At 41.2% G+C, this 60,948-nt stretch overlaps 4 protein-coding genes across 5 annotated transcripts in view; 2 read left to right on the forward strand and 2 right to left on the reverse strand.

Annotated features, from left to right (window-relative positions):
- LOC112555399 (transmembrane protein 256 homolog) overlaps positions 1-327 on the forward strand; it is a 3,984-nt gene extending 3,657 nt beyond the window's left edge. For both annotated transcript variants that reach the window (XM_025223774.1, XM_025223773.1), the window contains one exon: positions 1-327. This exon is cut by the window's left edge. The gene's annotated coding sequence lies outside the window, so the exon portion shown is untranslated.
- Positions 328-5,784: 5,457 nt separating this feature from the next.
- On the forward strand, positions 5,785-40,889 carry LOC112555065 (short stature homeobox protein 2-like). The gene is made up of 4 exons (XM_025223227.1): positions 5,785-8,019; positions 13,370-13,725; positions 26,571-26,628; positions 40,336-40,889. Exons 1-4 carry the CDS (start codon positions 7,758-7,760, stop codon positions 40,677-40,679), a joined length of 1,020 nt encoding a protein of 339 aa, XP_025079012.1. The 5' UTR covers positions 5,785-7,757; the 3' UTR covers positions 40,680-40,889.
- A 1,336-nt stretch (positions 40,890-42,225) lies between these two features.
- Positions 42,226-50,272, reverse strand: LOC112555064 (renin receptor-like). The gene is made up of 8 exons (XM_025223226.1): positions 50,164-50,272; positions 49,201-49,346; positions 48,727-48,867; positions 48,463-48,561; positions 47,977-48,165; positions 47,596-47,745; positions 47,339-47,479; positions 42,226-45,806 (listed from the first exon to the last, which is right to left on the reverse strand). Exons 1-8 carry the CDS (start codon positions 50,213-50,215, stop codon positions 45,612-45,614), a joined length of 1,113 nt encoding a protein of 370 aa, XP_025079011.1. The 5' UTR covers positions 50,216-50,272; the 3' UTR covers positions 42,226-45,611.
- A 1,502-nt stretch (positions 50,273-51,774) lies between these two features.
- On the reverse strand, positions 51,775-56,956 carry LOC112555525 (histone H1-delta-like). Its single transcript, XM_025223958.1, has 2 exons — positions 56,228-56,956; positions 51,775-51,994 (listed from the first exon to the last, which is right to left on the reverse strand). Exons 1-2 carry the CDS (start codon positions 56,741-56,743, stop codon positions 51,830-51,832), a joined length of 681 nt encoding a protein of 226 aa, XP_025079743.1. The 5' UTR covers positions 56,744-56,956; the 3' UTR covers positions 51,775-51,829.
- Between the last annotated feature and the right edge of the window lie 3,992 nt (positions 56,957-60,948).

Below are 60,948 nucleotides of genomic sequence, written 5' to 3' on the forward strand. Positions count from 1 at the left end.
AACTGAGTTGAAGAAAAAATAACTATATGCAGTTTGATATTCCATTTAATTGGAACAATATTTCATATCATGGTTTTGGCAGTATTTTTAGTTAACTTTACTTTTAGAAGACATTGTGTTATCTCCAATGTTTTGAGGTTGTATAGAGGTCTTTTACCCACAAACTGCAAAAATAACCAAAAATGCATATGAACAAAGAAGAAAATGAACCAGGACTTCAAAGGGGTTGTTCTGTCACAATGTAAGTGTTTGTCACCTGACTTATATCTCATCTCTGTGCACATCCTGGGTATGGTATATGAACAATAAATGAGACAAAAATTGAATGCTTCAGAATGTGTTTGCAAAGATGAATGGGGGCAAAGTTGCCGCTGGGGTAAAGAAGCCTGAAGTAATATTCACAAGGAATGGAGATTGCTTTATTATTTTGCCAGAAAGGAGGAAGCTGACAAAATCTTTGATTATGTGATCGATTTCCCCAATTAAATTTTAAAATCATTAGCAGATCATTGTCTTAATTCTTTTTTTGCTGTCCTACTCGACAAATTCATGAAAACTATTCAACAAGACATTTAACATACCCAAAACATAAATATCTTTACCATCCGCTCAATTACAGGTAATTCACAAATAATTATACGCCCCACTCCCTTCCGTTCGATGGGATCTAACCCAATACTTCTGCTCAATCACAGGCATCGTGCATGTCATCCAAGTAGCATTTTTACTAAATAAAATATTCCTAACCCTAACCTCCAAGCACCCAATTTCGTTAAGTCCGCCCTTCTGCGTTGTCTTTCAATATGACACCACAACAGCATGGCGTGCCAAAAGAGTAACAAAACACGTTGATACCTACCAGTCATCCCTTTACTGGTACCAGTCGTTGGTGGAAAGCACATGGATAGATGGCCTGTCTGTTTGGGTTGCCCGTAATGTAGAATGTCTGACTCAACCTTATGGAAGATCAAAGATCATCAAATGGAGATCACCAAATAAACCTAGAAATTAAAATGTCTGCATCTACTGACCAATCCTATTTGCAGATCTTGCCAGAATACACCAACATACTGGCACCTCTATAGCTGAACTCTCTTTAGTGAGAGACAAAGAAAATTTTGGAGAAGTAAAGATATGGTTGGAAACTGGAAAGTGCTTATGTTTACGCATGTATGTTTGTAAAAGTATTGAATATCTTTATTTTATTTCATTACGACAATTTTTTAAAAATGCAGACACGCAGAGCGGCATGTTCGAGAATTCTTCCACAACGACGAGAGAGGGAACGCCATTCAGGCGAGAGAGGTGACGTCACAGATGAAGTGCAGATTTGCAACAGCAGCGGACGTTCTTGGGGTACCGCTAGGTGGCGCACGCTCGGTTGTCGCAGTCACGTGACTGAACAATAACGCCGACAAGGGGGTCGACGGATTTGCTGTAGGGGTCACGACACCGCCATGAAAGGTTGATGACGTCGTAAGAAAGGTTAAAGGTCTGCTCCGCGGCAGGCGACAAATAAGTGACGGTAATCGGAACAGCGCGCGCATGCTTCGTTGCGCCATCCGCACGTGTCCACATGGCAGTGACGGTCTAGTGCACGTGACCAGCACGACGCTGGCGACACACGGCGAACAGCGGTGTGCTCTTGTGACCATCCTTTACAACTGAAGACAACGGTTCGTTTTTCCAGGGCACATAGTTCCCCACCCAGAGTGCAGAGGTCGAGACGAAATCACTGTCAAAAGTTTCTCTCCACACCCTCCCCATCACACCCTCACCCCCCACCTCTCTTGCTTGAGTGAATGAGTGACTGATTGATGCTATTGCTATCGACAGTTGTTGTCAGATGTAAGTGAGTTCGTTACTATCTTTTGCTGTTTTCAGTAGATGAGGAATTGGTAATATTTATATATTTATGCACCTTTTGCTGCATAGAGGTCTGGTTGAGTGGAGTTTCCAGCAAAGATCAGTCAATTATTCTTATTATCTTTGTTTCAAACAAAGTGAAAAGCAAAGTACTCTGTCAAGTTTCGGTGATCATCCGCTGATAAATCAGTTATTGGTGTTATGACAATACATCTCCAGATATGTATGTGAATGCAATAATGGGCAGCTTAAGTCAAGTTTTATATAAGTGGAGTCCCTTACTTTGTTGTGACAAACAAGATAATGCCCATTAAGACTAGTCTTGTAAAGTATTTATTAAGTTCGAAAAAAAATTGTAGAAAGCTCAGAACAGACAGAAAGGTAATGTTGAACGTTGACTTTTGGCATTTTATTAAAAAATAAAATGCATAACCTTGCTGTTTCTGTTGTTAAATTTTCTGCCTTCATAAGAGTCCCATCTTTGTTATTCCCACACTGTGGCTATTCTGTGTCCGTAGGGAGACGGTCTGGAAACGCATAAATGGCAGTTGGTGGCACAGTGATTCAAGGATTAATTTTGTTTAAATGGTTTCTCACTAGTGTGAATTTGGGCTCGAGTTTTTAAAAATTGCTCTTTTTGTACTTCTTCTACTTCCCTAAGGAGCTATATCGAAACTGCTGCCATTGCATGTTCCCCACTAGTCCAACATACAATGGTAAAGAACAGAGCGAGGAGAGTGCTTTGACGTTCTTAGTTCATGAACCAGTCTATGGGGTCCTTTAAATCATGCCCCTTGAATGATGAACAAAAATTAAAAAATAAGAAGAGAAAGATCAGAATTGGTGATGGAAGCCTCCAGCATTCAACGTTAATATAAATGACATCAGCTCAGAAAGACAGAGCACACACAACCCAACATACAACGGCCATGAGACTAATAAACCAAACCGTACCCTCGCTAGTGGCTGGGTGAGAGTTTCCGCAAGACTTGCTCTGACACAGAGGGCCCGACTAGCAGACATACGGCATTGTTGAAACAAGTGCTCGAGTGGCACAAAATGAATGACCAACACTTGGGTAGAGGCCGGGAGGCGGGTAGTGTGTAATCCGACATGTAAATACCCGTCTCTTTGCTCGCAATTGAGGCTGGCACCGCCTCGACAAAAGTGATCAATCGGACCTCTTCAGCTGTTCCTTCTATTGAGATGATGGTAATTTCATTTCATCTACAAACTCCAACATTGCTTCAACCATGAGTGCTTGATGCTAAATTCGAGGACAAAACTAGACAACGACTCTTTCCTTACTTCCTTGTTCAGTCCTTCTATTTTCATTTTTTTCATCCTTTTTACCGTTTCTGTCTTTTTTGGTTCTTTGTTTCTTCGTTTTCCTTCTTACATCTTTTCTTCTTTTCTTTCTTTTCTATTCTTATTTTTCTTTTTTCTTTCGTTCTTTTTTCATTACTTTCCTTCTTATTCCCTTTCATCATCCATTCATTTTTATTTTTATTTTTATTTCATTAATTGCTTTTTCTCTCGTTCTATTTGTCGAGTCATTTTTTTCTTTTTCCATTTCAAACAGAATTGCTTATTCTGACTGAATATTTGATTAACTGGTTGACCGTCGCTACTTTTTTTGGTGTGTGAGTGATTTTTGTGTCGACAGCCGTTTTCTTTGGACTGATAGTTTGTCATTCGAAACTCTGTTATGCCTCACATACAAGTGTAATATGCTATTTTGGGGTCCTCTGTCTGTGTGAAGTAAAGTGTGTCTCTTGGGACTACCACGATGAGGACTACCACGATGACAAAGTGTCCACCGTGTATGCACGAGTAAATTTTCTTTTATTTCTGACTGATAAAATTTTTAAACGCATGCTAGACAGGTCTGTCATCTACCTTCAGTCTAATGCTTTTACGGATCAAACATCGTTCATTTAAACCTTCTCTTTCACAATTCAGAAATGACTACAGCCTGGCTTTTGCCATAGGTCTTGTCCCGTACCTCATTTAATTCTTTATTTGTCTCACATTCACAGAGTACAACGAGTACTCAATAGTTACAGTGCACAGTCCAGACCCCATAAATATTGTTTTATGTTACTTTACCCCAAGGCATCTTTGCCACTGATTTATAACTGCGGTCTATGGAGTAAATCAACATCAACGGAGTTTGGGGGTTGCTTTAGGGCGCTTGCCCTTGATTTACCCGGGACAATACTTACCTTTGCTTCATGAACACAGGCTTCCATACTCTATGCACCCTTGTTCTTATAGGGTAGGGATTTTTGTTTTGTTTTGTTTTGTTGTTGTTTGTTTGTTTTTTGTTGGGTTTTTTTGGTTGTTTATTTTTATTTTTTATTTATTTTTATTTATTTATTTTTTTTTTGGTCTTCTTCCTTCCGCTCCTCAGATGGTCTTCAGTTTTTGAAAAATTCAAAATTAAAAAAAAAAAATAGACTATTCCACCTCTAAGACCCCCTGAGGTGGTGATACTCAGAACAAAGATTGGAACAAGAAGAACAAACGAACAACCATTCTTTTACTGTCATTAACCTGCTTGCTGAACAAAGCAAGCCGCAAACATCGTAACCGCACAAAAAAATCGCAGGTCATACAGACATTAATTTTTTTTAAAACAAAAATCAGACATTTTTATGTCACAGTTAATTAATCACATTCTTTGAAACAGTCTATCTTCAAATTTGCGAACTAAATATTTGTGATACTCTAATTATTGGTTCTCGTTTTACTGTAAGCAAATTGCTTATAATTTCAGGTTCGTAAAAAGATCAGACAAACTTAGGAAGGTAATGTGCCTTGCCTTTGGCTGCTGTGCATGAGACTGGATGGAAGGCGCTGCCACTGAGCTCGAAATTCATTGACCGTTGGCGACGCCATTTTTTGACGACACCAGACTGGACGCCCGTAGTCGCCTCAGAGCCGTGACAGGACGTCGACTGGTGACCCGCACGAAAGTCTTTGAAGGTTTAACCGAGCGAGAGGAGGTCAGTGCGCCGAACTGCCATTCCAGAGGCGTTTGTTTCGATTTCCCATGTCAGGTTAGGGCAGGAATGGTTTCGGTAGCGTTTGAACAGACTCCCGTCTCTCTGAAGCTAGTCATGGGCAGGTCTGGAAAATGTGAAGGGAGAAGGGGAGAAGTATCCAAGGTGCACTGGAACAAATCCATCCTTTCGTTTTTCCTTTCTTCTGTTGACGAACCACGCAGTAAGATATACACTTGACTTGTTTCTGATACGCAGATGTTGTGGGGAGGGGAGGCGAGAAGTATGCAGATGGATTCAAAGAAAATCCACCCCACTTCTTTTCTTCTTTTCAAAGATCAGAAATATATCCTGGTTTATATCTATATATCGTTGATGAATTAGCACTAAGCCTAGTGGTATTCGTGTCACTATTGTCGGAAACGTTTGATGATGATGAATCATTTTCATCCTCCGCTGCTGTGAATAAGATTATTATAGACGCTTTTCTCTATTCCTCGGGCGTAGGGATTGGTGCGGGTAGATTTTGAGAAGGCTTAGAATAGCAGAATTTTTACACTTGATTTTTACATTATTACTGTCTTATGGACAATGATGATGATTGAATACTTTCTCTCTGTGTAAGCATGCTAATTTAAACATAAAAGCTAAGTGCAGTTTTTTGTTTACTTTTTATTTTTATAAGAATGGACCTACTTGGTCTCTTTCTACTTACAGACCCCTCAGCGTGGGGTTTCATCTTCAGTCACTGATGAATATTCTTACACAAGTACCAACACAATTGCCAAACGTTTCCTTGTATGCCAAGAGAAATTATCATTTTTTTCTATGCTAATGGACTAAAGGTATAATTTGAAGGTGATGTACTTTTCTTAGTCTCCTCGTCTATCTTTCTGTTGTATAGTGTTTGTTTATTTACTCAATCGAAGGTATTGCTGCGATAATGCACTTCATCTCAAAGTCCCAGTACCACAAACAATATTTTGATTGATTTATTATTTTTATTGCTATTTCTTTTATTTGTTGTGAGAGGGAGAGTTTCATCATCAGAAAGAAGACGTGAATGAATGAAATCTGCTGATGTCAGCAGTGTAGCTGCTGTGACTGGCCAATCACGGCATCGCTAATTACAGTTTGAGGTGCGCAGGAAACGAGAGTGTGTGCAAGTTCCAGACGAAGCAATTCTGTGAGAGAGAGATCGGCTGAGTTCCAGCGTCGACTGCTCTTTCCGATCTCTGACGAACCTGACGCGCGCGCTCGCCACTCGCGTGGAAGACCGCTCGCGAACGTCAGCCCCGCCCTCTTTTGACGCCGTCTCGTGACGCCGCCTGCCAGCAGCCAATCAGCGTTACTATTGATCCTCGTGTAAATGTTTGAGTCGATAATTAGCGCGTGGGCAAATCTCGCTTATTAAATTAATTACTGACGATATCTTGATGGTCTGCAGCGGGAGAAGAGGACGCCATGACGAGAGAGAGAAGAGGGACAGGAAGGGGACGGTTACTCCGGGAGGTGTGACCGAGCCGGCGAAAATGGACAACTCCCTGTCTCGCCCCGGCGTTGAAGAGGCGAACAAGGGGGAGGGCACTAAAGAAAGACATTAAAGGAAAGTGGGGGATGGGGGGAGGAAGAGAATACTAGGGGGGATGGGAGGTACTGCGTCGACCCAGGAGGCGGTGGGTGTGAGAATGTCGGAAGGCGTTGAAACAAATAGCGGCGCTAAGTGATTAACTCGGCACTTGTCGCCTAACTCCGGAGAGATTCGGCATTTGCCGCCTCTGACCGGCAACCTTCGGAGGTTCACGCCTGGCGGTTTTGAGGGGGAAAACGCGCGATTCTGTCGCCTAGCTTTTCAGACAAGCTGACAGATATTTGCCGCACATTTGGAAACAGCGTCAAGAATTTGTCAGCCACAGTTTCTTTCTAACGACGTTTACCGGACCAATCGCTGTGGTCCATCCCCCGATTTTCAAGCGACGACCGCACAGTTTCGAAAAGTGGACAGTTGTGTAGCATCCATTCTCTCGTGGCTATTGAAACAAATTGGCGAGGCTTGTGAATGAATAATTTTATTTTTCTAATGATGATGCCAAGGTAGTAGTCTTTTCTGCTGGAACTAGTTCTAAGGCATTAGAGATGAAGAAAACAAACCATAGTCCACAATTTTATGACATCCGAAACTACCACGGATTTGGCGTTAAATATTATTCATAGGCGAAGGAAAACAAGACAGACATCAAAGGACAGCCAACATCAAGCGTCATTGATCTATGAACTTGAAATCTGCTTCCATCTTCATCACCGACAGTCGAAGACACAAAAACTACATTGTGTGTAGCTAAGCTTGTCATCGACGGTATTCCTTTAGTCTACTGATTTCTTCTGGTCTGGAAGACTCTTTTGACCAGAGGGAGACAATTGTGTGGCAGCGAGGACGTGACCAGAAGACTTTATTGCCAGTCAATCATTTTGGAGGAATGGCATGTGAGTAACTTGCCTGAGAAATGGAATTTGTCGCCATCATAACAAACAGCAGAATAAAGATAACTGGAGAGTGCTGCTTCTGATGACAGTGAAACCTCTCTCTCAATCATGGATTACAAAGAAGACATTTGACTCTTTTAACACGGAGGCAAGATCGACTCCTACGGCTTACAGCAATGTAAAAAAAAATAGTCAACACATTTGATCTGAAAGTCAAAAAGTGCTAATTTTTTTAAGAAAAAATCGAGAGAGGGAACTTTCAATCAAGCTTACGTTGCAAATATCTTTTGATGATGAAAAGAGATTGACATTTTTTTCTGTGAACTGTGATATTAATTTAACACGGGAAAAGCGACCAAGAACGAAAGTGCTAGAAATAAAGACACTGGTGCAAGTCACAGAATGGAACGCCTCACGGAGTTTGTGAACAAATCGTTCGAGGAATCAAGGAGTAGCGTGGGCAGGTGTGACAAAGAGTCATCTCCCTTCTGCAGGTATGCGTCGTCACCAGTTGCCAACGACGACGAGCACGTGGATGTGTGCGACATCAAAGACGAGGAGGTAACCGTCGATGATGATGATGACGATGACGACGACGACAGAGGCGATGACTTCGATGAGGTCGATGAAAAGAATGACGAGAAACATACAGGATTTAATGAAGGTAAGAGTGAGGCAGAAACATATAAAGACACTGGCACTAATTTACATCCACGTACACGAAAATAGAATGAGGAGTTAGAAAATACATAAAAAATACTTTTATATAAAATATAACATGCAGTGTGCTGGTTGTGTAAAATGTGTGAGACAGTCGACAGGTGCTACTGTAAGTGTGAGAGAACTTTCACTAAGAGTATCAGCCACCTTTGGCCAGGGACATGTATGACCCCGTTGATTGTGAGTAGTTCATAATTTCCTCTTGTTACAATTGTACTACAATATGCTGTGTATGATGCTGAACTACTCTCTCTTTCTCTTCCCCTTTCCTCCTTCCTTCCCCGGATCCATTTTCTCCAATTATATCAACGGCAATGTATGTGGCATTGTGATATTTACCTTCTGTGATTTGGTTTAGTGATAAGCACACTCTTGCTGCAGCTAAAATCTCGTTGCAGTGGAAAATGTTAACGACTTTCTCTTTCGAACCCTCTTCGTTCACTTCATTCCTTCCTTTGTTCTCTAACACTCCCCATCTCTCTCTCACTCTTGTTCGTGGGCACACCGAAGTGTGTATGAATACAGGAATACATTTAAGCCATACTTGCCCAACGAATACTGAAAGGGAATACTTCAGACTTAAAGTATTGGTTGTGTTTTTATGTCTACATGGCAGTTTTGTGATTTAGATCATGTTTTACTTTGCGACAAACGGTAATTCCGATTCTAACTAGTAGTGCGTGTTTAAAACTAATTGAACTATATCATATATTTATTACCTCAATATTATTCTGTATAATTAAACATGAAGCTGAAGAATTATAGTTATTTTAAAAACACTTTAATATTCACAATTAAAAAGAAAACAGTCGAAATATAACAACACGGGGATTGGTAGGAGATTTTGTAATTTCCTTACAATAAGAAAACGCATGATGTAGAATACATTTGTTCACCTTTTGATATACCTGTAACGTAAAATGTTGACAAACATACTTACATACTCGACACAATGTGTTTAAACTTAGACAGCAAGAAAAGAAAATGGAGACCTGAGTACAGCGTCCTCGGAGTACCAGGGCAAAATAGTTTATAGTTCAGTCTTCTATAGTGTCTACAAAATGGCAGATCACAGTTATATGGTTACATTGTTCTCGAATTCTCTGAAGCACACGGTTTCTAAACAATATCCGACTGCTGAAAGAATGCAGAAATCTGTAGCTACGTGTGTGTGTGTGTGTTCCATCCCATGCGACTTATCGTTAACCAGATAATAATGACGGAGAGTGGTATGTCCTTTTAATTCTTTTCAAACGTTTTGTTTGCCTTAATACTTTAATACTGTCATAACTCAATATATTCCGCTTGTTTAAGAAAATTCATTATAAAAAGTATAATAAATTACACGCACGTATGCACGCTCTCACACGCAGGTGCGCATACCAACAGGTAAGATTAAACGTTCGCGATGTCTTTTCATAAAATATTTTCAAGGGACAATACTCAATGGCACAAAAAGGAAACAAAGGAGACGAAATGAAAGAAAGAGTTAAAGAAAACAGAAAATATATCACTTTGACATTTTACATTCTCCAGCGCAAAACCTTCTCCCGCACAAACTCTTTAGTTTTCACCATTTTTCTTCTGATCAGTCTTTTGTTCTTTTTCCACGTTTTTCTTCCGTCACTCTTCCTTCTGAAATTATCTACAAAGTCTTCTGTTTCGTCTTCTCTTTGTGCTTATTTGTTTTATAGATTCATATACAGCATCTATGAAGTTGAACAGTGAACAGCCCCTGATGCTGGTGGTCAGAATAATTAGTTGCCAGACGCAAAGAAACAACACTCAAATTCTTTCGACAAAAGAAGTATTGCCGCGGCCACAGCGGGCCAATATATTCATTCTCTCGATAAAGACAGACTACAATAATATCCTGACAAATAAAACAAAAACAGTCTCCAGGTAAGGAAACAAGGCATATTCTCTTGATGAGGAGAAAAATACTGTGCCAACATTCTGTCGATAAAGAAACAAATCAACATAATATCCTGACAGCGACAGGGACATGCAGTTTGACGACCGCCAAAACAATGAACACACACTTTGTCAATATGGAGAAATGGAGAGGGGAAGACAAAACCAGTCTGTAGCATTTTCACAATCACCAGCCAAGCGAAAGGACGCCATTGATGGCAGGACTTTGAGGTTCTTGGTGTAATTGTACTGCGACTGTCCGCCAGGCGACAATTTTCTTAGGGCCACCAAAGGGAACACTTCCCCTCAGTCAGGTGTAACTGCCAGTTAAGGATTGCTGCAAAAGTGTTCTGGAGGTTTCATGTCTTTTTGTTTAAAAAAAAAAAAAAAGACGAAAATGAAAAATATGACAAACACCGGTTCTAAATTATAAAGAAAATGCATCAATCGAGCTATTGACAGGCGCGTTTTTCTCTATGATTGATCAAGCGGAACTGAAACGCCAGATCGAACGCTTCCTTTTGATCGCGCAGAAGTGGATCAAGACACAAAAGCTAGCAGGTCGCAAGTGGAAGTAATTTCTGGACGTCCTGGGGTGACGACGAGGAGTTGCAGGACTTCGATCCCAGGCTCGCGCGAGGTAGAACACAAGGCCTCGGCCATATCCTACGTCACCGACACGTGTTTTCGTCCTTTTCAAGCTATTCTACGTCATCATTTCGTCACATCCGCGCAGAATCAACTTTGAAATGGCACGTGCTGCGCGTTCAGACGATCTCCCTCTCACACACCCTCTGTTTCTTTACTTTTCTCGATCCACAACAAAAAATAATAATAATAATAATAATAATAATAATATTATTATTGCTAGTAAAATGCCCAAGACGAGACACAAACGGTGAGCTTGGATTACTGTTTGTCTAAATTCTACCTACCTGCTCCGGCTTCTTGAAGCCATTTTTTTTTTTCTCAGCACGTTACTCTCGCAACCTGTTGTGTGGCCAAAGCCACAACACTGGAAGTAAAGAAGTGTAAACTGAACATTCTTAACGGGGATAAGTTACAGAAACTGGCACTAAATAAATTAGGATAAAATAAAGTGTTGATAGGACAAGTTCAGCAGGGATACAAAAGATTTATGTGGTTACAGAAGTGTGCGCTTGACATGTTTGATCTGTGATACAAAGGAAAACTAAATTCATTTGATGCTTTGTTACTGCAAGTTCCCCTTAGTTTGGAAAAAAACGTTTTCCAGACCCGACAACTAGCTTTCAAAAAAGGCATTTTGCCAATCTATTTAGTGTTTAGATATTATAGACGTCCCTTAGTATAAAAAATAAGTAGATATTACTTTTTTGGATGGTTTATTGGTTTGTTTATATAAAAATGCCTCTATCCATTCACGATTTCTCACTATGAGGGGAAAAGATAATGAAGGAAGAAAAACTAATCGAAATATTAATTAAAGAATACCAAGACTAAGCAAGAAAGAAGCACATGAGGCCAAGAGGCGGGGTCTGTCAGCCGAGGGCCTTACAAGCCCCGACCGAGCTTTTACCCCTGTGTTGCTGGGTAGATTCCTTGTCGTCACCCATAACTGCCCAAAAAAGATTTATTTTAACTACTTCGTCAGCTACTACTATAGTTTTTATTTCAGAAACTTAGGTTGTAGATGTGCGGCAAACGCAACTCAAAACTGTCTCCACGACTCCTCTGTCACCACAAACTTTATTGCAGAATAAATCAAACAGCAAATTTCCCAGTCTGAGATCTCTAAAACTGTTTCCTATCCCTTCCCCATATACCACAACCAAATCCCTCCCCTTCCACCCACCTCCACCCCAACATCCACTTTTTTTCTTCCCATTACGTAAACATTTATACCATATGACTATAGGATTAGTGTCTTTTTATATTTTCTTAATTTTCTTGCCTTTCTTCGTCTCTCCCTTTTTTTCCCCCATCCTCCACCATTCATTCCCACCATCCACCTCCCTTCCCGTGCCGGATCACTCCTGCTGTATCCCTTGTGTAATTACAGGGTCTACCCCTAGCTAGCCAAGCTGCAAGCGACACCCTGCTATTAGTCTAATAAAATGATATCGCGAATTTTCAGATATTTCCGGCGCGAACAGACGAGGCAAAAAGAAGGCATAATTATGTTTGTACATTAAAGGAGCGACTGAATACAAATTAAGCGTATCGCAGCTCAGGCAGTTTCTGTGACATTAGCGTCAATTAAAGGAGGTCGTAGCAGGTAATTGTTCAATAACACGCGGTCGCCTGGAAAAGGCGGACGAAAGCAAGAGTATAATTATGCAACGATTTTCATTTGGGTGCCCTGCGAGATAGGACAGACTGCAGGAAATGGAGTCACAGAGAGTCCTGATTTGGGGCTAATTTCTTTAGCTTGTGGTGACAGTGATAGCAGCCGGAGGAAAGCGAGCGGAAAAAAAAGGAGAGTGGAGGTCGAAAGTAAAAGACTGGAAGAAAGACTAATCGAGAAAGGTGTGTGTGTGTGGTATGTGTGCTTTCAAAACAAGTTTTAAAAACTGTTTCCGAAACAGGTATCCGGTTTGGAAAAACTCGTTTCTGGAAATATTGTATGTATGCGATTGTTGCATCCCCTGCCATGGCGGAACCAACAGATGAGATATTAACGATTGCAACAACAATTCCCATGATTAAAATAGAGAATAATACGAAACGAATATAGTCAAACAAAGATCAAACGACTACATCATGGCGTCTCAGACTGGCGCGCTATCATGCAAATTAAGGCATGCACGTGTTAGAATCGCAAATTGTAAATAAACAACAAATATACATTTATGCGAGTGATGAACAATTAATAAGTTACAATTTCCGTTATATGACAATTATACAACGATCATCATTAGGCTCAACTGTTTACTTAAAACTGTTTCCATATTTAGACCTATAGACTCCGAAAACTCATGATGGTGAAACCTTTATTTAAATTATACAAATTCGAAAACCTGAAGTATGAGGATTTACCAAACATGTTTTCGAAACATGCTGCGGTCTGTAACAGACGGTAAACGCAGAAAACAAGGTTGTTTCAGAAGCAATATCAGGACACCTGTATTTTAGTCGCCTTTAAGCAATGTTTGTGGCGCTTGTGGCATGAGTTCCACGAGGTCTTCCTGTTCTCGATCTCCCCTTCTTCCTTTTTCAATAACATTTAAAGAGGAAACAGAGTGAGTGAGAGAGAGAGAGAGAGAAAGCAGAGAGGGAAGATCAAATAAAATTTTGTAAAATTGACTCTATTGCCTGTGAGGAGGTTGAGTAGCTTGGTGGTGATGGTGGTGGGGATGATGATCTACGGTTAATGATCCAGCTGTCATGCATCTTTCCAGCCGCGACAAGCGTCTTCTCAAGAGAGGCAGCAGCAGATTCTCCACCTCACAGTTCGGACTCGACCTCGGAAGCCAAAGACTTGACGAAACCCAAGCGCACAGACAAAGACAGCATCAGCAGCATCAGCAGCAGCGACAAGGAGCCGGACCTCGTCACCAGGGAAGGGATCAAGGACGGGGATGAGGACGGGGGCGAAGAGGAGGCCCCAAAGGTCAAGCAGCGGCGCAGCAGGACCAACTTCACCCTGGAGCAGCTCAACGAGCTGGAGCGGCTTTTCGACGAGACGCACTACCCGGACGCCTTCATGAGAGAGGAGCTGAGTCAGCGACTGGGGCTGTCAGAAGCGCGCGTGCAGGTAGGTCAACACCACCAAAACATTGATTGATTGATTGATTGATCGATTGATTGATTGATTGGATCAACTTTCTGGCTGCTTTGTTTTTTTCCTTCGTTGGATGCTTTGTCGGGTATTTTGTATTCAATGATTATTGCTCTACCAAAGAACCGTAAACAAATGCCAGCCAGACAGGAATAATAATGTCATTAAGAGAGGAATACTTCAATCAAAATTTAAACCAGTCAGCATTAAAAACTTATTATCAGGTACACCTGCTTCGGAATCTTGTCCACTGTTGGAAATATTGTCGGATCGAGAAATGCATTATCTGTGAATGTTGTGTGCAAATCCATCAGAATATGGCGGTCTGTTACCTTCTGCTTAACTCAGAAATATTTACTCAATGCAAATCATCCGTTTTGTGCAAGAGTCCAAAAGGCATATTCTAGTCTTTATTAATAATTTTTCTTCGTACAAGCATCTGTTATTATGCTGCAAGAGATATGCTATCCATAAAACGTATTTTGTGTACACGGCTCACACCCGTACACTCTAGGGATGCCAACACACTAACGCCCTCTGCATATCACAAACAGTTGGCCACGTTCCCTGCTCTTTAAACCAGCCACACAAAAAAACCCAACAAAAAACTTTATCAAATTGTCTTCAGAACAACACGATCATAAATTCTGTAAATCTCATTAACAAAACAGTCAATATGATTTTTCAAAGGAACTTCATGCACCGAATCCAAACGAATATTCCTTAGTTATGTAAGCTATCTGAGATGAATCATTTTCTAGTCGCGGAAAATCAATTCGGGAGTTTGGCCAAATTTGATTTACTATGTTTTCCTCTCCGATGTGAAGTGCATACATTTTTACAATTTTCAGAAACATTTGGAATGGGTTAGCGAGAGAGGCAGGATAAAAGGATGAAACGGGACGGCTGCTAAGGCAACGAAATTTGTCACAAGGCGTATAAATATTTTATTCAGTTGGTCGTTGCTGGAATGAGGCATCGGAAAGTCTCGTTTTTCACTCTCATGAGTGTAATCAACTGTTAGTGGCGGCTTCAAAATGACTGCTTACTCAACAAGTCTTCTCTTGTTGTTTTCGTTTCAAAACTCCAAAAACTTTCAGAAATGTTTGCTGACTTATCATCAGTCTGCTGTTAAACATCTGTTTTGCTAAATGCCGTTATTAACGTGCCTCTGAAGTGCCCCAGTCCCAGTCATACGGTGGACAATGCATTTTAGAAAAACGCGTTTTAGTTCAAGATCTTCTCGAAAGTTCCAAAGTTTCAAAAACTCTCTAAAACCATTAGTTTTCTGTGATCTTCACACACAACTTTCTCAAACTTGGTAAAAAGTTTGATGTCATTTACCCGGCTCAAAATAGTTTTTATGGGCAACATATATGTTTAAATACATGTCAGAGGGAAAGTATTGGTGGGTGTTGGGGTAGGGAGGGTGTGTAGACATTATATTCCTCTGTGTAGCCATACAAAATACAAGGGTACATGATAGAGGTGATGTGAGGATGTTCCTGGCGCTCTCTAGAGGCCGGCATGGTTAGAGGTTACTCCCTTCTACGTGGTCAGCAAAACAAAAATTCCAGTAATCAAGAATCTGAGTTCTGCTTTTCTGAACAAAACTATAGATAATAACACAGTGAGGCTATTTACAAGCGTGTTTCTTTTTTCGGAGAGGAGAAAGATCAAGACTTAAGACTGAATACTTTTGGCTGAGCCAGAAAGATGTCTGTAGTAAAGTGTTATTCGCACAAGTGTTAAATATTCACAGAAAATGTATTTTTTAATATACATTCGGTGTTCAGGTTACAAACGAGTTGCATTCCTCAGATTGTCTGAAAGTCGACTTTGTATGCAAAAGCGGAACATATACCCATGAATCGTCGTTAACATCAGTTAGATATAAATTCTATCTTTCTATGCTTATTATGTTAAACATTTTGAAAACATTCCAAATACCATGAAGCATCTGAAAACACTTGAATAATGGAGTAACAAAGTAGTTCCATCGTTCGTTTCTAGTAAATGTTTGTCTTTAAACCGGATGTGTAAATTGATAGTCTTCGTGGTAGCTTGTTCGTAAGTCGGATGTCCGTAACTCGAACGTTCGTTAGCCGTGGGTTGCCTATACTGTCAAATTGTTACTTCTAGTATTTACCTCGTTAACACTGCTTATTGGCTCTGTACTGTAAATGTGATCTCTCTCTCTCTGTCTGTGCTTCTCTGTGTGTGTGTGTGGACTTTATTGATGTAGACAAGTACAATGAATTAGAGACTAAAGTGCAAAAACATGAACACTGATGTACAACGGACGGAGAAGTGTCCACCTAACAAAGAACAAAACGAACTAAAATAAAAGTACATATCGAAGAGCAAGGGTCTGGAAGGGAGAAAGGAAATAAGCCACAAAACATTCAACCGGAGAACAAGAGAGACAAGGGATTGTGTGTTGCATAAAAAAAGTCCAAGAGTTACAAGCTGGAAGAGGGAGAGATGGTTTGGATGCGGGACGCTAAAATCCTGAATAATAACCTTAATACTGAGGTGTGAAAGTGAGCCATCACTATCTGCAACGCCGTTAAAATGTCTTTCTGGTACGGCGGCCAGACAATGAGGTTATCCAAACCATGTATCATTTCTCGCTCTCGCGTCGGCCGCAAAGTTTCATAATTGAACCCGCTCGAACAGGAGAGAGCATCCCCAGAGATGCGTCGGAAAGCCCGCTGATCAAATTATCTTGCTCATACGCAGGCCTCAGTAATTGTTGTCAGGCGTCAGCCGCCATATTGGACCTGATTTCCTCAATTTTGCTAATCGCAAAGTCCCCAGGAAGAGGTGTCAATCTGTGAGATTTGGCGAGATCCAACGGGAATTGACGTTCTTCGGGAAGGAGAGGGGGGGACAGGTCCTGCCTCTGGCTCGCGGGCCAGCCGGGTCTCTAATATGGCGCGTGAAATGCAGAAAACAGAATAGCTGAAGAACCACGCCAACGCCAATTTCGCGAGAGAATCAGATGACTGAGAGAATACATAAGTTTGGCAGGCGGACAGTTTTATAGATTTATCTTTTGTTTTCGCGCTGGAAAAAAAATGGAGAAAATGCGTGTTGTCACCAGAAAGATAAGAGTGAGAATCCACACAGTGAACTCAGCTCACGCATCATTCATCTAAAAGCATGTCAAATCATCTTAAATCGTACTCACAGTGCCTTTCTGACCCCTTAACTGCTTTTCTTCGTCCATTAACATCACAATTTCGCGACACACCCTAACTATTAAATACTTTCACTATTGGCAGGGAAGATAGATATGTTAAGCTATCGTAGACTATGATTTCAAAATATCATTTATTATCTTTAAACTCTTTTTAAAAGTAGTTACTGATAAACCAAAAGAGGGAAAAGGGATTTCCTGCGAAGACAAAGTTACATTCTGTTCGACCCCCTCGGACAAATCTCATAATGACAGAGCATTTGCTTCGCCCTTGCAAAGAAATTGTGCAGATATTAATTCTATGATTGGAGTAATTCTCCCCCTGGGCCGGTCAGAAGGTAGCTGCTCTGCGTGCAGCATCCGGTAGGTCAAAAGCCGACGGCCATGGTGAGAGAAGGAAATCTCGGTGGTTTGCCGTCTGCAAGAGATTTTCAACGAACCAGAAAGTCACTGAATTTATCGAAACGATAAAAGCTAAATTTCAATGCTATTTGTTTCTTTTCGTTTCTTATTCAACTTATAATTTAACATTTCTTTTTCATAAAAAAAAATACTGAAAGTTAATATTTGATTTCATAAAAAAAATGAACTGTCCGGAAATGGTTTTCTTTATTCCTCTTCTTTTTTGTATACGCAAGAGTAAGTAAAAGAAGACAGAACACTTACAGAGGAGAGAAAATTTGTTTAGCTTGAAATCGGGGGAGGGTACAACATATTGTTTCACGCAGCATTTTCATTAACAACAATGTGCATTAGCACAGTGCTTTAATTACCTGAGAGAAACCCCGCTGTGACTATAAAAATATGAATACCAGGCTTTGTCGAGCAAGGGCCATACTTTGTGTGATGAATTATTTGTCACGTGCATGAAAAAACAGAACTTGTGTCTAACATCCTCATACATCAATCATTCACGAACAAAATGCTCTTCAAACTGAGAGACAAAAGCAACAGATGGACAGACACACATACACACAGAGGACTAGGGACATGGAGACTCAGGCGGACAGATTGAGAAAAGCAAAAGAAGGAAACAAAAGAAAAGAAAAAAAAATATAAAGAAGAGGATTATTTCACTGATAAGCAAAGGTTTTATTTCTTTTAAATCACATTTTGCTTGACAAAGAACAAGAGCTTGATTGCACTTTATTTTGCGTGAGTGCTTGTGTGAAGGAAACTGTTCCTGAAGTCCATTCCTCACTGTGGTTCTCCTAGAATGAGCATTTGCCGAGGAGGGATTATCGATGAGGGTTAAGGGAAGGATTAAGGAAAGGGACTGGATGAACAGATGGGATATGTTCTGCGCCAGCCGATTATTGAGAAGAAAAGCAAGCAGACATTTCAACGGATTTTTTTCGGTACAATTCGATTGCGAGGAGGAAAGAAATGAGCGGGTGAGAAAGGAGAAGGGAGGGATAAAGAGATGATGAGGGGGAGGAAGGAAGAGATAGGAGGAAGAGGTGGCGAAAGAGTAAAGGAAAAACCTTTTGCTATTGACAACTGAAACAATTTGTTCAGAGGACACAAAAGATGACAACTCCAAAGGCGGCAAACATTGATTACGAGCTACACTTGCTTAACAGTTCAGATTTAGGAAAAATTTAGACGAGGTCGATGACCTGGTGAGAATCTTTCAATTTTTTTACGAGGGTGGTGGTGGTAGGGGGACGGTTTTATTCCAGTGAGCCAATGTAATATCATTGCTCTCTCCATTATGTATGTAAAAGGCAGCATTATCTGTCTCCACACACACATAAAAAAATGTTTAGATAAAGTTTTGAAATTATCGGCATTTATTTATTCAACTTGAATGTCGGGTCTGAATACCGAGTCCAGTTTGATAGAGTGACCATTTCTTGTGGTGCGCAGCAATTTTTCAATGCTCATCCGGGTTTCTCTCCTTCCCCAGCTAGTAATGAGCGCAAAAGACGCGAAATGACCGTAGGTTTAACGGCTAAATTCTCTGCCGCCGAGTGTCGCGGGGCGCGATCGCGTTTCCACTGGGATATTCCAAATTGTGCACAATTGCCATGCACCCACAGAGAGCCCATCAAGGGTAATGGAAAATGCCGGAATGGCAAAATGCTGAAACGAAACAGTTACAGATAGGCGATAGGTTCTCATCACTAATCTAATACAGCTTCCGACTAGAGCTTGCCCTCCACGTTCCCAAGTCCCTCCGAGGGAAGCAGGGAGGAAAAAATAGGGTATTATTTCTCTTCTTGATCAAGAATAATTGGCTCGCGTTTCTATTCCGCTGCTTGCGTAAATGGGCCGAAATTTCTTAGCAGTTTAAAGGAAAATTGAGATAAGATTTCTTTGGAGAATTTGTGAAGGGAAAAGAAAAGAAATTTGTTTAAAAAAAAAAGAAAGGAAAATAGGAAAAAAAGACAGTTGAAGGAAAGGGCAGCCATGAGACAGTAATGCCTTTCGACTGTTTCGGCAGAAATCTGTGGATTGAAATAGTCTGTATTAGAAAGCGCTGGCTCCGGTGTCAACATTTCGTCGCAGGATGTGTCGCTAACAGAGACAAGGCGTGAGCGTGCCTGCATGCACTCCTCGCACACGCATCTGCGCATGACATCGTACCTACACTTGCATGCGATAGCGGGCACTTCGCACTGCTAGGTCTCTTCCTGACAAGTACCACTGTAAACGGCTGACAAGGAGAAAATTGTTGGATATTAAAGGTTTTTTGCTTCCCACCAATTTGGAGGAGAAGAAAATTTTCATCAAGCAAAAGGTGAAATAAAGTATCCTGCTGGTGCCAAAGGTAGACACCCCCAACCACCACTACCACCACCATCACCACCACCACTTCCCCCCGCGTTGTCATTAACCACGGACACCAGCTTCTTAGTTGGCGGCGGACAAATTACCTTCCCTCCCTCGGGTTGTTGACCGATGCATTTTGGACCAATAGTGACCGAGATTTCGAGTCGATAATGTCCTATATTTCCGGTCGACAATGACCGAGATTAAAAGAAGACCAGAAAGTGACCTCGATGTAAACTATGTGTTACATGTCTTCCTTCAGATATAACTAATGTCGAGAATTTTTTTTTTTAAATGGATGGAGAGCTGTTCTGCTTACAAAGATCAAGCGTAAAAACAAAGACATTCCCATTGCACTCAGGAGAGGACAAAGTTTTATTCTCCGAAGTAGAAAAATAAATATTGCTCTTGCATATAAGTGGTTTTTACTATCTAGTGGACATATTGCGGCATATTGATTATTGAATGTTGATGCAAATAAGTGTCAATTTGATTAAGATATGAATTTTGACATTTGTGAAACTATGCACGTAAACTGGTCCTTATCATACCTAGGTGGTATATAAAGCTTCCATTAGAGACCTCCATTTTGTGTATGTGTGAGGGAGGTGACCTGTTCTCAGCTGAGCAGATCTGTTTCTTTTAAACCTTATAATTTCCTGAGTTTTTGGCAAATTATGTAAATTTAAAGCTAAGATAATTATCTATTTTTAAGTTCAAGTCGTTTGTAATTTCCTATGCATTGGTAAGTTAGTGAAAGGGTAGTTGATATGTTTCACATCCAGACAAAATCGAGGCAACTTCAAATATTATAACTGAACTGCCAGTTCCAAAATTAATTCCTCCCGAGGACGAGGATAACAGATTGTGCGTCTAAGACTGTTGCAGATGACCTTTAAGATAATCCGATGTGAGGGATTTCATGAATTCGTGTTCAAGCAATGACAATACGCCTTTCCGGATAGATGAGTATGTCAGGTACTTGGATCAGGAGTTGCTGTTCAAAGCAACTGAAGCTGGGAACACTCGTTGACGTGGCAGCGAAGCTGTTTGTCCAAAAGGCATCACGTGATAAGTAATTGTAGGAAGCTTTTCGATCAATAACGAAATGAGAAGCCATTTTAGTCTAGAACTGAGCATTGAACTCCAAAGGAATCCTCGTCTAAGCCCTATTTTTTGCTTCCTTCCTAAGCAACCCCTTTGAGGACTTCCCTTGAATCATCGCCGAACTGCAAGTAAGGTTGACCCCTCTTCTTGACCCCTGCTGGGCACGTGCTGGACATCACGCGCCAATGGTCTCAAGCAGACTTTTGATTAGATATTCAAGAGTTGTTTACTAACCCCCAGAAGACCTGCTCTGGTGTTCTCGAGTTCATGAAAATGGAAGAGTCCACGGAGTTGGGGGTGCGTGGTGTGGAGGTAGGTGAAGGAGAAGATTAACCATTATTCTTGGCGAGTATATTATAATGGGTACTCAAGGGCTTACGATGGTCTTCATGTCCCATGAGGCGGCTGGGCTAGTTATTGCGAGGGTTCATCGAGTCTTTTCTTGTCTCCGATGCTCCACTTTTGTACCCCTGCAGCGCGCTTGCTTGGGCGGAACGAGTTCGGCGACTTCTGACATCCCGTCTGGCCAAAAGGCGCGTCGCATTTCGACCCCTCTTCCCGCGACCCCCGAAAGTTCCTGCGACCTCACGCACGCGCATTGAAGCGTAATGTGAGCGGCAACGCGAGCAGATTGTAAGGCAAAAGGTCCAATTTGACTAATTGCATCTGCGGTCCGAAACCTCCGAGGTCTGGGGGATTGCGAGTCTGGGCAGGCGCGGGAATGCCGGGAGGGACGCAGGAGCACACCCGCCTTGCCAACCTACACCCGCCATTGTCTCTACGCGCCGCGCGCCGCCATTGTCCGGTCACGTGTCTCGCCGCAGTGCGCGTGCGCGGGCGCGTGGGCAGTGGTGAAACGGGCCGGGCTGGAGAAGACTGGCCTCCATTACACGCCGCGGCGGGAGAGAAAAGGAGCCTAATGCAGTTAAGTTGGTGAAGCGATGGTGTAACGAAGGTAATTGGGCGGTTTTTTAAGAGGGCACGTTTTGGGCAGTGTGATGGCGTCCAGACAGTATTCATCACGTGACGTGTCACGGGCCGCGGCAAAGTCTTGTCAGAACGAGGCAGTGGATTTTGCCCTTGAAAGTTACGTTAGGCGGCGAGTCCTTAAATAGTATTTTTTCTTAAATTAAATAGGACTGTGACATAAAAGAACAACAGTGACCTCTTCCCCACCCATTACCCCTCTTCTCCCCCAGAACTCTAGCCTTTGAACTGATTAACGGAAATAATGAGCAGTGAAAACTAAAACCTTACTGAATTCCCTACTGTACTGAGATACCTACCTCAAGATACCTACCTTACCTACTTTTCAAATGCTAACACTTCGATCAAGCTCTAGATCGAAATACAGAACGGATAAAACCAATTCTACTAGGTTAATTATATTCTTGAGAGGTTGCTAACCCAAGAAGAAAAAGAATGAGGAGAAAAAAAGAGGATTTCCATTCTTGGTAACAGGTGTCACATTCAGATAAAGATACGTATTCCCCGACACAAGTTTAGAACCTAGGAATGGTATCTTGACTGTACAGTAGTACCTCTGCGAATGAGTTTAGTCCGTTCCATAACAGAACTCGTATGTAAAAACAAAACAAAAACAAAAACAACTCGTATATTAAAACTATTTTTCCCATATAAAATAAAGGAAATAGGATTAATGCGTTGCAACCCTCCCATACAACATTACAATTTATATGTAAATACGGTATAAATACTGTACAGTAAATGTTAATGGCACAATAATATAAACAATAATATAAACAATAAAATAAAATAATAATGAAGTGCCAGTATCTCGATTGCGTCACTCGTATGTAGAGGTCTGACTGTATAAGTAACAAGCATATTAACACTAACTCACCGTCCCCTGCCTAAATCTGCTTTTTTTCCCTCAAAAACCTAGTTGATTTTTTGTCTCCTGAACAACACTGGAGTTTCGCTTTGTCTTCGAATTTTGAATTCCCATACCATCCTTCTCTAATCCTTCCGGATTCTTCGACTCGTTGGAAGGGTACATCCAATGGAGACTCCTTTGAAGGATGGACCCTATGATGGACGGGCTGCGAAAATTTGTTTAGTATTAGAAGGTGGAGAGGACTAGCGGGAGGCACGGGGCGGATGTTGAGCAAGTCTGTCTGATCAGCTTCCTGAACTCAGCTCATCCAAAGGCACAGCCTGGCTGCGAGCCCTTTCGACGTTTTCTGCTCCCATTGCCCACTCCAGCCCACCCCTTGAGCCCCTGAGATGCCAGTCAGGTGCATGATTTGACATCTTATTTGTTAACAGGTCTGAACAGGGGGCGCTGCAAACACTCATTTTTCATTCTGTCAGTCAGGCACCGCATGATACATAGTTTAGCTCAGTAGATGATCGCAGAAATGAGAAGCTTTGTTATTTGCTTGGTGGTTATTTATTTATTTATTTTTGAAATTGGTTAAATTGCTCAGCGCACTTTCCTTCCATAAGAAGCGTGTAAAGAGTGGGTAATAACATTCAGCTACTGCTTCTTCCAAAGCTTTTGCAAAGATCCTGACATAGAATATGGGTCTGTGCGGCTGATTATAGATTATCTAACCGTTTTTATACTTGACAGTTAAAGTTCCGGCACATATTCTGTCCAGTTTACAAGTTTATGGACGCATTAATGTTTATTCTAAGATGACATCCTATTCCTATTATGGAGATTTCCTTAATCATGTATCTTCGAGATGATTAAATGCCTTCCTTTCCTCGGAGGGATTGAATGTTCTCGAACACTTTATCAAGAGCAGCGAGAGAATAATTTTGCAGTTTATAGAGGCCAAGAAAGACAACTCTACCGCATTATCCGTCATTAAGAGTCACATTGCGGGTCTGCAGTCGGAAGCGACGTCCTCCATAAGCCCTGCGGGTGTAGAATTACCCAAAACTTCGGCCACGGCCGTGTAATCTGATTCAAGCGATTTAATTTTCATGTTTCTATTCACCACACAACGCTACTCTCGGGTTCCTCTGGGCTTGTAGCCTCCCTTGCGCGCGGTAAATTGTTATATCAACAAATGTGTCATACTTCTAGCCGAATGCCCATCCCCTCCTCCCACCCCTTTTTGTACCCACTCTCGGGTCACCTCTGACAAGGAAAGTGAACAAGAATGCCAGAAAGAAGACGAAACTACAAGAGAAAAAAAAAAGATAGAATGACGGACGGATCCACGCACACCGGACTAGGAAGAGAAGTGAACAAACCAGAGGATAGAGAATGACACAGCCAGACAGCCAGACAGAGACCAGGAAAAACACTTTCCTATAAAATAAATGTCATTGGCTTATCGTTAATTTTCGCTCCGGAGAGACAGCGGTAATTGGAAATAGGAATTCATAACACCGCGCCTCAGTTGCCGAGCATAATATCTCCATTACTGGGGGGCCCCTCAGCGATAACCGCAGGCGAACATCGCGTAATTTCTTAATTTGATTCTGCTAAAACGATTGAAAAAACTTTGCTTCTGGCCTCGGTAACTTTGAGAGCCGGGCGGCGCAGCCCGACACCCCGGGCTCAATCTGTGACTTGCTTGCGATTCCACAAATCTCACGGCGTCAGCGTTACTTCAACACCGGTCGTCAGCGCCGGTGACAGGTCAAATAGCTCTCCATGCTAAGAGTTCCTTGACCAACGGCCCTCGACAGTAGGATAATCTGTTTCAGTCACGAAAGTAAATGGGTATAGCGGCACAAGGGATGATGATATTTCTGTTTAATTCTATGTTTAAAATTTAAATACTGTTATGATGCTAAGAGTTAAAAATAATAACTTCAGGGTCTAGTGTTGTACTTAAATTTGTTTGAGTAGTGTACTGTATATATCAGGCATTATACATATTTAAAGAAAAAGGTTGGGTGTTGTTAACATGACAGGACGAAGGTTTAAATACTGAGGTTTTTCTTTTTAAGATGACTGATTCTAGGGCAGAATTAAACATGTTTAGAATGTTGAGTTTAAATAAAAATAATTTTATATGTGAAAATCACAGTAAAAAATACACGATTGAAATGCATTCTGATGCCTAGTTGAATATGTAGGCAAAAGATTATCTCTGAAGGGACATGGTCCCAACTGGAAAGGGACTCCCAGAACCGGGTCCGATGGCGGGGCGTAGTTGCGGCCCTTTGCTCCACTGGGGGCGAATATGATGAAGAAGAATAATGGAAGGGGAAAAAAAGAGAAGAACAAAAATAAGGGTAAAAGAAAAAAACCACACACACACACCGCCTTCTGATCGAGAGGTAAGACAAGAAGTGAAGGCGAGTTGTTGGGGGAAGAGGGAGGGAGAGAAATGTCTGTGGAGATCTTTTTTTAAACTGTACACCGCGCCTAACACTTGGCTTCAGTAGCACTGGAAACACTGGAAACACTGGCGGCGAGCTGGAGGTGGCGTAAATTTGCACTCCTGCCTTAATCTAATCACCGGAATGAAGCGAGAGAAGGTTGAAAGATTAAGTACACAAATAAACGCGAAAGAAAAACTCTGACCAATCGAATTAGCATCACGGACGGCGAGTGAGAGATACAAAACAATCGAGTTATCTCCTCGGGTATTGTGCGGGTGGCCGGGCTTTTGTGGGCTTTGAATATCCTGCTCTCTAAAAGGGAGAAGGCGTTCCATTACATACGCATCATGAAGGTAGCGGCTCAGGGTGGGAGGCTATGTGTGACTGCTATGAGTTGTTATTTATTATTAGTTATTAGTTTTATTAGTGTTGTTTTATTTTGTTTTGTGGCTTTTGATTAGTTGGCTGGTTAGTTGGGTTCTTTTTTTAAGTTGCTGTTTGTTGGTTTTAAATTTTGTTTTTTGCATGTGTTTCGGATCTTTTACTTATTTGGGGGTTTTGTTTACTTTGTATTGTTATTTTTCTTTGGCATTTTATTGTTGTTTTTTATGTCTATGTTTTTAATTGACTGGCTGTTGCTGCTGGTGGTGGTGGTGGTGGTGGTGGTGGTCAGTTTGTAGCAGTTTTTCGTCTTGCCGAGGGCTTCACACCTGTTGAGGACCTTTACACAACACTTACTTTTTTGCTGAGCCCTCCAAGACTTGTTGTTATTGATTATCTGCTTGTTCAGCAGTCCACCCCCGCAGCTTCACCTTGTTGTTTTGGTTTTTTGTTTTGTTTTGTTTTGTTTTTGTCTTTTTACTTTGCCGCTGAGCGCTAAAGTGTTATTTCTTCTTAACGGTCCAGCTTTTGATACTTTGCTCTCCACGTGTGATTTTACTTTTATCTTTATAGTCCTCCGTTACTACGCTCTTCAGTAGCTGCGCTCTTGGGTGTTTTCGTTTTTCAGATATTAAACCATCATATACATTAACCCAACAAAACTTTGACAGCTGGTGAACGCGTGTTTAGTTCTTTAAACTAGTAATGAAACTTGGAAAGTTCCACCACAGTTCTATTAATGGTTTACAAAATAAATTTCATATTTAACTTTGTCCGATGGAAAGGTAGAAGCAATGGCTGTTCTAGAGTTCAAGGCACGTGACTTCTAAACTGTGATTGGCTCAGGACATCTGAATTTAATTAATTTCATCCCTCACATTCTCATTTCTACAGCTAGCTTTAAAGGCAAGCGAAGCAATATTTTCATGTAGCTTTGCTCAAATGCAGACTAAAATAAAAAATAAAAACATTCGGGTAGTTCAAGCTGTTTTCCAGTCTTCTGCTTAATGCACTTTAACAACAGCATTTTTGTTCCTTGTTTCAGGTGTGGTTCCAAAATCGACGTGCAAAATGCAGAAAACAGGAAAGTCAGATGCAGAAAGGTGAGTTTACATACATAGCAAAGACGAGCTTTAATATATACTGACATTCATTACTGTTATCCATATCTTTATGTTATTTGTCTTTTCCATCAGTTGATTTTGTTTGTTTTTAGAAGTTTGGAAAATGGCGGTTTTTACGAGGAGGCGGTAAATAAGTGAGCATTTCTGGATATGCTCTGTTTCTGTGACTTTTGCGCACTGCATTGTAATTTGAAAATGAAGGATATCGTTAAAGGTCGGTAAAGGTTAACTGAAATATAGACTCCGCATGTAAATAATAGCAACTGGACTGGGCGCAAATTGTAGCTGGCTGCTCGCCACGCGCTGATGGAGGAACACTGGACGGGAAGAACTGAGAAGACGTGGAAGACTTCCACAAGCTGATGATTCCTTTTTTATTTATTTAATCTTTTCATTTTTCCACACCTTTGTTAAAATATAAGAAAAGCGTGTTCAAGGGAGCATGGTCTGTGTCGACTTTCTTCGCTGAGGGCTATGCAGCTATGTAAGTGGGAAACCTTCCCGAGATGCTTTGCAGTCCGAAATGCACTTTTAAAGGTCTGTGTGAATGCATTTCTCTTAACTGCGTCAAGATCAAATCGTTATTTGATTTTCTAGAATATGAATAAACATCTTCCCCTCCGTTTTCGAGATAAACACCTACAAACACCAGCATCCACAGACAAAGATCAGACTCGTGACGTCATGGTTGTTTACAGCTTAATTGGCATATGGCCTCAGTTCTCCCATTGGATACATTCATGTACAATCCTGTTGTTGTGTTTCTGTGTACGGGTGATGTTTGCAGGAATGTATCTCGAGAACGGAAGGAACTGTGTTGGGGGTAACTATTTAATAGTATCTAGACAGAGATTGACCCAGTCATTACGGGGGAAAATATTTCTCACCGAACCTTTAAAGCTTCATCTTGCGGTACTGAGGATCTGTCTGCTAACCTGAGAGACACAGCAGTCCAAAATCAAAGTCAACAGAAATCGGAAAATAAATTTCTTTCTTTCTTTCTTTCTTTCTTTCTTTCTTTCTTTCTTTCTTTCTTTCTTTCTTTCTTTCTTTCTTTCTTTCTTTCTTTCTTTCTTTCTTTCTTTCTTTCTTTCTTTCTTTCTTTCTCTCTCTCTCGAGACACTCAAGCAGGCATTCGACAGCTGGTAGTCTGAGCGAGGCTTGTGAGTGACCAAAGATGGCCGTCACCCCCACCCGAGTGTGTTTGCCAATAGCCGTTAGCTGAATGACGCTGTGCACACGAATCTAATGACGATGCGCTCCGACCTGTGAGGGCTTCTGGGAGCCACATCTGCCTCTCTCTGGTACAGCTGTGAGCGACAACCTCGAGAAACACGAAAATTTAATTGTAAAATGGATGGTCAAACGAACAACTAAATTAGTCCAGAGAGTCATAGGTTAAATGCTTGATTTATTTATTCTTTCATTTGTTTATTCATCTGTTCGTTTGTTTGTTCATCTGTTCGTTTATTTGTTCATCTGTTCGTTTATTTGTCCATCTGTTCGTTTGTTCAGTTGTTCGTTTATTTGTTCATCTGTTCGTTTGTTTGTTCATCTTTTCGTTTGTTTGTTCATTTGTTTGTTTATTTCTTTTTTGTTCGTTTATTCGTACGTTCACTTGTTTGTTCGTTTGGTGTTTGCTCTCTGCAAAGGTTATTGCAGGGTAAAGATATTTAAAATTTGCTTATGCTCGCCTTAATTATACATTGACTAAGCACATATTACATCTATACAAGCAGTGCTAGGCTGCCACTTGTTTTCGTATTAACAGCTAATTGTACACAGGCACGTAGTTTCATATCTGATCGCAATTACCCGCTGATTTGTGTCTTATCTACATAAACACATAACTATCGTCATTAGCGGTAATTGGTCCTGATGGCTTCGACAGCTAAGCAGTGGAAATGCCAGTAATAGAATTAGTCGACAACACGTTGCCTGTCAGACAGACACTGACATAATAATGCGTGTGACACTCACCGGGGAGTGTTGGTCCGTCCAGACATGCCATTTGTCCACATCTGCATCGATATGTCATTTGCTGTAAATGGCGGCGAGAATAAGTAAGTGATGATAAATGCTAAGGGGATTTTAATTATCTCCCCTCCACCACCAACCCCACTTTTCTTTTGGCAACGTAGATGTAGGATGACCATACTATTTATTATATATTTACTATCATTTTGAGTTCTATTTTAACATATCTCAGAGATAAAACATACTTGAAGACCCACGCTTTACGCTAACGAGATACTTTGGCAAGCTTAAATTTAGGGTTTTGACAAATTTTTTGTCAAGATTATGAATCTAGCTGGTCGTTTTTGTCTCGTTTTTGTTTTGTTTTTTTTTTGTGCTTGAATTCTGGTGTTGGCAAATATCGCATTCTGTGACACCCACCGGTCTAAAATTGCTAGATAGGCCTACAGACGCGCTGTAAGAGAACTTTCTGAAGCCACCACGCAGCCATCTTGCCACTCGTAACAAACTGTCATGGAGCATGCACAGATTTACGCCTACCTCTTCAGTTTTAAAACTTAGAAACTCAAGAATTTCAGAAAGTAAAAATAATAGATTGAGGAAAAACGCAAAAAATACAGCAGCAGGACATTCCAAATACTGAGTCAGCATCTCCTCTTACTTGTGGTAAAAAAAAAATTGTTTTTTTTTTTTGTTTTTTTTTAATCGACTTATTAATTGAACTAATTCACCGGTCCTTGGCGCCCTCGTGCCTTGCTATACGTAATGGCTCGGCGAACCACTGCAGTGTACATTTACATAATGGTGTGGGAAAACAGGGCTGGAATGCTGAGCTTATGCACGCAGAGGTCGCAGGTCAACCACTACGATGCATGACTACGTTTACGTGGTCAAGGCGAACGCCATCTAGAGAGCTGGTACTGTAGGTTAGATGGGCGGGGTCGTGGTTGTGCACGAGGTCATCGTTTTGACCTTTGTGTGCAAGAGGATTGTGCAGGCATGTACTTGGAGACCGGAAGTTCTTATTTGGGATTTTTCTTTTTACTCTATTTTAAGACAGTGTAATAAAGACACTGACGTGAACAAACAAAGAAATAAGAATTAAAAAAAAAACCTTTAATTAATTTATTAAGAAAGAAGGAAGGAATTATTGGGCTTTAGCAGACATTTTAAAAGCTTGTGCATGTCAAGTTGACTAGAGGAGTTCGAGGACGATAACAGATTAGCTTTCGTATTTTCTTCGTTCCTGCTAAGAAACATTTAAAACAAAATCAGGGGCACCAGAAATATGGCGCCTGGCTGTCAACAGAGAGTCGAGAACACAGGAAAGGGAGAAACCATACACAGGGTATTGTTTATACGGTTAGCGCCAATGGAAAAACGCTGGGCGTACGTACAAATGTAAAAAGGTGCATATATACATATGATTTTTTTTTTAATTTTTATTCCCATCTTCTCTGTATTAAGCGCTCTCTCTCTCTCCCTCTCAGAATGACTATCCGGTACAAGTAACTGACAAAATCAGAATCGCTAAAATTGCTAAATGGCGAGCTTTGCTGTGTAAGAATCATAAACGAAAATGTCTGAATATGTATAAAATAAAAAACATTTTATCTGATCAGCGATAAAAGGTTCCGTCATTTAAAAGCAAAAGTGGATGAAGGATGGAGAAAACAGACGAAGAAAAGGCCAAAGAGGAAGTTTAAGAAATTAGGTCACAGAAGTTTTGCTGCGACAAAAATCTATGTAGTAAGGTTTAGAGGTTATGAACCGATATAGACATTCTTGAAATGATGTAGATGTTTTTAGTGATTCCAGGGACCGAAAGGTACAGTTAGTATCTACCGTGAACTTTTTGTGAAAATTTGTAGATTTCCGTGATTTTTTCGTATAAAAAGGCATTGCATTCACTGAAAACAAATTCCCCGATTGCAGTTTCAGTGAAAGTTTTAGGGTTGAGCGAAATAACGGCGGTAAATCACTTCCTGCCCACACCCGCGGTGCCACAGTGAAACCCACAGGCCGCGTGGCTGTCGTCTGCGGCTGACAGCCAATTGCCTCCCCTGACCCCCTATGCGCATGCGCATTCCTTGGAGACAAGCACGTGGGCCAAAGAAAGGACATGCAGCACTTCATTCGGGCCCTCTGCCACCGGGGAGACCCAATGGTACTCACCATTTGACTTGATACGAAACGACGAAGAGTATTTAAAACATATTCATAGTTGTTATCAGCAGTATTATCGTCATCATTATCAACACGTCTTCCTTTCCCTTCCGACTTCCCTTCTTCCGTCTGTCTCAAAAGTCTCACCTCTTCCTTATTCTTTCTTCCTTAAAACTCAAACATCTGAACAGTGTTCATCTTGTTTCCGCGTCGTTTCAACCAGCACCATACCAACAAACATTGGGAGAAAGTTGCTTAAATGTTTATGTTCGTTCGCAGTTCGCAAAGACAGCTGTCCTGATACAGCCTTCTTGTCATCCCTTGCATTTTAAGGTTTCGGAGAGAACAAGAACTGTTCCGCTGCCTATGTGACCCACAATCCCCAGTGAACGACAGAGCAAAGCCAACTCAGGGTGGCATGGAGGAAATCGCAGGACCTCACACAGAATCGTTTTCGGATTTGCACGAGACCATTCTTGTCACGTGCATCATCCAGCCAGTTGGGTAATGAGGGGAGGGTGTGTACGTGGAGAAAGGTGGTAGTGAGCTAAAGATGTAGAAAGCAAATGTAACACTTCCCCTTTGACACCCCACCCCACCCACCCCCCTTCTGCAACTCCTCAAAAAAGAAAAAAAAATTAACTACGTCATTCAGCCATTGAAGAAGGCTGACACTGGTCAGTTCTTGGTTTGAATTAGGCTTTCAAAGGACTCTATTTAGACCACCCAGAGGTCCGCGAGACAGGCAAATTGTGCTGCCTCTCATCGGATTTAAACTGATCCCGATTGAATTCCAAGCCGAAGCAAATTGGATACTGTTTTAATGAATATTTTACAAATTAATCAGATTAGGATGAAAAACGATGGGCAAAACCCCGCGCTCTCTATTAACCTTATGTTAGGCATTCCACGGCCGTGGTCACTTAATTAAATTAATTAAGGTGATATATTCAGATAATTGGCAATACCGCACTGTGCCTTCTCCCTACAGTTAGTGAAAGGAGAGGAAAGCGAGCGAACGTCCCTAGTGGCTGGAATCCCCAAATTAACGTAAAACAGTTCATCTTTATTTAATTTTCCCCCGCATTGCGACTCCCGCTGAAACGCTCGCCCTGGGAGGAGAAAAGTGATGAAATTACCCCTTCTCTCTCTCCTCGTCTTTCTCGGCCGACACGGCGGACCTGAATGACAATAGGCGGCCATTTTAAAAGACTTTTCTACCTCTCAGATGGAGAGCTTCACGAACTTTGCCGAACTCTTCCGAGCGTTCACGACGCGCGTTCAAAACAGTAACTAGTCTGTTTCTGAGGAAATGCGTTTGGTTGCTATGAATCATGGGAAAATAGCTTTTAACTCATAAACATAATGTGCTGTTTTTTTAAGGAAATGTGTATGTATCTAGCAGTAAAAAAAAAGAGTATTTGCAGAAGTTTAAATTTCATTTTGATAAACGTTAAACTCTCGTTGGGTGACTGTCATTATCGAAATGAACTGCCGAGTGCAGAGTCTAATCCTGTTTTCTGCGATAATGCTATTTGCCCTTTTTTTGCATTTTTGCACTTGCTATCATTACAGACCTACCTCTTCTGATGACTGTAAACAACAATAAATCACAATGAACATTTGCTAGTCCTACTTTTTTTTCCAGATGAAGAAAATACAGACAAGTTGTGGAAGAGGGTTAGCAGGGTTGTCCATGGGACATATTTTTCTATCCCGTCCCATCCCGTCCCATGGCAATTTATGCCTGTCCCATCCCGTCCCATCCCACGGGATGTTTCCCATGGGATTCCCATGGTATTAACAATCCTATGGACAACACTGAAAACCACTTTTCGGCTTTTGTTCTATAATTCCTGCTACTTCACATACAATGGATGATTCAGAGGAAAGATTTAAATCCTTGATGAATGAAATAACAGTAAATTTATTTTGCAATATCAAGTATCGACTACCATGGGAAATACAAATGTGTGCTGTCCCATCCCATCCCATCCCATGGGACGTTTCCCATGGGATTCCCATGGGATTCCCATTCCTATGGACAACACTGAGGGTTAGGGTTAGGGTTAACACTCGAGACTGACGTTGTCGTGGTGGTAGGGTGAATGAGGGTAAACGTTCACGAAAGAATGTAAAGGATGACCCATCTGGTTGTAGTAGTTTAAACATTTGCTTATAATCACTGCAGTGATGAGTAAAAGGTCCTAAGTTCAGATCTCGTCTCGGAACGTTTTCTGTATCAGACACCTGTTCCCAGCACCTGCTTACGGGGATTTCGTTCTCCTTCCATCATCTCCTGTACCATCGGATTGAGAAATCGCCTCTAGGTGGAAGCACTCTCCAAACCAACCAGTCTGAAAAAATAAAGAGAGATGAAGATGAAACGGGAGAGAGAAAAATGTTAGAGTTAGCAAGGATGTACAAAAACGTTTTTTTAACATCCCCACAGAATTATTCTATTTTATTTTATTTTTCATTTGTTAATTTTCTTCATTCTATCTTTTATTTATTTAATGTTATATATTCTGTGTTTCGTGTTGTGCTTTTTGTGTGTAATTTTCAAAGCATTGTTGGGGCGGTGGTAGGGGAAGAGGAAGGGATTTTTTTGGCGAGGGTGGATGGGAGTTTTTTCCCAAGAAAAAGATGGACACATCAAACGCCCTGACTGTCAGGACATGACGTCACTTCAGTCGTGTTCATCAAACCCTCCTCGTGATGCACAGCTGATGCTTTCATCGCGTCTCCTGCTCCACTCTGTCTTGGAGAGGGGCGACAGTTTCTAGCACGAGAAAAAGGGCCACCAAATATGGCCACTGTTCATGGGGACATAATCCGGTTTGTCACGAGCCTCTTGCGCCAATGAATTCGATTAGCTTGTAAATAGTCTTGAATGGACAGAATAATTCAAGGGATACATTTCCACGCAGCTGAAAGGTCCTAGAACCAGGGGCTGGAGTGGTCGGCTACAGAAATAGTTAAAGAAATGGAGGATCAGAGAAGGTGGAGAAGGACATGGCGCCCGACTCCTTGATACTGATGTGAAGGAAGGAAGAGATTAATTAGATACATTGTCTGCTTCCTTTTTCTCACCTCTGTGCATAAAAATGTCGACTTGCATTTATTGTCAATGCCTTTTTAAAGAATCTGATGTATGTGTGTTTCTTTGTTACCTTTCAAACAATTTAAAAAAAATTTTTCTTTAGTCTTTTTCTGAGCGTGTTATTTTATTTTTTTATTGGGAAAAGTAAATCAAGCGTCTTACTGAATGAGGAAATTATTTATCATTACCTTTGACAGTATTATTACATTCCAAAAAATATTTACAAGCCAAACTTCTTTACCGTCAAATATATGACAATTTTTTATACCCTTTTTTTCTTCTTTTTAGGCTTTGACTTATCTGAATTTAGTCCCTGTGTTACAGTAACTCAAACGGTGGTGGTACCTATATATTTTTACCTTGCAAGTTTTCTGCGTTAGTGGAATAGTAAATATTCCTAGGAACATTGGATCGGGTAGAACCGGACTGTTGCTCCCCAGTCTTCCCACGTTCCCAGCAGGTTCCTAATTAGCTGAGCATGTAGATGAAAAGGCCCGGAAAGGCCTGAGAAGAACAGAAAAGCAGGCGCTGCAAAATAATCCATCAAAGTGTTTTCACATACGTCAGGGTGGCGGAGAAAGGCCAAGAACTCTGACTGGAGAAGATTTCTCGCGAGATCTCCTGAACTCTGCCATACAGTTGACACGAGTCGACCTTGTGTTCGTTGCACGACCATTTCACTTACAGAGTTTGAATCGTACAGGCATTTTGTTTTTTGTTTTCCTTTCTTTTTAACAAATTTCCTGCAACTGTCATGTATGCAGATGCGTGCGCACATACACACAGTGTTACCACCACGACCATCACCATCGCCACGATCCAGACCTCCACCACCGCCACCACCCAAACATTCGGAAATAGGAAAACTGTGCTGCTATTTTTTTAACACTTAGGAAGTGGATGACCAAATGGTGGTAAGGAAGGCAGGTGGTGAGAAGATATGGGCAATGCTCTCGCGAAAGTAAAACAAACGAAAACCGCTGGCACCAAGATAGTTGACTTTCTGACAGCAGACACCCCACGACCAAAATGCCACGGCAGTAAGTTTGCCTTTTTTATTTTTAACAATATGATGTTGACAATATTTTGGTCAACCTGACTTCTTTCTTAGTTTCTTAACACTCTCTCAACCTGAGATCCGTACACTCTTGTATGGTATAAACTGACGGCTGAACAGTTGGTACTGAAGTAAGACTTCCACTAGACTAGACAGTATGAATACAGGTACATGTATGACTTTTCGCTAAACTGGACATTTTACACCTAAAATTTGTGAGGCTTGCCAGACTGGAAAATTTGAAAACATCAGTCAGTAGTTTTTACAAGAATTTTAATGGCTATAAGGCGCCACTACAGTTTACTTGCCCACTATAATAGTAGTTAATACATACAAACAAAACTCTATACAAAATCAAACAGGACTTACAATAATCAGTTTTGATCGTCTTGTTCTAAACCAGGAAAAAAGCTTTTTTTACGATTTGAAAGAACGAAAGGCTAAAACATCTTGAAAGACCATGCATGATATCAACATCTATGGTATACTATAAACCAACTGCCTTTGCAGATAAAGATGATAAGAAATAAATCAAACACCTTTTGCACATTCATAATATGTTCACGTATAAAGTAGTAAAAAGCAATATGGTGTAAGGTGTAAGTCAGATGTAATACAAAGTAAAACTAATAAACCATGAGCTAAACATAATTTTTTTTTTTAAAGTGGAATGTGATGAACCAGATGTATCATATATTTGTGGTATCTTTGCAGCTGTAAAATAAGATACATGGAATACATTTTCAAGACTTTATCAGACAAACTAAACAGATTTGCACCTGCATGAGATCAATCAAGCACAGGCATGGAGAAAATAAATTCGTAAACTCCTTTACACATTATTTTAAGTAATCCGAGCAATTTGTTGAAATGCGTGTCTCTCGAGGCCATTTTACAAAAAAATAATAAATAAATAAGCCAGGTCTTTTATCATAATAATCCACCAAACTCTAACCTTTTGTAAATTTATCAACAACATTCAGAAATGTTGTCTTCTTGCTTACTTGCGGCAAGAGTTGTCTGCGACTTTCTCGCGAGGATTGCATGGCGTCCATTATTTCTACTTATTCTGGCTGCTCCCAAGAAACGCAGAAATTACTTTTGTAATGCTCGTTTATCAGCATCTTTGCTTTTAATTTCCCTGTCATCGGGTACCTCTTTTGCCTCCGGGCTTCTGTATGTTTTGGGGTACTTGGAGAAAATTGTCCGTTTACGATTTCTATGGGAAGTAACGAGAAATCTCCGCCTCTCGAATATCGCAGTCCATTTCCTTATTTTATTTTCCGAGTGAGGAGCGGTAAATCATACCGCAAGTGCGATCGGGTGACAAAAATTCCCTTTCACTTCCAGTTCGTTCCATGATTATTGCTGGCCAAACTTTTCATTCGACCAGCAGACGACACCAAACCGCGCGCAGACGCGATGAAGAGAGTCCGGCGAAAAAGGCAAACGAAAAGAAGAGTCATAAATAACGGTGCTCCTACCTCAGACTCAAATAGCTTTAATCCCAACGAATTTTTCCAATTTGCCGTCCCTAATTGTGCGTTTGACTTCACTGCCCCCTCCTCCATTTCGTCTCCCCGGTTTAATCAGCGCCGGAGGAGTGTTTGATGTCAGAAGGGCGACAACTTGCACCCCTCGCTTGTAGTTACTGTCGAGTTATCCATCTAATAAAGCAATTATTCCGTGTCTGAGGCTCGGACAAAATAGGCAAAATAGCCAGTTTCAATAAGCCAGTGTTTACTAACTGGGCCGACCGGCACCAGCATTCAATAAATATGATTCCCATGTTCATCTAGTCCACGAGGGCGGCATTTGTGTTGAATTATCTCGTGACCGAAGACACAGACTACAGTCGTATGGAAGTTCTACAAGACTTTGTTTATTCCAAGAGGTTCTGAAGTAAGATAAAGTTACTTATGTATTATTTTTTCCTACCAAGAATCTGACACTAATTAATAATAGAATGTGCAAAATTTTTCCACAGAAAGAGACCGCAAGTGAACAAATGTATTTTTTTAAGTCGCGGAGAAATGTATTGCAAGTCTCTGTGCATAATATCTTTATAGGTATATCTGTATAGGTATATATAAATATGCTTTTAAAAAAACCTATGTTGCAGTTGGCGTGAACTGGAAATGTTAACGATCATAATATGCTGGAAGTTCTGGGTTTTCTTAATACACATTTTTATTTTTGAATACAAAGATTTATAGCACTTTCCATCCTTACAATGTGTCAGTGAGGCTAGCAGATCGGCCAACAAGCATTCTGCTGTTGATGAACTCCTCAAGAATCAGTGTTTGTTCCTGTTGTCATCGTTGTCATCAGAGATAAAAGAGTAATCGGACAGACTAGGAGTTATGAGCATTGGCGTCTTAACCGGAAGACACACGCACTCCTTTGTACCTGTGTTGTCCTCCGTGAACCCAGGTCTAAAATAAATATCTGACTCATCAAAGGTTGAGAAAGTAGGATAGCAAAAGGGCAGCAGATAAGCACCGCAGTCACAAAATAAGTGGAGTCGTTAACACGTCCCTCTATAAGGTCATGGAACTACATTAAACTTTACCTTTCTAGCCGCGGAAATATATTCACCTGAAAACATATATATATATATCATCACAAGTCTGCAGTGTGTACTTTATTCACTTCTGGATTCATAAAACGGACTTTTCTTCTTTGAAAAAAAAAATCAGTGAACTGGTTAGACAAATTTAGAGCCCAGCTCGAGAATGTAGGTTTGCGTGTAAACGAATTATTAGAGGATGGATTTGGACACGTGTGTGCGTGACAAAAATGTCTGTGTTTTGATGAAGACGAGGTGGGGAGCGACGCAAAGCCTACAGGTTCTTTTCATCCTTCCACCTTCAATCCTGACTATTACAGTGGCAAGGGCTAAAACTGTCAGATAGAAATAAAGAAAGACATATCCACCCCGATCTGAAACGACCAAACGATAAAACCCCGTTGCAGCACGATCACACCTGTGAAGGAGAATTGAAACATTCCGTGTACCCACCTGCACAGGAGCTGCGCTGTTGCTTTCCTAGCTTTCGAGAAAAAAAAAATATTATTCGAATCCCGGAACTGAACGAACAGTTGTAGCAAAACGTTCCTGTTACAACGTCTGTCAGAGCAACATTAGAAAGTGTTTTCGACACACGAATATACCACCCATCCACCCACACCTTGTTTGTAAAGTTCTTACACCCGCATCTCGAACCTTCTCTCTCTTTTTTATTGTTATTCTTTCCTATCGAGCACCACTCTCCCTCCATCTTACGTGTCGGGAAAGATGATAAATGAAATTCGAGATAAATATTTGATCGTCACCGACTCCCTCCCGCTGGGTCGGCTGCCCAGGCACGGGACTATTCATTCATACGGCGACCCTGCCGACCCTTGCCCAATGAGGTGACGTACATTTTTATTTCGACCAATTACTGCGCGCGCCCCGCGCGCCCTAATGAGTGTCAATTGGTCGAATTAGCTAAACACAGAGACTGTCATGCGCACAGATTACATCTCTTGCCTGAACCCGCTCCGGTGCCGGAGGGAGAAACCGATCCCCCCTTTCCCGGCGGAAGCGCTGGTTCTGATGAACTTTCTCCAGAGGCAAGGCAGATGGAGGAATGGTGGGAAAGGGAGTGTGGGGTGTAAAATAGTAAATATTCAGGAATTTGAGGAACTGGTGTAAAGAGAACTCTCGGAATATAGAAAGTAGGTAAAACAAAGTGTTATCCTTTGCGTTATCTTCATTCTGTGAGCAGCCAAGCCCATAAATATTCACATTCATCTCGTCGTCTTCAGCTGTTCATTACACAGCACATCTGATAATGTCTTTACGGCTATTTAATGTTCACGGAACAGTATACGTGTCTTTTCAAAACAAGGCATTTTTAAAAATATATATATATTACTGTGCAAGGTTCTGATAGACATAATTATACCAAGAATGAACAAGAAGAATAAAGGTGAAAACTGTTGTTCTGTTTTGTTTTTTACAATGACTTAGGAGTTCAATTTATTTTTATTTGTCACATCGATTTTATAGAATGTTACTTTGATGTTATTATATGGTCTTGTTTATAAGCGGCATCATCATCATCATCATCTTTTTTTTTTTTCCTCTTCTTCTTCTTCGATATAAGCCAGTTCTGTACAAAGCCAGTTATTCTGTTCTTCAACTATTTCGTTTAGTGTCATTATCATCCTGTTTTTTCTCAAGATTTGTCCACATAAAGTGGGGCTCAAACTGCCGAGGCACCGCCGTGCAAAGTAAGCAGGGTGGTAGCTGAAGGAAATGGCGACGACGTCCCGCAGCGCGCGGCGAGCACGAGATTGGGCGGGGATCGAGCAAACAGTGGGGCCGCCCCCAATCATTGCTCTATCGGCTGCAGTCTTTGATAGATTACGGAATAAATCGCTGACACACATCAATTTAGACTGTGTCTCAGTGTGTCTCGATGTCTTCCCAATAACCTCGGCGACCTCCCGCACGCCAAGTGCTAACACTGCCGCCGAGTGTAAAAAACGAAGAGTCGAGCGAGGAAGAATCGCTGGCACCCCGGTCAGGTGCCTCCCTCCTTTCTCCTACCCATCCCCGGTGCCCTCCGATGACTAGGATAACACTTATGGACGGGGGAGTGGGGTAGGATCATTTGATGTATCATTTGTTCGACTGGTGTAGACGGTCACTGTAGACTATTGGTTTATGTTATTGCAAACAGGTAATCTTATTTTTCTGATGGGCTCTACTTTTGCCCTCTGCATGCATGTTCATCAAAATCGAGTATCTCACTCAATCCATCTTTTCTGTGTTTATTTCTCTTACCTTGTTGAGAACGGTGTCTCTCTCACACATTTACTCCCACTCAACCTCGTACCATGCACACACACAAGCACATGCCATACAATAACAACTATACATAATGTTGAAGGGCCGGAGGGGAAAATGGAGAAAACAAAGGAAAGTTAAAAAAACTGGTATCTGGAATGTGTGACCATTTTCAGTTAAGCGTCATGTCTTCTTTGGATTTTATGTAATAGCAAGCAAGGGTTGAAAAGCGCAAAAACAGGATTGTTTTTTAGTATGCCTTCCCTGCCTCCTCGCTTCGGTGTGTTTGGGTGTGCTTGTGTGCTTGTTGGTTTGTATTTCAGTCTTGAAATAATGCATGCACTTGCCAATGAGCAACAGAAATCTGTCCGAGTTGTCTTTGTTAAAACAGTATACCTGAAAGTGTTTTTGTTTTTTTTTTTGTTTTTTGTTTGTTTGTTTTTTTTTTTGGGGGGGGGTATTTATTTAATTATTTATTTATTCATTTATTTTTTTGCCTTATTAGTCTGTTTGACCGCTTTCCCTTTTTCGTTTTTCCAACAGCTGGCATCTTGCTGCAGTCACCAGGCACGCCGCTGGATCCTTGCCGGGTACCCTCCTTTGTCGGCCTACCCGGCGTGGCCCGAGAAGCTCTGGAACGTGTTCCCTTCCCACCGATCTACCCCTACTACCCCTTCCACCCTGCCGCCGCTGCTGCTGCAGCCGCTGCCGTCGCCACGCAACATCCCGTGCATCCCATGATCCTCTTCCACCACCACATGGCGGCGCTGAACTACTCCGCAGCCGCTGCGTCACTTCCGGAAAGCAGCTTCCGGTCGTCGAAGAATGGAAGCATCGCCGACTTGAGATTGAAAGCCAGACAACATTTGGCGAGTCTGGGAATGTGATAATCAGCCGAACAGTTTTTGAACATTCGTATTTAAAAAAAAGTGTTGTTTACGTTGTCGGCGTACGTTGTTTCGCTCTGACGTCAGCGGACCGTGACACTGATCTGTTGTGTGTGATTTGATTTACCACTGGTCTTAGTTCTTCAGCTCATTGCTTCCAACGCATCCTTCGGTTAGACAAATAAAAGAAAATTCGTTATAAGAAAAGAACTTATTAAACGTTATTTTTGCCCTTGCCTTGCTTGTAGTTGAAGGGTTAGTGGGGAGCAATTCTGTTTCTAATGATTGAGTAAAGCTCACTGCAAAATATAACTATTTCCCCACATCTTGGTGAATCAAGCGGCACAAGCTGGTCTGGCCTGGCACAACACTTTGTCGAAACTGTCCTTCAGGGATATCTTGGAGGATGTACATTGTGCGACAGTGCACACACCGTTAGAGAGGGTGATCGACGCTGCTGTGACCAGAGGAAGAACTGGCATAAAAGCATGAATGAATGGACTGGTCGTCCTGCTCACCGTTGCCTAAAGCAGGCGTGAGTGGCAGGCCTTGTCAGCTGCTGCGTCTATCCAGGTACTCCCCACCCCTCACCCAACGACCAGTATCAATGACGAATGAATGAATGGTCAAGAATCTCGTTCCTTTCCGTTCTCGAGATACACACTGAGAACATCACAATGTACAGAAAGAGGTCAACATTTTTATTTTTTCTAACTGTAATATGATGAACCTACACTTACCTTGCATACGTGACGTATTACACAATACAATCCTGGACCAGCCCCTTCCTACTAGCGTACGCTACTGGTGAGAAAAATGTCTGGCTGTGATTTTGGGGATTCAGAAATTTAGCCAATTCTCTATGGGCGAGAATTCATGCTAGAAAGTGATCATAAGCCCCTGGTATTCTTAATCCAAGCCAAACACTCTATCCAGAGATTAATTAGATGGTCACGTGTTCGTCATGAATACCATTCCTACGTTAAATACATAAAGGGGACTGAAAACGTTGCAGCATTAATTTTATTCGTTAGTATTCAATACTTTGTTGTTTCAAAAGGAGAGTTATAGAGTAACCAGAAGAGTGTTTCATCAGGTGAGGGTTCTTTGTTGAGATATTTTGCGTATTGGAGTTTACCAAAACAATATAGTGACCTAGTTGGAAGAAATCTGGGGGAGTTCATTTTTAGCAAGGGGGAGTAAAGTGAGTTGTGGTAAACGTTTGTTATCCCCTTTCCAAAACGCTCAGGTCAAATATTTGTTTCATGTAATATATTTGTGCAACCTGGGCCTGGAACGTGACATAGCCGCGTGACAATAGAACATGGTGCTCTGCTTTGCATTCGTTCATTTCATCCTAACCGGTATAGGAGGTACCAGTTGTAGGGAATACATGATGGAACTCAGCTGAGGTGAACTCACAGGGCCGGTCTTGTGCCTACATTAGGTCCCCGAATTGATCACTGTACGTGGGTATATTAAATCAGTTGCACTTCTTTTATTTAGATCCATATATCAGTTGTTCTCAAAAGACAGCACTGCAGTCTGAAATCACTACATATTTATTAATAAGTCACGAAATTAAAGAGCGAAACTGGAAAAAAACTATTTTACTTTCCCAGACCAAAAGCAAACCATTCTGATGTCAAAACATGGTAGTATGAATCGTACATGCATCGCCGTGTGTATCAGAACATAACAGTATGCTTAATACCTCACCGTTTCTGTTGCGACTTGTGGGTGTTCATTCAACCGAGTCTGTCTTTACCAAGCCTCATGTCAAAGATAATGTTCAATCACAACAACTTTCCTCTCTACTGACCTTTCCTGTTTAGTATCTGGCTTTTCAGCGTATCCTAGATAATGGCGTTAAAGAAAAAACAAGAACTGGTGGCAATAGCATCAAGTTTTCCCTGTTACCAATCAGGACTAATGAACCAATGATGATCATCATCCATCATTGAGAAGGAATCTTCTATGCACAGAGCAATAGAAGAATAAAAATATATAGCAAACAAAGAAAAAAGTGAGTGCGCATACAGATCAGTCTTTATTATTTTATATGCACTAAATAAACTGTCATGTGTATGCTACTACAGACAAGGAGCTAAATTCTAGTTGACTTTTAACTTCCTCAAACATTTAATTTCGCAAATCCACATTCTCCATAGAATTCAAAACTACCTGCTTACATCTGAATTCATTTCCAGTTAGGAACACCAAAAATGATAAAATATTCAAGGGATAAATCAGCTACTTGACTCCATTTTTACATGTTATTGCCAACATGCAATGCTGAGAATGATCAAGGGGTATCACGGGTTCAATCTGATCTGGCACTCTAAATATGCACTGTATTCATGCTCGACCCTAAAGTCACACATTAAGGATTTGCTTGCATTCATGGTTATTATCCGCCTTAAGCTGTTTTGAGGCTATTAATGGGTGAATATGAACAAGTACTGATCACAGCAAACATTAACCCACAGCTGGCAAAAAAAAAGTATTTTCCCCCTTTAGTTGTCTACCTTTGAAAAGCAAAATATTTTCTGAAACACATTCATTTCACTATGCAGATAAATAAGAACTTCAAGTCTGTATGAGCCTTTACAATCTTGCTGGAAAAAGAGTCCATTGAGTACAACCTTACCCTCAGTATGATGCACAACTTGTTAGCAGAATGCACCAAAATATATCTTGCCCACATATAGATAGGAGAAATCCCTTCTTCTGTCAGCATATGTCTGATGATGTAGTTAAAATTGCTGCATTCTTTCTTTACAAAACAAAATGACCCCTCATTTGGTAGAAGCTGAGCAAAATATTAATTATTTGAAAAATCTATCATAAAACCCACCTCTCTATTAGGTTTGTTCTGCTTGTTTTTACAAAATGATTACATTTCTGGAATGTACACACACCTAAAATATTTACACAGAATTTATAAATTAAACATGGTAAGACTGTGATCTTATGAACACTTTGTCTTTTGTTCAGTTATCTTTTTGAGAGCCCAGACATCTTTCTGACATTGTCACTCATTAACAGGCCAGGATTTGTCAGTTTTGTATGTTGAGAAAATCTAAAGCAAAAACTAGAGTGTTCTTCTTACAATAGCATGAAAAAAATATATTTTTCCTGTCATTAACCAACAATGACAACTGGGATCACTCACAAAGTAACAGGACCTCCATATCTGCTCACAGACAAAGTGCTAATGATGGAGTTCAAAAGTTGCACAATATCTAGAAATCCTAGCAAACGCTGTTTTGGAAATTCCAATATCTGGAATCTGCAAATCAACAAATTACTGGTGTTGAATGAGGAACACTAACATTTGCTAAAATTGAGAATATTAAAGTTATACATCTTTCAGTCAACAAAAGAATGTGCAAAATAACCAACATCACAATTAACAATAAATGCAATTAGGTGCAATCAGCAGCCTTAAATTTAACCACTTCCTTATGCATCTTCTTCAAATTTATTTTTATCAAAAACACAGAATTGTGGATTTTTATCAAAGCAAAAATAGGACACATTCAAAACTCTCATTTTATGCAATTTTTTTTATCAAATGTCCACACAAAATACCTTTCAAAACCATCAACTTTTGCAAATACTTTGACAAATTTTGTGAATAAAAGATTCAAACTTTTTTCCCCAACAATAACCACTTTTAAAGCTCAAAACTAAAAGGAGGAAATAATTTAGCAATTTGTGTAGCTCCTATAAAGGTAAAAGATTATAGTTTTCATGACATCCCCTTTGGACAAAGCACTTTACATCTTCATGATACGATGATAACTTGCATCTCTTTGGTAAGATACTTCTTTTTTTACCTATACTCCAAATACCAAACATTCAATAAAATTTTAAAGAGTTTGGAAAGTTTAACCATCATGTTGTCATCTTTTATTAACAAATAGTCTTTACACCTTCTGTAGATATTTTTTTTTCTAACTTGCACTTGCTATACACATCTTATTTATGCATGCATTGTTCTCCCCATATTACATGTGCACTGCTCTATCAGAACAATGTAGCTCCTACTGTCACCACTAACTGTGCCTGCATTTACATTCATACATAAAACCACTACAAACTATTATGACTTACACAGTTCTACACATTAAGCATTTAGCAATAAAATAGTACAAACTTGCACCTGATCCTCTTTATATTAGTTCTTGATGAATATTATTTAAGAAATGACTTATAGCATTAAATCTGAATAAAATATCAAGCTATTTATCAAAATGTTCTCTTATGGAGGTGGGGGAGCAGGAGTAAGGAGGTTGCCAACAGACACACACATATGCAAGCATGTGTGTATTCACACACGTGCGCACGAGCAGACAACTGTACCATACATTAGAGTTCCTCATATCTTGTTTACATAAATCAAATATCACTTCCTCTTTTCTTCATTTCAATCTGTGGAATGTTGGATCAGGTAATTACAATCCCATGCATTCCATATATATGACCGTAGCTTCATGCAAGGATTTGCACTCCACAAACAAGTAGCAATCAAGACACATGGTTTACATGATTTAAAAAAAGTAAAAGTTTTGGAAAAAACCCAATACAAAACAAACATTTAATATGAAAAAAATAGAATGACTACAATGTACTGCTAACACATTGAAAAAAGTCCACTTTTAGTGCTGGACAAAACTAAATGGAATGGGCTGTTAAAATAAGGAAAAAATATCAGAATATTTTAACTTCAACTTTAAGTAAAATTCCTTTTGCCTCAAAACAAACTATAACCCCGCATCACCCTTCCCTCCAAAATTTTTGCGTAAACTCAAGAATGAAAAACAGTTTCAGCAGACACACGTTCACATACACACACAAAGAGCTATCACAGACAATCACTCCACAATAAACAAACTTTGATGGCAAACAGCCTTTGCCAGTGTGAGGTTAATCCTTCTTCAAGCGCTGGCTGGTCATACGATAGATGATGGAATCACGTCCAGGATCCATATTCCACATGCCGTAAGCAATAACAAAAACACTTATTATCCAGGCAACCATGATCCAAAGGATGATGTTGAACATGGCAGGATAGTCTTGGTCATAGTCCCATTCCAGGTTTAAGCTACTTGGAATAAAAGGCTGAAAAAAAAAAAAGAATTTTGGTATGAAATAATGTTTCCAAGGGCAATGTATTTATACACAGTCTTTTCCACTAAGACGGCATTCTTGTTGTTCTTCACATTCTACATTCTTGACATTCTAAATGTCAAAAAACCTCCCCTAAACAGATCTAATTCTAAACATAAAGCAAGAGATGAAACTGCTAGTCTGCACGAAAATCTAACACACACACACAGACCATTCAGACATGTGTTGAAGTACATAGTGTACATAACCTAAAAGCTATAATCTAAATGGGAAAGAGATAAAGTGAAAATAATATAACAGACAACAGCAGCAGATTGTGGGATTTTGTGTGTGTAAAGAAAAGGATCTTGTAACAGGAGGAACAATTTTCTGACATAAAAATATATATAAAAGGCCATGGAAGTTGCGACATGGCACTACAGCTATACCAACATTTTCATGAATGGCAAATGCACAGACACTTCAAAATCTCATAGAGATTGTCATTCAGCTGTCATTTGTTAGGAGACTGAATTTATTTTTCAGTGCCATGTTAAATTTATGCTAAGTCTTTAAGGATCTGTGTTAAAATATGTATGTCTTTGTTCTCCCATATTAACGTTTCTGAGCTTTAGAGCAGGTTTTTCAAGGACTAAGTATGGTCACAATATATTTCTGTCTCAGGATGGGATCACCATGACAGAAAACAGATCATAGAGGGATGGAATTAACGCCAATTTTGGAAGATTTAGATTATGCTGATTAGTTTTAGGCTATCTAGGCAATGCAAGGATGCACAGGATCAACAATTTTAACTGAAACCGCATAAAAACTAGGACTATAAGTAAATATAGGTAAAATAAAAAAATAAAACAGGACAACAGAACTCATCACAGCTAGCAGCAAAAAAGTGGAGAAAGTTCCAGAATTTACATATCTTGGCAGTCTAATTGCAACAGATGGAGCTATGGGAAAGGATGTGAAGAACGCATTCATCAAAGCAAATGGCCTTTGCAATGCTAAAATAAATCCCCAGGTCCAAGCTCGAAGACAAAATTAAGACTCCATAAAAGCAATGTAATTTTTTTTGTACTCTATGAGAGTGAATGCTAGATGAAATTAGGAACTAGAGACCTTCCAAAACAAATGTCTGAGGAAAATCCTCAAGATATTCTGGCCAACACCATTAACAAGGAAATATTAGTAAATGCCAGCTGCACAAATATGGCAACCATAATCTAAAAACAGAAGATGAAGACAGCTGAGGCTTGTTTACAGAATAAAAATAGATGCACCACCTAAAATAGCTCTTTCTCAGACAGGTGATAAGATAAAAATTTTAAATGAAACATGGCTGATCAAAAGAAACCCGACAAAGATCAGTTGAGAAAGAAACTGACACGGAACAACTAAATATCCTGCTGGCAGATAAAAATGGAGGTCTTTAATGGACACCTTACATAGCACCTAGGTATAAAGGTATGAAGAAGACTAAGCAATAAGTAAAGACTGCATCTAAAGCAGCAAAAGTGCTGTTTCAATACCACTTCTGTTGTTGATGGTGATGGTGAAGTAGCCTGCAACAATCCTCGCACTTTGCGGACCTGGCCTTTCTCTGGAGCTGGCACTACAAGCACCTGTACTACAACATTGTCATTGTAGATCTTACGGAAGTCTTTCGTCAACTGCAAATAAATAGAGAACATATTATGAGGCCTTGATTTGCTTTTTTAATGATGGAAAGCATACAGAGATTAACAATGCATGGTATACAGTTATAAGAAATTTCAGGTCAACCTACAGAATCAATGAAGTCTGTCATTATGCGGTGGGCATCTCTTGCTTGGTCAGAATCAGTTCCATGTGCATCCATCACAGATTTCAGGCCCGTGATAGCAAAAGAGAATAAGTCTGGAGTCTTTCCATTAGTCAGAGATTTGTCTCCATTTAGCTGTAAAATCAAATCATTTAAATAAAAACCATGCTACAAAAAGTAATCAATTAAAAAATTATGTGTTTTAAGGAAAAAATATGTAAATTGGAAAAGATTTATATCAAAATATTTAAAAGGTGATTCAATATTATCCCTTACCCCATGAAATTAAAAAAATAAATGGAATCTTTTAACATCAATGTGCTTTCTCTAAATCAATAATAGAATTTAAATGAACATTCTACTAACTGTTTTCAGAACATGATCCACCAGCTGCAGCTCAGCCAGAAGTTTCTGGTCTGGGGTGTAGGAATGGTTGAGAGATCCAACCTTCAGTTTTGACAATACAGAATCCCCATCCAGCAGCTGGTCAGCCAAGGAACGCATGGAAGTAGGCAGCTTGTTGAAGACATCATTTGGTGTGTTGATGTCAAAGAACTGGGGAAAAGGTGACAACAGTGGTATTATTACAGCATTGTTACAAAAAACAAAAACCAGCACCAAAAATACTAATGAAACTGGAGATACATGTTTGTACATAAATGGATGTAACCATGACTACAACAACAACAATTTTTAATTAAATCTAACTTGAAATATTATACATTTTAAGATTATTTTTCAGCTAGAAAAATTCAGCTTTTCAATTTACGATATATCGCAGATATCAAAAGACATCATTAATTATACTTCTCTTGCTTGCTTTCTTTTTTTTTTTTTTTGCACTTTACTCACATTGTTATCAGCTACTAGGTCCAGCATAAGAGGTTCTTCCTCAAGGAATGAGGACTGGACAGCATTCATCACAGAGCTGAAATCCACCAGCGGTATGTCCTAAAAAATGTAAAAATCAAACTATCCATCAAATACAAAAAAATGCAAAATAAAAAAAATATTAAAAAAAGCAGCTTGCTATGATATCTAAAATGAATGCATATTTTAAAGAGCTGTGAACACTGCCATGCCACCAATCTTGAACTTGGATAGTACTGTACTTACAGCCTCCACAGGGAAAGAAGCCATGCCCTGCGGTGAAATGTCATTTTCACCAGATGTCTGTGTAGTCACCACTGTCAGAAGAACACTTGCCTTTGGACGTTTGAACAGGGAACCTGACTGCACACCGGACCATGGTGTTTTCTATGCAAACAAATCAACAAATGGAATCAAAACATTCAAACATCTTTTTCAGCATTCAGGAGAAATGTGTCTACACCATCCTTGCATGTTTTCATGGTGTTGTTTGAAATTTTCTTTCCAAGCAAAATCTCAGAAATGTGCAATTATCATTACCAAGTAAAAAAAGGAAAAATGCTTATCAGGAAAGTTTAATTTTTGTAATGCATTTTTATTATCTGTATAATCAAAAGACTAACAAAGCTATTTTGATTTAACAAAGCTTTGGGATTAAGCTATTTTATTTCTAAGATGAGGGATGGTAGAGGAGTTAAGATTTTATAAGAAAACTATTACCTGTGAGCCAGAGATGCCTAATGTGTTACTTATAACACTAGGGATCTCACTAGCTGAAAGAGGCTTGCTTTGCTGTTGTTGAACGGTAACATAGGATGGTGCATGTGTAAGGATCAACTTCTGAGCAAGAGAGCTAGCCACAAAACCTGAAAGTAAATCAAGAAATGTAGTACAGATCAAAGTATTGACCTTACTGAATCCATGAATCTGTTTCTCTCTGTTAATAAATCTGTGTGTGTGTGTGAAATTCTTTTGGTATGTGCATTTACCAAGCTATGGATGTAGAACAGAAGAGAACTTAGTGAATGAAAAGAAAATTTAGGTGATAAATTAGTATAATGCAATCTGGCTGAAACTGCCATGTCTTCCTTAGACAACGATTACGCCTAATATGATAAATTATATTTTATTACGCCTTCATTAAAATTTAAAACACCTCAACTAGGCCGCAGAGAACATGTTAATAAAGACGACAATCGGAGTCAAAGGCAACGAGTTCTCGATCTTAACACTAACCTTTTGTACGTAAAGAACATTTATGAAAATATATCTTCTCTACGAGTAAACTATTTTGAAGGTTGATCATCTGACAAATGTAATCCACATTCACTTCTGACTTATCAAAAGCTGTACGAGTTTTTCCCCCTCATTTTCTCCCTTTTTATAGCCACAAAGGCGAAGTTCCTCTTCTCTAAAACAAAATCTTATTAAAACCAACTTCCTAATGCCATAAAATCTACTAGTGTGCACCCTGAAGGTCTTTTGAAAAGCACATACGACTGAACCCACATAATCACGAGTGATAAAAATACAGTGATCATAAATTCTACATCTTTCTATACCCATTACAATCTTCTGATGCCGAACTCACAACTACCACCTATCTTGTGGCTTAATACTAATGTACAAAAATCATGTGGCATGATTTCTTAATCTAAACGAGGTAAAATAAATAAAACTTACACAAACAGATAAATGTGGGCAGAGCCGAGCAGGACGTGAACGCCATTTTCATTATGCCGTGTCATGTGACAACAAAGGAGAGTGCACTCTGCCATAAGTAACTAAAAAAAAAACGCCGAGAAAAGTAGCCTCCCTTTGATACCAAATAACTACATCTAAACTTGCCACTTTTTGAAAAAGCTCGGAATCAGCGTAAATTCCGATTAATTCACACAAAGAACAATTGTAGGACGAGGCTTCAGAAGTAAACGTGGTCATGTGTCACCTATAACAGCTAACAACACATAATAAATAATCGACTTTTTTAACTTATGTCCAGCCACTGTTATCCGTACGCAAAGAAGACAAAAAGCACAAAAGAATTTTAAAATTTGTCACGTGAATATGTAAAAGTGTAAATACTTTATAATTTTAATATAATGTAAAACATAAAAATTCTCAAATATTTTGAAGGCAAGTGAAAACTGAAAACAACAGTTTTTAATGAATGTGAAAAGAGAAAGGGAATAGGTGTCAAAGGTGTGTAGCCAAACTAGAATTTGATTATCAGCATTGAAAATAAAAGCTCGAACTTAAACTTTCAACTCTTACTGATTACAGTTTGTTGAAAATGCATTATAGCTGAGGAGGCAATATAAATTGCGGCAAGGAGGTAAACAGGTATGACATGCAGAAAAAGAACAGTGTGCTAGAGACGAGAGCTGAATCAAATGACAGCTAGCCCTCCCTCTGTTGGCGAAAAGCGCTAACTGTTGCCCTGCAAACAACAATAATAATATCTGTGACAGAATGGGCTAAATCCAAGTTGTTGACTGCAGCGAGCTAAAGCTAGGTTTTACAGATACAATAGTTTGGAATATAAGTAGCCAGATCTTTTTGCCAAAGTCAATTTATAAGAAGACTAAATACAATTCTTCTTTCAAAAGATGGAAATTCTAAAGTGATAGTTGTCCAGTGGGGCAATGAGCCAGATGAGGCAACAATAATTAATTCCTGGAACAATAAGAGTATTGAGGAAGACAGTTATCTTGGTGGAATACATTTAGCACAGATGGGACAAAATGTGCTGGATATGCAGCATGCAACATTGACGAGAACCAATTTTTTTCACGGGGTTTTTTTTTTTTTCAAGTTCATTGTGGTTTAAAAAAAAACGGATAGCTTTTTTTCTGTTTATGCTTTTTTTTTCCCCATATCATCCTACTAGCACTGATGTAGGTTGGCACTGACATAGCAACAGATCTAAAAAGTACATCATTTTATTTCATTTCAATAAGTGACAAAATACATGGACGTACATAATAATTCCCTGGTATATATGTACATAATGAATTGTGTAACAAAGCACTATATCTATATGTTGCTTTTGGGATGTATTTGAAGTGGTCTACACTTACTTTCTGCTTGTTAAACGGGAGTTGTTTATCCTTCAGAAAGATCCCCCAAAATCGAGCATGTTTTATCAATGCTTTTAGTAAGGAAATGTCCAACTTTATGACTAGAATAGGGTTATGAAACATTAGGCAGTAAGGAACGATTTAGTAGTACGAGGAAAATCTGAGCGAGCTTTGCAAACTTCCGTGGAGAGATGAGTTTCTCACCTAGAAAATGGGTGGTCCTGAAAAGGACCTGTGATCAAGTATTTGGAATAGTTGTGACATGAAGTTTAAGCCTTGGCCTTCCCTTTGGCTGCCTTCTTGGCCGGGCTTTTGGCTGCTTTCTTTGCAGCTGGTTTGGCGGCCTTGGGCTTCTTGGCTGCAGCAGGCTTGGCAGTCTTGGGCTTGGCAGCTGCCTTCTTGGGAGACTTGGCTTTCTTCAGGGTTCCCAGGGATCAGGGATGGTGCCAAAAAAGGACCTTAAAAGGACCTTTCATGCATTCGAAAGGACCTAAGTGACAGTCATCAATGCTTAAGTTTTTCTCTTGTGTGGTCGGAAAGATGTATTATTTATGAATCTGTGGTCTTCTCTATGTTCTCAAATACATGTATTTCTAGTAATAAATAATCAAAGAGTTAATTTTGATGCCTGTCTGCCATATTTAGATTAGATAACTTAAAAAGTGTCCTTAGCGCGCTGATAACATACACCGTTTAATGTTCCAAGTTTTCTAGAGAATCTAAGTAATAATAATTGCAAAACCTGAAAGCCATTCTTTGGTGTAATACAAAAGTCAGTTCACGGTGTCTCTCTCTCGCACACACACTCTAACGGAAGAGAGAGATAGAAATAGAGCTATGCACAGTAGTACTAGAAGATCAAAGTTCAAGAAAGAGTAAGTTTCTAAGAACTTTTGAAAAAAAGAGCGTTTTTTTGCGAATACGGAAGGGCAACTAGTGTTGTACAGATGTGTAGACCAACATTTTCTTGTGACTACAAGGGAATGCCAAGGATTGGGAGGATCAGATGAGGAATGAAAAGAGTGTGATCCTAATGCTAAACCAAAGATGGAATGAGTCGAAACTGTCAAGCATTACAGCCCATTTATTTTTAACCTTGAGATATTATTTAAGCATTCTTATTACACATACATGTAACACATGCAAACATATACATAAACAGCGTGATATACTAATACACATAAGATTAAGATTACCAAAATGACAAAGCAATCCATCTACTATAAGCAAAAGTTTCATTGATGAAATTCAATTCTTTGTCACCCCTACAGCTTTACCAATACTAAACAATACAATTTCTTTACACAACCTAATTTCCTCTAAATAGTTCTGGTTTTTTAACATGTTCCATAGCATACATGTACAGAATTGTGCAGGCTTATTTAAACTGAAATAAACATTAATTCTGAATGTCACAATTCAACACCTTTTAATTTCTTCCTGTAATCTATCAATGTCTGACTGAATCTTTGGTTATCTCCTTCTTCTTGTCTTTGGCTAACAACGCATGTTGTTAGATCTTTCAATTAAGTGAAAAACTTTTTTGCTCTTCAGCTGGAAACTATGTCTGTCAGCCAGTTCCAGCAGGTGTCGTTCTTCGGCACTGGTGTCTTTAGCCTTTTTGTGAGTATTACAGCTCATCTCCTAATCTCTTTCTGTGGACCTGCTTTTCTTCTGTTTCCTTCTGCTGCTTCTGCTCAGAGAGGTAACGTTCATACCTGCCATAGGCACTAGAAGCGGATATCATCATGGTTTGGAGATCTCAACATTTTCCACCCTCCCACACTGTGAATATGATCAAGAATTACTCTGCGTGCTTTTAGTGCAGTCTGACTAAGATTGTCAGCTACTGTTTCTTTGTTGAATGAAAATCCTCTTTCCACTGTAGCTTGACCATGAGAGAGTAGGAGTAACTGTCTGACAACAGACACAACACCTGAAACTCTGCTTTTCCAGCAAGGGCATCATAAAACCAACTATCCAGTCTTTGTGTCATAGGGTCAAAGCCTTACTACCACACTCACCTGCAGAACTGTCAAGAAAATTACGGAACTCTGACAATACCTTGTCACAAGTCACATCATCAAACCTTTTCACACCTTGGCAATACAACAAAACCTTTTTCATTTTTTGTATTGATTTGTCTTTTCCCCCATGGTCTTTGGGTTTAAGAAAGTTATGTTTCTCACTAGGGTGTACTTCAGTGGAGATTTATCCTGCAATTTTAGAACAACTGCTTTCAAAAAATCTCTGCATTCAGCTCTGAAGGCCATGAGAGTTCCATCGTTTACTGATGACTGTTTCTTAGCTACAGCCAGTAGTCTATCAACCCTGAAGCCAAGTTCGATCATGCTCAGATTGACATGGTTAGAACTGTTGCATATATCAACCTGCACAAGTTGGAGGGCAGTTTCACATTTATTAAGTACATTTGACTTGATAAATTTGTGCATCAGATTTTTCATAATGTCATGTAAGTCTAAACAAAGAAGGAAGAAGAGGCTGATCAGCTTGGTATTTTCTCAAAAAAGGTTCAAGTATACTGGCAATTAAACTAAAGAAAGCCAGACGACATGAAAGCAAAGGGGTAGATAAGACTCCAGCTTTTACAATATCAAAAGATTTGTTCTTTGGCAATGTTATTTTTTTCTCCATTGCAGCTTGACAAATTTTTCCAAGTATGGAAGCATAACAATTGCTTTTTCAGCAACAGAATTGTTTTCAAGCCATCGGTGAGCACAGAACTTGGCTGGAAAAGATGTGGAACCAGTTACTTTTTATATAATCTTCTCTTCTGGCTGGGCTGTCTCTGAACAAGATATAAGCAGATGTAAGAAATGACTCAAGCTCCCATTTGAGAAGCCTCGCACCCACGCCTAAATGCATTGTGCATAACATGGAGTCCACAGCTGCCCACATTTAACAAACCAACATTGTGATTGGTAATCATGTCGTTATTAATTTTCTCAAGAAGGTTTAGGTTTACAGAAGGTCCATCCATAGAATTTGAAGTAAATTAGCTTGCTTGAAGTTTGATTCGCTAATTACCTTACTGAACTTTTGTTGAAGGTCTATGGCCGCGAATGACCCAAAAATTCCGAGGTCAGGTAATGAGTCCTTACAGCATTGTCACTCCAGTAACGAACATGGAAATCCAGCTGTTTAGTTTGAGTCTTATGTTAGAAGATTCATCAAACAAAAGAACATACTCAGGCGACGAATTTACACAGTCCAGAAGCAATTTCGAAAAGTGAGGAGCAAGCCCAAATGAAGTTAGATAACTGGCTTTTGTTTGACCGCACTTAAATTCTGCAGCTACTTGGCTGTTCTGGACATAAGTCGAAACAGTTCAGCAGACTTTTCAGCAGATCTGAAACTGTAGTGTGATTCCACAATCTTGAGAGTCCACAGGATCTCTGCCTTCAATCGTTCATTGCTCATCACGAAACCTATTCAAAGAAAACATTTAAGTTACCATTATGTCTGTAAACATTATGTTCTGTCTGAATAAAAGACAGGTTTCAAAAAGCAATAATTAATGACATGATAATATAAATAATACTAAACTAAGTTAAAGTATAAAGATGGCAGCATAGTTGAAAATGAAAGTTATTTTCAGCTAACTGATTTAGCTTTAATGTTAAATTGTTTGATTTTAAAAATCCAAAAAATAATGTATTTGCTGGTAAAATAGGATAATAAGCATACATTATTAATTATACTTTCTTTTTAATCTTTCCTGATCAGATGCCAAAAATTCAGATCAATTTTCTGCAGCAAAGCTGTAGTAGATTCGTGATTGTATAAAACTCTATTTGTAGTTCGAATCATGAGAAAATGAAAATCTCAACTTTTTAATTTAAATAATTCTTTGCTATTTACTGATCTTTAAGCTATTGGCTTCACCGTAAATTAGACGATAGGCTTAATAAAGAGTGGAAAAAAACCGCAAAATGTTATGCACGCTTTAATTTAATGTGTTTTTCTAAGTACCCACATCGTTAACTAAATGAATAGCTAAAGATAAATAATTGTCAACTTACTGGACACACTTGCAGAGCTGGTCGGTGCCGTCTGATTTTGAGCGGGCTGTGGATGTTCTCGATGACGAAAGTAATCAGTTACACAAAAGCGCGCATCTTTCAGAAATACTTTTATTTGCCTTTGGTGTCTTTCGGTAACCATGTGCTGTTTCAGAACACTTTCGCCCATTGATGAAAGATTCAGAGATATTTGCAGGCAGCACATCGTGCCAAATGTTTATTGCTCGAGTCTTTTATTAACCAATCTTTTATACTTGTCTTCCTTTAGCCACTTCTCCTGAAAAGAGCACTTCCCCGCATCTTTCAAATTGTTAAGGCAGACAAAGAAATGTGGTCGACACGACGAGAGTGAACTCGCGAAAGGCGAAACGGACGTTCCCGCCGCGAGCGAGACTGGGTAGTCATGTTGATTTAAAATAGCAATGCAGCGAAAAATCGTCGTATTTTGCGCCAAAGTCTACTCCGGAAATTTAAATTTGTTGTAATATTTTATCGATAAAAGGACTTAAAAGGGTCACAGAGAAAATGTAAGGACCTGTGTGAGAATTTGAAAGGACCGCATGGCAAATAAAAGGACTTAAAAGGCCTTTTGGCGAAAATTCAATATAAAAGGACTTAAAAGGACCTTGCAAGGACCTGGGAACCCTGTTTCTTGGCAGCAGCAGCAGCTTTGGGTTTCTTGACAGCAACCTTCTTGGGAGAAGCCTTGGGCTTTTTGGCGGCGGCCTTCTTGGGAGAAGCCTTGGGCTTTTTTATCGCAGCAGCTTTGGGCTTCTTGGCTTTTTTGGGCTTGGGTGCGGCGACGACTTTCTTCTCACCCAGACGGAAGGAACCGGACGCCCAGTCCCCTTCGACTTGCTTGAGGGTCCCGACCTTGACGCCAGCTTTCAGGGCGGTCTTGAGGCGAGCGTTGATCTTGGCCACCTCGTCGCCCACTTTGTAGTTGGCCTGGATGTACTTGAGGATGGCCTGTCGTGACGAGCCACCCCGTTCTTTCAGGGTGTCGATGGCTGCTGCAATCATGACGTTGTATTTCGGGTGTTCCGACGGTTTGGCTGGCTTCTTGGTCTTGGCGGCGGCTTTCTTGCTGGCGGCAGGAGCAGAAGACGCAGCTGGAGTGTCGGCGGCAGTGTCGGCCATGGTGATGCGGAGACAGAGAGCGAGACAAGGAGCGGGCAGCACACGCAGTCAGTGACGGAGGCAGGCAGAGTGACGGGCCCTGCACAGCGCGGTGTCTATATGCGCCCAGCGCGAGCCGCAACGTCAGCACCACGCCGCCACCGGCCAAATCCGCTCGCGCTGCTAGCGCGCCGCACTAACTTGTGCTTCTTTGCTTTCCTTCTCCTCAAAATACACCCTCACCCCTTCACATTACCTGCACATGTTTAGTATCCTACAAATCTACAGACATTCAGCTCTCCACTGGTGTATTCGTTATCGCTGTAGACCGTTTCTCACTTTAGATATTTACAAAACAACATGCCTTGTTGTGATCTGAGAAACATGACCACAGCAAAAAATGCAATTAATGTAACTTAATTCAAGCAAAATAACTGTTAAATTTTATGAAGATGGTTGCACCATACAATATTCTTTGTGTCTAGTGTATTTGTTTTTGCAATGTTGTATTCAGGTGTAGTTTGTAGATGTTTTTCTGAGGTGACCTACGCACAAGATATTTTTGGCCGCCATAATTCGGTCACAGAATTGATACGGCAAAAAGTTTGAGATTTATGGACATTTTTATTTTATTGACACATAATTCATAGGTGTTTAATGTGCAGGAATGACATCTTTTAATGGAAAATGTATATTTCCTTACCTTGTGTTTAAAAGAATGGATCGATCTATGAGGCGATCGTGTGCATGCGTGTCGTAGGTTCGTTGCGAAAGTTGCTGATCTGTGACCTACGATATATTTATTATTATTTATGTTACTAGTAAAACCAATCAGTCGTGAGACCTCAACTTTATGCGAATAAGGGTTCATAAGAATTTGTGGTGAAGAGTTTACTTCTTGTTTTTTATTTGGTAATGCGATTGTGAGACTACGACAGTTATTTAAGCCATCGAGTCATGAGCCCATATATATATATACTGTATATAGATTGAAATTTAATCAACAAATCCATCATGCGAATTGAATGAGAGGTTTATTCGTGAAACTGTCGATAATTTAAATGTTTAATGTTATATCTTCTGCCGAATAGTCCATTACGCAAATTGACCGGTTACAGTCCGATAGTTTTTATCAGGCTTGGTGTGGTCTGTAGGTGGGAGGGCACTTGGAAAAAATCTGAGTGGATAAGTTTGGCAATGCTTTTGTGTGGAAGGAAGGAATGTCACAAAGAATGTTTCTTTACGGATCTTTGGGCATTGTCGCTGGACTTTCGTGCGTGCTCGGGCATGTCAGTCCGGTGGCTGGGGCATTACAAAGTGGGTAAATAAATATTATCAGTCACTGTCTGGGTAGCTTCGTCTCTCTAATCTGTGATTAAATAGTAGAGTTACTAACATCACTAATGAAAAGTGATAAAACGACAGCAGCTATCTGTTAAAATTATTTTATTTATCATGCCAGTTCATAAAAACAAAAACAAGACACTTTACTGAAATGTTCGCAACATAATAATAATAATTAACGTACTAAGAACATAGCTTTTTAAATTAGCTTTTATGTTTATCACACATGACCTATGCAATCAAGGATGCGTACCCAACGCATTACAAAACTCAGTTGCACCCACATTCATAATTTAAATATCCTCTAAGAGTCAATTAAATGTATTGAGGTAGTCAGTTTAAAGAAACACGTACAGTTACACAATGTTACAGCTGCGTGAGCTAAAACTGTTTGAAATAAGACGAAACTTGGTGAGCGTAAGTTCTCCGTACACATTAGTGCATTTCCTATAGCAATAATAAAATGCACAAATGCATGATGGCCGACAGCTGGACACACGACGTGGGGGTCATGACAACGTGGTGGGTGATGAAGACTGGGTGGGTGCAAGGCGGGGTGGGTGGGTGGGCCAGGCCTCACCACCATACAAGAGCACACCCACGGCTGAAAGGCCAGGTGGGTGGGTGCGCCCGGCCTCACCAACGGGCAAGAGCACACCCACGGCTGCAAGGCCAGGTGGGTGGGTGCGCCCGGCCTCACCAACGGGCAAGAGCACACCCACGGCTGCAAGGCCGGATGGGTGTGTGGGGCCGGACTTACCACCGGCAAAAGCACACCCACGGCTGCAAGGCCGGCCTCACCATCGGGCAAGAGCACACCCACGGCTGCAAGGCCGGCCTCACCACCGAGCAAGAGCACACCCACGGCTGCAAGGCCGGCCTCACCATCGGGCAAGAGCACACCCATGGCTGCAAGGCCGGGTGGGTGTGTGGGCCCGGCCCCACCACCGGGCAAGAGCACACCCACGGCTGCAAGGCCGGGTGGGTGGGTGCGCCCGGCCTCACCACCAGGCAAAAGCATCCCCACGGCTGCAAGGCCGGGTGAGTGTGTGGGCCCGGCCTCACCACCGGGCAGGAGCACACCCAAAGGCTGCAAGGCCGGCCTCACCACCGGGCAAGAGCACTACCACGGATGCAAGGCCGGGTGGGTGTGTGGGCTCAGCCTAACCATGGGCAAGAGCACACCCACGGCCGCAAGGCAGGGTGGGTGGGTGCGCCCGGCCTCACCACCGGGCAAGAGCAAACCCACGGCTGCAAGGTCGGGTGGGTGGGTGCGCCCGGCCTCACCACCGGGCAGGAGCACACCCACGGCTGCAAGGCCGGCCTCATCACCGGGCAAGAGCACACCCACGGCTTCAAGGCCGGGTGGGTGGGTGCTCCCGGCCTCACCACCGGGTAAGAGCACACCCACGGTTAAAAGGCCGGGTGGGTGTGTGGTACCGACCTCACCACCGGGCAAGAGCACACTTACTGCTGCAAGGCCGGGTGGGTGTGTGGGCCCGACCTCCCCACCGGGCAATAGCACACCCACAGCTGCAAGCCCGGGAGGGTGTGTGGGCCCGGCCTCACCACCGGACAAGAGCACACCCACGGCTGCAAGGCCGGGTGGGTGGGTATGCCCGACCTCAACACCGGGCAAGAGCACACCCACAGCTGCAAGGCCAGGTGGGTGGGTGGGCCCGGCCTCACCAACGGTCAAGAGCACACCCACGGCTGAAAGGTCGGCCGCACCACCGGGAAAGAGAAAACCCACGGCTGCAAGGCCTAGTGGGTGTGTGGGCCCGGCCTCACCACCGGGTAAGAGCACACCCACGGCTGCAAGGCCGGTTGGGTGTGTGGGCCCGGCCTCACCACCGGGCAAGAGCACCCCCACGGCTGCAAGGCCGGGTGGGTGGGTGTGTGGGCCAAGTCTCACCACCGGGCAAGAGCACACCCACGGCTGCAAGGCCGGCCTCATCTACCGGGCATGAAGCACACACGGCTTCAAGGCCGGGTGGGTGGGTGCTCCGGCCTCAACCCGGCAAGAGCAACCCACGGCTTCAAGGCCGGGTGGGTGGGGTGCTTCCCGGACTCACCCCCGGCAAAGAGCAAACAAACGGCTGGCAAGGTCGGGTGGGTGTGTGGGCCGGCCTCACCACCCGGGCAAGAGCACACCCACGGGCTGCAAAGCCGGGTGGGTGGGTGCACCCGGCCTCACCACCGGGCAAGAGCACAGCTCTGCTGCAAGGCCGGGTGGGTGTGTGGGCCCGACCTCACCACCGGGAAAGAGCAGCACCCACGGCTTGCCAGGCCGGGTGGTTCGGTGGGCCCGGCCCTCACACCGGAAAAAGCACACCCACGGCTGCAAGGCCGGGTGGTTTGGTGGGCCCGGCCTCCACCGGAAGAGAGCAACACCACGACTGCAAGAACCGGGTGGGGGGGTGCGCCCGGCGTCACCACCGGGCAAGAGCACCCACGGCCTGCAAGGCCGGGTGGGTGTGTGGGCCCGGCCTCACACCGGCGAGCACACCCACGGCTGCAAGGCTGGGTGGGTGGTGTGGGCACGGCTCACCACCGGGCAAGAAGCACACCGCCGGGTGGGTTTGTGGGCCCGGCTCAACACCGGGCAAGAGCAACACCTCTTGCTGCAATCCCGGGTGGGGGTGTTGTTCCCGGCTTCACCACGGTCAAGAGCACACCCACGGCTGCAAGGCCGGGTGGTTCGGTGGGCCCGGCCTCACCACCGGGAAAGAGCACACCCACGGCTGCAAGGCCGGGTGGTTTGGTGGGCCGGGCCTCACCACCGGGAAAAGAGCCACACCTCACGACTGCAAGACCGGGTGGGTGGGTGCGCCCGGCCTCACCACCGGGTAAGAGCACACCCACTGCTGCAAGGCCGGGTG

Source organism: Pomacea canaliculata, linkage group LG14, assembly GCF_003073045.1.
Source record: "Pomacea canaliculata isolate SZHN2017 linkage group LG14, ASM307304v1, whole genome shotgun sequence".
NCBI lineage: Eukaryota > Metazoa > Mollusca > Gastropoda > Architaenioglossa > Ampullariidae > Pomacea > Pomacea canaliculata.

Excerpts from the sequence above, each read along its gene's own strand:
- LOC112555065 (XM_025223227.1), top strand. The coding sequence starts at position 7,758 with ATGGAACGCCTCACGGAGTTTGTGAACAAATCGTTCGAGGAATCAAGG. Across the intron at positions 13,726-26,570 it reads TGTCAGAAGCGCGCGTGCAG|GTGTGGTTCCAAAATCGACG; the intron begins GTAGGTCAACAC and ends TCCTTGTTTCAG. Across the intron at positions 26,629-40,335 it reads GGAAAGTCAGATGCAGAAAG|CTGGCATCTTGCTGCAGTCA; the intron begins GTGAGTTTACAT and ends TTTTTCCAACAG.
- LOC112555064 (XM_025223226.1), bottom strand. The coding sequence starts at position 50,215 with ATGAAAATGGCGTTCACGTCCTGCTCGGCTCTGCCCACATTTATCTGT. Across the intron at positions 48,868-49,200 it reads TAGGCATCTCTGGCTCACAG|AAAACACCATGGTCCGGTGT; the intron begins GTAATAGTTTTC and ends TTGTTTGCATAG. Across the intron at positions 47,746-47,976 it reads TGGATCATGTTCTGAAAACA|CTAAATGGAGACAAATCTCT; the intron begins GTTAGTAGAATG and ends TTGATTTTACAG.
- LOC112555525 (XM_025223958.1), bottom strand. The coding sequence starts at position 56,743 with ATGGCCGACACTGCCGCCGACACTCCAGCTGCGTCTTCTGCTCCTGCC. Across the intron at positions 51,995-56,227 it reads GTTCCCAGGTCCTTGCAAGG|TCCCTGGGAACCCTGAAGAA; the intron begins TCCTTTTAAGTC and ends CACCATCCCTGA.